Here is a 72,089-nt window from a genome sequence, read left to right as displayed (position 1 = left end):
ATGACTCTCTCAAGACCACGAACACCTACACTTCCTCATCCACACCGACCCCAACACCACTCTCAGAGGAACGCTCATCTACAGACCCCCGGACCACAAGCACCATTCAGCGAATCCCTCGCCGACCTCACCAGCACTCACGCACTCACCTCAACGGATTACATCCTCCTCGGGGACCTAAATTTCCACCTGGAGAACAACAACGACACCAACTCCACTACTCTGATCGACAACCTCACCAACCACGGCCTCAGACAACTCGTCAACACACCAACCCACACCGCCTGCCACACGCTTGATCCCATCTTCTCCTCAAGCGCGCACGTCACCTTCAACCATACCACCGTACTCCACTGGACCGACCACCACTGCATCCACTTCACCTACAAGAAACGTACCGAGCACCATCGCACCCAACAACCACCTCGCCGATGCTGGAGCAAAGTTACAGAGGACCAGCTTACCAACGCCCTCGTCCAGAACCCACTCCCCTACTCCACCGACCCAGACACCGACGCCAACAACCTCACCCTGTGGATCAACGACTGCGCCAACACCCTCGCGCCACTCAAGAAACCAACCGACAATCAAGCCAGAAGAAACGCCACCTGGTTCACCGACGAGCTCCTAAATTCAAAACGCGACTGTCGGAAGCTAAAAAAGGAATGGCTCCTCAAACGAACACCTGACAGCCTCACAGCCCACAAGGACGCCACCCGCAAGCACCACCAACTCATCAGAAAAACCAAACGATCCCACTTAAAAAAACGCCTGGACAACAACGCACTCGACAGCAAAGAGCTCTTCAGCATCGTGAAAGAACTCTCCAACCCCAGCGCCAACATCAACAACATCCCTCCATCCCAAGAACTCTGCAACGCTCTGTCTACCTTCTTCCACCGGAAGATCACCGACATCCACAACAGTTTTGACGCCACTCCCATGCCAGACCCCACTCCCGAACACTCCACCTGTGCAAACCACCTGACCTCCTGGACCAACGTGAACGACATAGAAACACGCAAGATCATGAACTCCATCCACTCAGGATCTCCGTCAGACCCCTGCCCCCACCACGTATACAACAAAGCTGACTCCACCATCGCCCCCCAACTACGGAAGGTCATCAACATCTCCTTCGAAACAGCAACATTCCCTGAAAAATGGAAATACGCCAAAATCCGCTCCCTCCTCAAGAAGCCCAAAGAAGACCCCAACGACCTCAAGAAATTCCGACCCATCTCCCTGCTCCCCTTTCCAGCAAAGGTGATTGAAAAAATCATCAAATCACAACTAACCAGCCACCTCGAAGACAACGGCATCCTAGACCCCTCCCAGTCCGGCTTCAGATGAAACCACAGCACCGAAACTGCTCTTCTTGCCGCCACAGACGACATCAGACGCCAAATGGACAACGGCGAAACATCAGCCCTCATCCTCCTAGACCTATCTGCTGCCTTTGACACAGTCTGCCACCGCACCCTGGAATCACACCTCCACGAAACCGGAATTCAAGGAAAAGCCATCGACTGGATCATCTCATTCCTCTCCGGCACCGCCAAAACCAACCTCCACGAGGGAATGAAATCCATCTCCGAATGGATGAGAAACAGCCGTCTGAAACTGAACTCGGACAAGACGGAGGTCCTCATCCTCGGATCCACCCCCTCCGCCTGAGACGACTCCTGGTGGCCCACCACACTAGAAACCCCACCGACACCGACCGACCACACTCACAACCTGGGCTTCATCCTCGACTCCTCCCTCACCTTGTCTAAACAGGTCAACGCAGTTTCCTCCTCCTGCTACAACACACTCCACATGCTCCGCAGAATCTACAAGTGGATCCCGACAGAAACAAGAAGAACAGTGACACAGGCCCTCATCTGCAGCAGACTGGACTATGGCAACGGACTCTACACAGGCATCCCAGCAAAAGACCTACTACGCCTCCAACGCATCCAAAATGCCTCCGCCCGACTGATCCTCAACGTACACTGCCACAGCCACATCTCCCACCATCTGAGAAATCTTCTTTGGCTCCCCGTGGACAAAAGGATCACTTTCAAGCTTCTTACCCACACTCACAAAGCGCTCCACAACACCGGACCAGCCTACCTAAACAACAGACTCAGCTTCTCCACCCCCACCCGTCAGCTCTGCTCCTCTAACCTCGCCCTCGCCGTCGTCCCCCGCATCCGAAGAAAGACCTCCGGCGGCAGATCCTTCTCATACCTCGCCGCCAAAACCTGGAACACCCTCCCCACCAACCTGCGACAGACTCAAGACCTACTCACCTTCAGAAGACTCCTCAAGAACTGGCTCTTCGACCAGTAACACCAGCTCCCCCCCCCAGCGCCTTGAAACCCTCACGGGTACGTAGTGCACTTTATAAATCCAATGATTGATTGATTGATTGCCTTCCTGAGCCAGACAATATCCCTGTGAACCAGTTGTTTTGCAACTCCCAGGGCTTCTGTGGGCTTCTCCAAGAAATCCTTCATGCACAGCGTAGCCCAGGTCCCCCACTCTATCCTGCAATGCTCAGCTCCCTGAGTTGTTCTCCAGCAGCGAAGGATTCCTTTGTGTAGTGCTGCGATGACTGCAATTTGCAACTCCTTGGCCCCATGTCCTGGGACTCCTGTGGGTGCTCCCTGGTCTTCTGTGAGCTCTCTGAAGTGCTGTGAGCCCCCTCTGTCTCCTCAGTCCGAGTTGAGACCCCCAGGTCCTTCATGAATCCATGTAGCGCCTTTTCCCGCCAAACACGTCTCTTCCGTGAGCCAAGGCTTGTTGGCGGACCCCAACAGCGAAAACCAGCCTGCATTCATCCCTTCAAGGTGGCACATCTTGCACCAAGCAGGAACCCACAGTTGTCTTCTTTGGTGCATCTCTGACTTTTTCTTCCAACCGGAGGTTCCACTTTTGCACCTTCATCTAGATTAACAGGGGCTCCCATTCTTCCTGGAGTCTTCCACTGTTCTTGGACTTGGTCCCCTCTCACCACAGGTCTTCAGGTCCAGGAATCGATCGTTGGTGTCTTGCAGTCTTGCTTGTTTTTTGCATAATTCCATACCACGACTCCTAGTGTGTTCTGAGGAAACTTGTTGTACTTTACTCCTGTTTTCCTTGTCTCTGGGTTGGGGTACTTTACTTACCTTTGGTGTTTTCTTTCACTCCCTCTACACACTACTCTTGCCTAGGTGGGAAACCAAAATTCGCATTCCACTATTTTAGTATGTGGTTTGTGTTCCCCCTAGGCCCATTGTAACCTATAGTGATTTTCACTATTTGCACTATTTTATGACTGTTTACTCACCTGATTTGGTTACTTGTGTGTATTTTATGTATAATACTTACCTCCAATGGGACTATAGCCTCTAAGATTTTTTTGACCTCATGTCCCTGAAATAAAGTACCTTTTTTTTGGTAACACTGAATATTGTTTTTCTTCTGTGTGAGTACTGTGTAACTACAGTGGTATTGCAAGGGCTTTGCATGTCTCCTAGTTCACCCTCTGATATATACCCCCCTCCCATTTACGATGATATGGAGTGAACTCGGTAAACAGCCAATTATGAAGGAGGACAAAGTTTACCTATTGGCTGTGTGGTGAGGATATTCTGCACAGTGTTTAACATGGAAGAAAATAAGGGCCTGATATATGAATGTTTCGCAATACCGTAACCAGTTGCAAACTGGTTATCGATCGCTAAAGTGGGGACTTCATATGTATGAATGGCACATATGTAGCCATTTTTTGTGCAGTGCAGATCACTTATTTAGTGATTCCAACTGTGAATCGTTATTAGGTATGTATTAATAGCGGGGGGCGTGGCCTGGGACCAAAGGAGCTGCACGCGTAGTGCGGCGCTCTCGGACCACAATCCAGGCCCGAAGCTTAAATCCTGCCATAATAACGACCGGAGGTCTTAAAAATTGAAGAGAAGCGATCGGAGAATATACAGCACAAGTAGGAACCGCGGCGCTCCACCCTGGGCCAGAGATCGCCCGGAAAACTCCCCCCGACAACTTCGCGGCTGCCGCGACCCAAAATGGCGGCCACGACAGAGCAGTGAACCCGCTACAACCGCGGCCCTCGACTGAGAGGATACGAAGGTCCCGTGGAGGTGAGGACCCCCACTCCATCCATTGAAGGGCGTAAGGGGCTCAGACACCTTCGCCACTAATGGCGAGAGCAACAGTACGAAGCGGAACATCAGTGAAAGCAGCGTAGTGCGGGGCCCTCAGGCCACAATCCAGGCCCAAAGCTTAAACCCTGCCATAATAACGACCGAAGGTCTAAAAAATTGAAGAGAAGCATTCGGAGAATATGCAGCACGAGTAGGGACCGCGGCGCTCCACCCTGGGCCAGAGATCGCCCGGAAAACTCCCCCCGACAACTTCGCGGCTGCCGCGACCCAAAATGGCGGCCACGACAGAGCAGTGAACCCGCTACAACCGTGGCCCTCGGCTGAGAGGACACGAAGGTCCCGTGGAGGTGAGGACCCTCACACCATCAATCGAAGGACACAAGGGGCTCAGACACCTTCGCCACCAACGGCGAGAGCAACAGTACGAAGCGGAATATCAGCAAATGCGGCGTAGTGCGGCGCCCTCGGGCCACAATACACGCCTGAAGCTTAAATCCTGCCATAATAACAACCGAAGGTCTTAAAAATTGAAGAGAAGCGATTGGAGAATATACAGCACAGGTAGGAACTGCGGCGCCCCACTTTGGGGCAGAGATCGCCCGAAAAACTCCCCCCGACAACTTCGCGGCTGCCGCGACACAAAATGGCGGCCGCGACAGAGCAGTGAACCCGCTACAACCGCGGCCCTCGACTGAGAGGATACGAAGGTCCCGTGGATGTGAGGACCCCCACTCCATCCATTGAAGGGCGTAAGGGGCTCAGACACCTTCGCCACTAACAGCGAGAGCAACAGTACGAAGCGGAACATCAGCGAATGCAGCGTAGTGCGGGGCCCTCAGGCCACAATCCAGGCCCAAAGCTTAAACCCTGCCATAATAACGACCGAAGGTCTCAAAAATTGAAGAGAAGCGTTCAGAGAATATGCAGCACGAGTAGGGACCGCGGCGTCCAACCTTGGGGCAGAGTCTACCCGGAAAACGCTCCGACAACGTCGCGGCTGCCGTGACCCAAAATGACAGCCGCAACAGGGCAGTGAACCCGTTGTAACCTTGGCCCTCAACTGAGAGGATATGGAAGTCCTGCGGAGGTGAGGACCTCCACACCATCCATTGAGGGGCGCAAGGGGCTCAAACACCTTCGCCACCAACAGCGAGAGCAACAATACGAAGCGGAACATCTACGAATTCGGAGGGAATAGAGAGGAGCAGATAAGGAACGAAGTGCCGGGAACATCAAATGAGAGAGAGACAGCTCCGGTGAGAATACCAGCTGCTGAAAGGCCAGGGAAAACGCAGAAACCACCTCCTGAGACAGGAACTAATACTGGCACATTGAGAGGAATCGGAGACCGCGGTCTCGCACTGGAAAGGGAGCCCACGAACTCCGGCACATAACTTCCCCCTGTTATCAGAACAGTATGCAATGCCGACGACCAAAGCGGGCATAATTATGAGAGAACCCCCTCATGGTCAAACAGCTCAAAACGGTGAACTTCTAATAGCACTCGCCATGTGAGAGCACAGGGACAGAGACAGACGACATGCGGGCTGGACGATGCTGACGAACGATACCACCTTCCACTAATACGAACGGCCTTCGCCAACCTGAGACCTATTACAATGGTAAAACCCAAAAAACATGACAAATCACCAGCGGGGGACTCCTCTCTCACTGAGAATCCACCCCCAACGCCCGCCAGAGAATCGCAACCGGGGCACGAACAACAAGAAACTACTCTGGACACAGTGCTGCTGGCCATTAAAGATTCCCGAGAAGCGCTTGAGCGTAAAATCAATAACCTCACCGCATATCTTTCCCTTTTGCAAGACGACCACCGTAAATTAAAGGAAACAGTGGGTTTGCACAAGACTACGCTGACAGGGGTATTAGCGGCACACAAAGACTCATCCTCAGAAATTAAAGATCTGACCACCCGGCTGGAAACATTGGAGGCAAGGGCGGAGGATGCCGAAAACCGAGCCGGACGGAACAACATCAGATTGGTGGGAGTTCCGGAGGGGGCAGAGACCACCGCAGCTAATACAGAAATATTCCTTGAACAGTGGCTTAGAGACACGATAGCATCAGAGGGCTTTTCACCATTTTTTGCGGTGGAACGAGCCCACAGGATCCCTGGCGGACCACCCCCACCGGGAGTCAGGCCAAGGCCAATAATCGCTAGATTACTCCACCACAAAGATAGAGACTACGTACTGTCACAATCCCGCCAACAAGGAGAGATTCAATTGGATGGCCAAAAGGTCATGAAATTCCCAGACTTTACGAGAGAAACACAGGCAGAAAGGGCATCCTACATCGCAGTAAAATGAGCCATGCGTGAGCATGGTGTAAAATATGCCATGCTCTTTCCGGCAAAACTCTGAGTGGAATACGATAACAAGACCCATTTTTTTCTCACACCTCTGCTGGCAATGGAATGGCTCGAATCGCTGAACATCCACTGCAGAGCAACCCACGACCGAACATTCCGAAACCCCGGGAAGAAACGTAGCAGATCCCGGAAGAAGACCACAGAAGCGGCTCCATCAAAACGTCAGTCACAACAGGAGATGCGTGATGCAGTGGAAACAGCAACAGCGTTAAGCGGGGGAGACTTCCATACACGCCGGACCCCAGATGCTGCATCAGATGTTGATTCAAACTGCAAACATTCCTCAAAATCCTCCCAGGACACTCTCATCGGCTTGCCTTTGATCACCCCAAGAACGGCGGACGAGATTACTTGACCTCATTGAAAGAACAAGTTGGCAAGTGAGCTGACAATTGTGGGGGAACCTCAATCTGTTTAGGGACATTGCTAAGACCCAACCGTGAATATAGAGCAATAGGAACCTGGATGTAATTTCTTAACCGGCTCATTGGGAAGGGTCCGGGGCGCTGCCTCTTGGTCTCTGGCACGCCTCCCATCAATAGATTGATAATTAAGATTACAATAGTTGTAATGGTTTGGACGGGGAGAGTTGTAGGTACCGGTCCTGGGGAGAGGGAGTTACAAAGGGGGTTTGATTTTGGTTGTGTTGTTTTCAGGGTTTATCAGGCACATCTATCTCGCAGCCCAAATGGTTCACACCTTAGGTTACGAAACTCAATAGGTTTGTCCAGTAGTAGTAATAGAGCGGTGTTAGTAAACCGCCTCTACATCCCTCCTTAAATTATGACCACAGAATACAAGATAATTACATGGAATGTCAGGGGCCTAAATAACATGTCCAAGAGGTACAAGGTTCACAGTTTTCTTAAACAAAGTGGAGTGCACATAGCTATCTTACAAGAAACTCACTTGTTGGAGCAGGAGATCAAGGCCTTGAAAAAGCACTGGAGGGGACAAATATTTGCCACTACCCACTCAGCGTTTGCGAGGGGAGTGTTGATATGAATCAGACCAGGCGTCCCATTACAGGTTCTTCATACCTTGATTGACACTGAGGGGAGATACGTAGTGATTTCTGGTAGATTGGACGGGAGAGAAGTAACTCTTGCGGGGCTATACCCCCCAAATCACGAACAGGGAAGATTCCTAGACAGACTATCACTGGTCATGAGCACACTTCTCACTAGCACTACGTTAATAGGAGGAGACTTTAATTGTGTAATGGATACCGCAATGGATAGATCGCACCCACCATTGTCACAATCCATAACCCATAAAACAGCACTGCACTTCCAGCAGTGGCAAAAACACTGGCAACTAACGGATTGTTGGCGCAAACTTAATCCCCCAATAGAGAATACTCTTTCTATTCAGCAGTTCACGACCTGCATGTACGACTGGACACCTTTTTGGCGTCTCCAGAGGTGCAATCTGTGGTGGCGAAGGCCGAGTATCTTGGCCGCACCATCCCAGATCATAATCCCTTATTGATTTCTTTGGCCTGGTGCGGCGAGAGACCTTTGATTCCCACTTGGCGTCTGAGAGCAGAGTCACTTGAAGACGAGGCTTTTAGAGCCCAACTGGGCACGCAGATCACGGAATTCTTTGAGAACAATGCTGGAACTGCTTCGTCCAGATCTGTCGAATGGGAATCCTTTAAAACAGTGATCAGGGGATATTGCATTAGCACAACTGTGGGAGTACGGATGGTGCTAGAGATAGAACTAGGCGATCTTGAGAACTCCCTTAGGGATCTCGAATGTAAGCACCCAACACAACCCGACCTTTCAACACAACTAGAAGAGACAAGGGCTAGAATAATAGAAACTAACACTAGATTGTCTTGTTTCGATTACAAGCAATTCTTGCAGAAGCAACATACAGAGGGCGACAGAGCAGGTGCCCTACTGGCCTGGCTGGCCAAACCACCCCAACATCAAACCATAGTGGTGGAGTTAGAGACCACCCCGGGTATTAAAGTATATGGACAGAAGGAGATCAATGCCACCTTTCTTAAATATTACTTAGAGCTATATGCCCCTCCCACCAAAGTACTCAGCGACTATCAATTACAAGATCTGGGGAGCCTCAACCTCCCGGCATTGAAAGGGGAAGATAGAATAGCCCTGGAGACTCCCATATCGCTTACAGAAATAAAGACTGCAATCCAGAGTATGGCAAGGGGCAAGGTACCAGGAGCAGATGGTCTACCCTTGGAGTTCTATCTTACGTATCAGGATTCATTAACCTCCCAGCTCAGCATATTATATGCAGAGGCATGGAATAACAACAGCTTGCCTCCTTCCACTCCAGAAGCCATAATGATTCCCCTTCTGAAACCCACCAAATCCCCCACAGAAGTTCGATCATATCGCCCACTATCAATGTTGAACTTAGATTATAAAATACTAAGCAGGGTACTAGCTAACAGACTTCTACCATACATGTCCTCAATAATCCATCAGGACCAATCGGGATTCATCCCAAAGCGAAGCACTGCCCAAAATATCCGTGGATTGATTTCACTCCTTCATGCCCTTCCCTCTGACGCAACTAGAGCAGTAATCATCTCGATAGATGTCGAGAAGGCTTTTGATAGCCTACGATGGGACTACCTAGAATGAGTGATGCTGCAGCTAGGACTAGGAGAAGGGTTTGTCAAATGGACGAGGCTTCTCAATACAAACCCCACAGCGAGAGTACGCACTGGCCGTACAATATCCCCTTCCTTTGCCATAGGTAGGGGTACAAGACAGGGCTGCCCGCTATCACCTTTGCTTTTTGCGTTGGCAGTTGAGCCTCTTGCCCAATCAGCTAGGTCCCAGAGGTTCTACGAAGGCATTACAATCAATGCCTGGACACATCATATTGCTCTTTATGCGGATGACATGTTACTCTTCCTCCGGAACGCAGAGGCCGATCTACCAGGAGCAATGACAATGTTAGACAACTTTGGGGCTCCATCTGGGCTCCGGATAAACTGGGGGAAGTCGTCCATTTTTCCAGCTACTATGGGTATCGAAGAACCAATGGACAATCGGGGTCTCCCGTGGTCCCCATCCACATTCAAATACTTAGTGTAGGAGGCTGGACTGGCTTGTAGTGAGTACCAAGGGGTACTTGCACCTTGCACCAGGCCCAGTTATCCCTTATTAGTGTATAGGGTGTCTAGCAGCTTAGGCTGATAGATAATGGTAGCTTAGCAGAGCAGCTTAGGCTGAACTAGGAGACGTGTGAAGCTACTACAGTACCACTTAGTGTCATATGCACAATATCATAAGAAAACACAATACACAGTTATACTAAAAATAAAGGTACTTTATTTTTATGACAATATGCCAAAGTATCTTAGAGTGTACCCTCAGTGAGAGGATAGGAAATATACACAAGATATATATACACAATAGCAAAAATATGCAGTATAGTCTTAGAAAACAGTGCAAACAATGTATAGTTACAATAGGATGCAATGGGGAAACATAGGGATAGGGGCAACACAAACCATATACTCCAAAAGTGGAATGCGAACCACGAATGGACCCCAAACCTATGTGACCTTGTAGAGGGTCGCTGGGACTATTAGAAAATAGTGAGAGTTAGAAAAATAACCATCCCCAAGACCCTGAAAAGTGAGTGCAAAGTGCACTAAAGTTCCTCTAAGGACAAAGAAGTCGTGTTAGAGGAATAATGCAGGAAAGACACAAACCAACAATGCAACAACTGTGGATTTCCAATCTAGGGTACCTGTGGAACAAGGGGACCAAGTCCAAAAGTCACAAGCAAGTCAGAGATGGGCAGATGCCCAGGAAATGCCAGCTGCGGGTGCAAAGAAGCTTCTACTGGACAGAAGAAGCTGAGGTTTCTGCAGGAACGAAAAGGGCTAGAGACTTCCCCTTTGGTGGACTGATCCCTCTCGCCGTGGAGAGTCGTGCAGAAGTATTTTCCCGCCGAAAGAACGCCAACAAGCCTTGCTAGCTGCAAATCGTGCGGTTAGCGTTTTCGGACGCTGCTGTGGCCCTGGAGGGACCAGGAGGTCGCAAATTGGACCAGGAGAGAGAGGGGTCGTCGAGCAAGATAAGAAGCCCTCTCAGCAGCAGGTAGCACCCGGAGAAGTGCCAGAAACAGGCACTACAAGGATGTGTGAAATGGTGCTCACCCAAAGTTGCACAAAGGAGTCCCACGTCGCCGGAGACCAACTTAGAAAGTCGTGCAATGCAGGTTAGAGTGCCGTGGACCCAGGCTTGGCTGTGCACAAAGGACTTCCGCTGGAAGTGCACAGGGGCCGGAGTAGCTGCAAAAGTCGCGGTTCCCAGCAATGCAGCCCAGCGAGGTGAGGCAAGGACTTACCTCCACCAAACTTGGACTGAAGAGTCACTGGACTGTGGGGGTCACTTGGACAGAGTTGCTGGATTCGAGGGACCTCGCTCATCGTGCTGAGAGGAGACCCAAGGGACCGGTAATGCAGCTTTTTGGTGCCTGCGGTTGCAGGGGGAAGATTCCGTCGACCCACGGGAGATTTCTTCAGAGCTTCTGGTGCAGAGAGGAGGCAGACTACCCCCACAGCATGCACAAGCAGGAAAACAGTTGAGAAAGCGGCAGGATCAGCGTTACAGAGTTGCAGTAGTCGTCTTTGCTACTATGTTGCAGGTTTGCAGGCTTCCAGCGCGGTCAGCAGTCGATTCCTTGGCAGAAGGTGAAGAGAGAGATGCAGAGGAACTCGGATGAACTCTTGCATTCGTTATCTAAAGTTTCCCCAGAGACAAAGACCCTAAATAGCCAGAATAGAGGGTTTGGCTACCTAGGAGAGAGGATATGCTACTAACACCTGAAGGAGCCTATCAGAAGGAGTCTCTGACGTCACCTGGTGGCACTGGCCACTCAGAGCAGTCCAGTGTGCCAGCAGCACCTCTGTTTCCAAGATGGCAGAGGTCTGGAGCACACTGGAGGAGCTCTGGACACCTCCCAGGGGAGGTGCAGGTCAGGGGAGTGGTCACTCCCCTTTCCTTTGTCCAGTTTCGCGCCAGAGCAGGGCTAAGGGGTCCCCTGAACCGGTGTAGACTGGCTTATGCAGAATTGGGCACATCTGTGCCCAACAAAGCATTTCCAGAGGCTGGGGGAGGCTACTCCTCCCCTGCCTTCATACCATTTTCCAAAGGGAGAGGGTGTCACACCCTCTCTCAGAGGAAGTTCTTTGTTCTGCCATCCTGGGCCAGGCCTGGCTGGACCCCAGGAGGGCAGCTGCCTGTCTGAGGGGTTGGCAGCAGCAGCAGCTGCAGTGAAACCCCAGGAAGGGCAGTTTGGCAGTACCAGGGTCTGTGCTACAGACCACTGGGATCATGGGATTGTGCCAACTATGCCAGGATGGCATAGAGGGGGCAATTCCATGATCATAGACATGTTACATGGCCATATTCGGAGTTTCCATTGTGAAGCTACATATAGGTAGTGACCTATATGTAGTGCACGCGTGTAATTTCACAAAGTTCAGTGAATTGGCTCTGAACAATGTGGGGGCACCTTGGCTAGTGCCAGGGTGCCCTCACACTAAGTAACTTTGCACCTAACCTTTACCAGGTAAAGGTTAGACATATAGGTGACTTATAAGTTACTTAAGTGCAGTGTAAAATGGCTGTGAAATAACGTGGACGTTATTTCACTCAGGCTGCAGTGGCAGGCCTGTGTAAGAATTGTCAGAGCTCCCTATGGGTGGCAAAAGAAATGCTGCAGCCCATAGGGATCTCCTGGAACCCCAATACCCTGGGTACCTCAGTACCATATACTAGGGAATTATAAGGGTGTTCCAGTAAGCCAATGTAAATTGGTAAAATTGGTCACTAGCCTGTTAGTGACAATTTGAAAGAAATGAGAGAGCATAACCACTGAGGTTCTGGTTAGCAGAGCCTCAGTGAGACAGTTAGGCACCACACAGGGAACACATACATACAGGCCACAAACTTATGAGCACTGGGGTCCTGACTAGCAGGGTCCCAGTGACACATAACAAACATACTGAAAACATAGGGTTTTCACTATGAGCACTGGGCCCTGGCTAGCAGGATCCCAGTGAGACAGTGAAAACACCCTGACATACACTCACAAACAGGCCAAAAGTGGGGGTAACAAGGCTAGAAAGAGGCTACTTTCTCACACAACCCCCCCCTCCAAACGAAAGACAATAAGGCTAACCTTGGCCAGTTGAGACTTTATTGTCTAAGTGGTGATAAGTAGAGAGTAGCTCTGCAATAGACTGGTTACTCCCTTTATCACCCACTATATGGTTACTTCCCTGTGGGGATGTAAACCACCCTGTTTGAAGTTTTTTAGCTAAGCAACAATGTGAAGATGTATTTTCAGAGGTTTTATCAGTAAGTTTTAGTTTAGAGCAGTGGGAATTGTCCACTGAACCTATTTGTAGTGATGGAAATGCCAGACAGGGATGCTGTCTCAGAAAAGCCATAGCTGGGCAAAAACTTTGTCCATATGGCTCTTGAGTTGGAGCAGGGCAGGGATGCTGTCCTATGAGCTCCACACTAGGGCAGGGATGCTGTCCTAAGTGTTGTGAGGCAGTGCAGGGTTTCTGCACTAAAGTTTCTCTGGGAGGGTTGGAGGGATGCTCCGTGTTAACTAAAATGGTGCTCTTTTTCTCACCAATGTTAGTTATCCCACAGAGAGGTACTTCCACCTCAGGGAGTACAGTTTTGCCAACTGATGATTCCCTTGGAACAGGTGCCACCCCAGGAGAGGTTTCTCCTACCACAGGAATGGTATCCTGAATGGTAGGGTGGTTAGGGGATACTGTGATACCCTTTTTACCTGTTGATGGAGAGGGATCCTGAGTTTTCAGGCCTTCTCTCCTTTGCTTTTTCATTTCAGTAGAAATGAGAGGGAACAATTCCTCAGGGATGCCCAGCATGGCTGCATGGGCATAAAACTCTACATCAGCCCAACCTGAGGCCTCTAGGTCATTACCTAAGAGACAGTCTACAGGTAAGCTAGGTGATACCACCACCTGCTTAGGGCCAGTAACTCCACCCCAACTAAACTGAATTATAGCTAAGGGAAGAAACTTAGTGGAGTTATGGACATCAATAATCTTATACTGTTGTCCAATGATGTGTTGATCAGGGTGCACTAGGTTTTCAGTCACCAAAGTGATACTGGCACCTATGTCCCTGTAGGCCAAGGCCTCAACACTATTTATTGAAACTGTCTGCCTGTACTTATCCATTGTAAGGGGACAAGCAGCCAGTGTGGCAAGGCCAATGCCACTAGGTGTGACAGAAACTGTCTTGGGACTGACTATCCCAGTTTCTACTATGGACCCATAAGTGAACCCAACTACACCCTTAACTTGACTGTTGCCAGCAGTCCCACCACTAGTACCACTACTGCTAGGGGCACTAGAGCTTGATGTATTAGTGGTGGTAGGCTCAGGGGGTTTACCTGGACAGGACTTATCCCCTGGCCTATGGCCTCTATTTTTACACACAAAGCACCAAGGCTTTTTAAATTGTGTAGGTTGAGAAGAAGAGGAAGAATTTGTTTTATCCCCACCCCCTGAAGAGTGTTTAAGATTTGAAGTGGGATCTTTGGTTTTAACCTTATCCCCATGCTTATCTTGAGATTTTTCACTATCTTTCTTCTTATTGTTCTCTTTGTCACCACCTGTATGAACTTTTCTGTTCACCCTTGTTCTGACCCATTTGTCTGCCTTCTTTCCCAATTCTTGGGGAGAGGTCAGATCAGAGTCTACCAGGTACTGGTGCAACAAATCAGACACACAATTATTAAGTATATGCTCTCTCAGGATTGTGTTATACAGGCTTTCATAATCAGTAACTTTACTGCCATGTAACCACCCCTCCAAGGCCTTCACTGAATGGTCAATGAAATCAACCCAGTCTTGTGAAGACTCCTTTTTGGTCTCTCTGAACTTTATCCTGTATTGTTCAGTGGTTAAGCCATAACCATCCAGGAGTGCATTCTTAAGAACTTGGAAATTATTAGCATCATTTTCTTTCACAGTAAGGAGCCTATCCCTACCTTTTCCACTAAATGCTAGCCATAGGATAGCAGCCTACTGCCTTTGAGGGACATCCTGTACAACACAGGCCCTCTCAAGTGCAGCAAACCACTTGTTAATGTCATCCCCCTCCTTATAAGGGGGAACTATCTTGTGCAGATTCCTGGAATCATGCTCTTTTGCAGGATGACTATGGGGAATACTGCTGCTGCCACCATGGGTTTCTAAACCCAACTTCTGTCTTTCCTTCTCTAGTTCAAAAGACTGTCTATCCAAATCCAGCTGTTGCTTTTTAAGCTTCAGTCTGGTTTGTTCCACCCTCAACTTATTGAGTTCCCTCTCTAACATTCTGTCATCAGGGTTGGTGGGAGGGACATTCCTAGATACAGAGGTATGATGGGAATGAACAGAAGGAGACCTGTCCCTTACAGAAGCCACCCTAACAGCTTGGCTAACAGAAACATTACTACCAGTATGGTGAGAATAAATGCTTTTGCTATGACGTGAGACAACACTATTTGTATGGTGTGGCTCATCATCATTACCAACTATGCTAGACTGTCTAGTAATGGGCAGGCTAGGAGGTTTATTTCCTGAATCTTTTCCTGGGGGAGTCCCTGGATCAGATTGAGAACCATTAGCTACTTTTTCAACAGATGGGGCACTTCTAGCCTTATCCTGTTCTCTAAGCATGTTAAGTAACAGTTCCAAGGAAGGATTCTTCCCTACACTCAAACCTCTCTCTACACAGAGACTCCTTGCTCCTTTCCAGCTAAGGTGGTCATATGCAAGTTTGGACAGATCAACATTTTGGCCTGTGCCAGACATTTTTAGAGAGAGTTAAAGTGATAGTAAAAGATAAAAAGTTTGTCAGAGCTTTTAGAAAGACAGAGAAAAAAACTTTTTAAACTTTTTAGAACTTTTTAGAAAGTTAGAAGTACTTTTCAGCACTTAGAAAAGAGTGAAAAGAGGAAATGCAAAACTTTTTGGCTATGTGTATATACACTGACCTTGTTTTGTATATTTTTCTCTTATGAAAAGTACAATGACAAGAGTGGTAAGTAGTCTCAAAGCACTTATCCCACCGCTGCACAACCAATGTAGGAGGCTGGACTGGCTTGTAGTGAGTACCAAGGGGTACTTGCACCTTGCACCAGGCCCAGTTATCCCTTATTAGTGTATAGGGTGTCTAGCAGCTTAGGCTGATAGATAATGGTAGCTTAGCAGAGCAGCTTAGGCTGAACTAGGAGACATGTGAAGCTACTACAGTACCACTTAGTGTCATATGCACAATATCATAAGAAAACACAATACAGAGTTATACTAAAAATAAAGGTACTTTATTTTTATGACAATATGCCAAAGTATCTTAGAGTGTACCCTCAGTGAGAGGATAGGAAATATACACAAGATATATATACACAATAGCAAAAATATGCAGTATAGTCTTAGAAAACAGTGCAAACAATGTATAGTTACAATAGGATGCAATGGGGAAACATAGGGATAGGGGCAACACAAACCATATACTCCAAAAGTGGAATGCGAACCACGAATGGACCCCAAACCTATGTGACCTTGTAGAGGGTCGCTGGGACTATTAGAAAATAGTGAGAGTTAGAAAAATAACCCTCCCCAAGACCCTGAAAAGTGAGTGCAAAGTGCACTAAAGTTCCTCTAAGGACAAAGAAGTTGTGTTAGAGGAATAATGCAGGAAAGACACAAACCAACAATGCAACAACTGTGGATTTCCAATCTAGGGTACCTGTGGAATAAGGGGACCAAGTCCAAAAGTCACAAGCAAGTCGGAGATGGGCAGATGCCCAGGAAATGCCAGCTGCGGGTGCAAAGAAGCTTCTACTGGACAGAAGAAGCTGAGGTTTCTGCAGGAACGAAAAGGGCTAGAGACTTCCCCTTTGGTGGACGGATCCCTCTCACCGTGGAGAGTCGTGAAAAAGTGTTTTCCCGCCGAAAGAACGCCAACAAGCCTTGCTAGCTGCAAATCGTGCGGTTAGCGTTTTTGGACGCTGCTGTGGCCCTGGAGGGACCAGGAGGTCGCAAATTGGACCAGGAGAGAGAGGGGACATCGAGCAAAACAAGGAGCCCTCTCAGCAGCATGTAGCACACGGAGAAGTGCCAGAAACAGGCACTACAAGGATGCGTGAAACGGTGCTCACCCGAAGTCGCACAAAGGAGTCCCACGTCGCCGGAGACCAACTTAGAAAGTCGTGCAATGCAGGTTAGAGTGCCGTGGACCCAGGCTTGGCTGTGCACAAAGGATTTCCGCCGGAAGTGCACAGGGGCCGGAGTAGCTGCAAAAGTCGCGGTTCCCAGCAATGCAGCCCAGCGAGGTGAGGCAAGGACTTACCTCCACAAAACTTGGACTGAAGAGTCACTGGACTGTGGGGGTCACTTGGACAGAGTTGCTGGATTCGAGGGACCTCGCTCATCGTGCTGAGAGGAGACCCAAGGGACCGGTAATGCAGCTTTTTGGTGCCTGCGGTTGCAGGGGGAAGATTCCGTCGACCCACGGGAGATTTCTTCGGAGCTTCTGGTGCAGAGAGGAGGCAGACTACCCCCAAAGCATGCACAAGCAGGAAAACAGTCGAGAAGGCGGCAGGATCAGCGTTACAGAGTTGCAGTAGTCGTCTTTGCTACTATGTTGCAGGTTTGCAGGCTTCCAGCGCGGTCAGCAGTCGATTCCTTGGCAGAAGGTGAAGAGAGAGATGCAGAGGAACTCGGATGAGCTCTTGCATTCGTTATCTAAAGTTTCCCCAGAGACAGAGACCCTAAATAGCCAGAAAAGAGGGTTTGGCTACCTAGGAGAGAGGATAGGCTACTAACACCTGAAGGAGCCTATCAGAAGGAGTCTCTGACGTCACCTGGTGGCACTGGCCACTCAGAGCAGTCCAGTGTGCCAGCAGCACCTCTGTTTCCAAGATGGCAGAGGTCTGGAGCACACTGGAGGAGCTCTGGACACCTCCCAGGGGAGGTGCAGGTCAGGGGAGTGGTCACTCCCCTTTCCTTTGTCCAGTTTCGCGCCAGAGCAGGGCTAAGGGGTCCCCTGAACCGGTGTAGACTGGCTTATGCAGAATTGGGCACATCTGTGCCCAACAAAGCATTTCCAGAGGCTGGGGGAGGCTACTCCTCCCCTGCCTTCACACCATTTTCCAAAGGGAGAGGGTGTCACACCCTCTCTCAGAGGAAGTTCTTTGTTCTGCCATCCTGGGCCAGGCCTGGCTGGACCCCAGGAGGGCAGCTGCCTGTCTGAGGGGTTGGCAGCAGCAGCAGCTGCAGTGAAACCCCAGGAAGGGCAGTTTGGCAGTACCAGGGTCTGTGCTACAGACCACTGGGATCATGGGATTGTGCCAACTATGCCAGGATGGCATAGAGGGGGCAATTCCATGATCATAGACATGTTACATGGCCATATTCGGAGTTTCCATTGTGAAGCTACATATAGGTAGTGACCTATATGTAGTGCACGCGTGTAATGGTGTCCCCGCACTCACAAAGTTCAGTGAATTGGCTCTGAACAATGTGGGGGCACCTTGGCTAGTGCCAGGGTGCCCTCACACTAAGTAACTTTGCACCTAACCTTTACCAGGTAAAGGTTAGACATATAGTTGACTTATAAGTTACTTAAGTGCAGTGTAAAATGGCTGTGAAATACCGTGGACGTTATTTCACTCAGGCTGCAGTGGCAGGCCTGTGTAAGAATTGTCAGAGCTCCCTATGGGTGGCAAAAGAAATGCTGCAGCCCATAGGGATCTCCTGGAACCCCAATACCCTGGGTACCTCAGTACCATATACTAGGGAATTATAAGGGTGTTCCAGTAAGCCAATGTAAATTGGTAAAATTGGTCACTAGCCTGTTAGTGATAATTTGAAAGAAATGAGAGAGCATAACCACTGAGGTTCTGGTTAGCAGAGCCTCAGTGAGACAGTTAGGCACCACACAGGGAACACATACATACAGGCCACAAACTTATGAGCACTGGGGTCCTGACTAGCAGGGTCCCAGTGACACATAACAAACATACTGAAAACATAAGGTTTTCACTATGAGCACTGGGCCCTGGCTAGCAGGATCCCAGTGAGACAGTGAAAACACCCTGACATACACTCACAAACAGGCCAAAAGTGGGGTTAACAAGGCTAGAAAGAGGCTACTTTCTCACACTTAGGGGTTAATATCTATCACTCCGCTGAGGATTTACTAGAAGGGAACATTCAGAGCACGATTGGGAGTATCAAAAACAGCATGGTATTCTGGCAGACACTTTCACTAGCGGTCACTGGGAGAGTTGCAATGATTAAGATGATAGTATTACCTAGAGTGTTATATTACTTCGCAACCATCCCACTCATTATACCGAGGGTGGTATTTAGAAAATGTCGTCCTTGATTACAGGATTTATATGGGGAACCAACAGACAAAGGATAGCATTGCGCACCCTCCAGAGAACAACAGCAGAGGGTGGTTTGGCAGTTCCTTTTTTTGAATTATACTATTGGGCGAGCCAACTCCAATGGCTGGCACGATTCGTCAGAGCACCCCCAGTGAGGGAAGCACTGAGAGCCCCTCTCCACTGCTCCTGTGATAGAATTCTGGGCATTCTACTAAACCCCAAGAAACAGAATAAACCGCTTCCGATAGAATGGGAAGCATTGCGTCACTGCTGGGAACAATACCTAAAACGAACACACACCAGAACACCGTACTCGCCAGAGGCCCCCCTGATCTGTATAGGAACCGTCGCAGGAAATCACGTGATAAGGGGTATCACCCAATTCATGGCACTTCAGATCGACACCATAGGGGCTCTATATTATAATGGGAATCTGTGCTCTTATCCAGAACTGCAGGAAAGGTTCCAGCTACCACCAGGGCTGTTCCTAACCTTTAACGCAATTGCCAGAACTCTTCGTAGACAATGGGGCACAGGACTAGAAGAACCCCCCAGACATACTACCTGTGACCAAATATGCACTATAGGAGACCAAGGGAGGTTGATTTCAGGGATATATACATCTCTACTAACCAGCATATGTCTTCCCTTAAATAAACTTAAGATCAAATGGCAGGGGGAACTAGATGTTACAATAGATGACACACAGTGGACCAGAATAACCTCACACATATATACAGTTTCCAGAAACGCCAGGTTTAAATTAATAAACATATATGTCTTTCACAGGGCTTACCTAACCCCCTATATGATATCAAAGATTTATGGTGTAGAAAATGCCAGCTGCCCTCGATGTGCAGAACTAGCAGCAGAGTTGCTGCACATGCTCTGGAGTTGCCCACTAATCGGGGACTACTGGACGGGGATATTTGAGGCACTCTCCACTTGCACGGGCAGAACATTATCCCGATCAGCCATGGTGGCGGTTTTGGGAGATTTCCCTCGCCCTAGCAAGCATAAAATCACAAACCGATTCATAGACCTGGCTCTGATACTAGCAAGGAGAGAAATAACTTCACACTGGAAAGATCCGAATGCCCACAGATAAATCGTTGGAGAAATGCATTAATTAAGTGGGCGGAAACTGAAGGGACAGTACTACTAAGGGAAACATTCAGGGGCCTAGGAACTAGAGACAATGCTCAGCATTGGAACACGATACTGGACAATTTTAGAACACCCGACACTACTAACTCTGATGCAGAGGCAAATGTATCAGAACCATATCATGTATAGCTGACCAAGATATTCCTGTTGAAGATTGTACAAGAGACCAAATAAGTAACTCATTTGTGAACCGAACAAACACCTCTCGATAATTGATGGGAAGTGCGAAAGGGGACAGGAAAGGGGAGGGGGGGTTACAAAAAGATGGGAAGTTATTTTGTTCTGTATGCGTTTTCATGCAATTATAAAGCAATAAAAGAGATCTTAAAAAACAAAAGGTATGTACTAATAGCGATTCAGCATTAATATGCATGAAGCGTCCCCAAATTGCAACCACTCACAGAATGGTGATTCTGCATGTGCAATCAACCACCAAATAGAATCAACTGTTCATCAGGTACAAACTATATAAGCAGCCCCGGAATGTATTAGATCCTTTCACAATGGCTGCTGTCTATGTGATAGTGAGAAGGAGGCAAATATGGGCTTGTTTACAGAACAGCAGAAGAAAACAGGAGCGGACTTTTAGGATTAGAGTAACTCTTTTTCAGCAAACTGAGGAGGGGATATTTGACAAATATAGGCTTAGTAGTTAAGTTATTTTAGTCTTAAAACTGAGCTTAAACCAGAACTAGAAAGACAGACAGAAAGAAGTATTGCTTCACCAACTCACATACACATACTCTGTTCCCTTCACCAGTTATCTTTTGGAAGTCAAGAAAGCAAAAGGTGGTTAATGCCTTAAAGTTCACATATCCAGTTGAAATCATATAAGAAATCGTAAAGAAAATTAGCTTATATGCTGGAGAATATCGGGGGTGCCAACCTGGTGTAACAACAACCACCACGGTGGTCTTGGTATTAGTGCTGTGTAGCAAGTGCGGTAGGTGATACTTAAGTGTATGAAAGAGTCCACCATTTTACTTTAAATGCGAACGCTGAGATAGAAAGAGGACTCCTCAAAAGAAAAAGACAAAAGAGGACCCCAGGATGGCAGAACCCTGCCTGTGAGGAGGCAGCAGCTGTAGCTGCAGTGCAAGCTTCAGAGAGTTGGGTTGGCAGTACTGGGGGTCCATGGTGGAGCCCCCAGGATGCATGGAACTGGCGCCCCAATACCAGATTTGAAATGGGAGGTGGGGCAATTCCATGATCTTAGACGTGTTACATGGCCATATTCAGGGTTATCATTGTGAAGCTACATAAAGGTATAGACTTATTTGTAGTGCATGCGTGTAATGGCGTCCCTGCACTCAGAAAGTCTGGGGAAATGGCCCTGAACTATGTGGGGGCACCTTTGCTAGTGCAAGGGTGCCCTCACACTTAGTAACTTTGCACCTAACCTTCAGCAAGTGAAGGTTAGACATATAGGTGACTTATAAGTTACTTAAGTGCAGTGAAAATGGCTGTGAAATAGTGTGTGCACTATTTCCCGCAGGCTGCATTGCAGGCCTGTGGAAGGGTTTATCTGAGCTCCTCATGAGTGGCAAAAGAAATGCTGCAGCTCATAAGGATCTCTTGGAACCCCAATGCCGTGGGTACCTAAGTACCATATACTAGGGGCATTTAAAACCAGAGCGAGCATAAGCACTGAGGTTCTGGTTAGCAGAGCCTCAGTGACTCAGTTAAATACTATTCACAACACACACATTAGGCCAAAAACTATGAGCACTGGGGTCCTGGCCAGCAGGATCCCAGTGAGACAGACACTAACGTACTGACATAAAGGTAATAATAGGGATAACATGCCAAGAAAGATTATACTTTTCTACACAACCCCCCCAAACGAGGGACAATAATGCTAACCTTGCCCAGATGAGTCTTCATTGTCTAAGTGGAAATACCTGGAGAGTCCATCTGCATTGGAGTGGGTACTCCCAGGTCTATCTGTTCCACTGAAAAGTCCATACCCTGTAGGGAAATAGACCACCTCAACAATTTAGGGTTTTCACCTTTCATTTGTTTAAGCTATAATAGAAGTTTGTGGTCTGTTTGAAAAATGAAGTGAGTCCCAGACAAGTAGGGTCTCAGCTTTTTCAATGGCCAGACCACAGCAAACACCTCCCTCTCTATGGCAGACCAACACTTTTCTGTAGGGGTCAACCTCCTGCTGATAAAAGCAATCCTGGCCCTCTGAGTTAAGTTGTGATAACACATCCCCTACCCCTAATTTAGATGCATCTTTTGGAAAATGTTTTTTTTTAGTAGTTTGGGCTCTTTAAGACTGGTGCAGAGCACATAGACTGCTTAAGCTCCTTAAAAGCTTTTTGACAGATAGTTGTCCACAGTACCGTTTTATGCACTTTCTTTGAAGTGAGGTCATTAAGAAGGGCAATAATGGAGCCATAGTTCTTAACGAACCTCAGGTATTACCCAGTGAGACCTAAGAATGCTCTGACCTGGGTCTGTGTAGTAGGGGGATACCAGTCCTTAATGGTCTGTACCTTCTCCTGTAGTGGTTCAGTATGTTTTCCACATACCAGGGGGCCCAGATAAACCACTTTCCCCTGCCCTATCTGGCACTTTGAAGCCTTGATAGTTAGGCCTTCCTTTTGCAGGGGCTCCAAAACTTTCCAGAGGTGGACCAAGTGGTCATCCCAGGTGGAGCTAAATACAGCAATATCACTTAAGTATGCTGCACTGAAAGCTTCCAAACCTTGGAGGACTGTATTCACCAGCCTCTGAAAAGCGGCAGATGCATTTTTCAAACCAAAGGGCATAACAGTGAATTGATAATGCCCTCCTATGGTAGAAAATGCAGTTTTTGCTTTAGCATCCTCTGACAATTTGATCTGCCAATACCCTGCAGTAAACTCAAAGGTGCTTAGAAACTTGGCAGATGCCAGTGTATCTATTAGCTCATCTACCCTGGGTATAAGGTGAGCATCAGTTTTTCTTACAGTATTAAGACCCCTTTAGTCCACACAAAACCGCATTTCTCTATTTCCTTCTTTGCTCTGCGGTTTGGGGACAAGCACCACTGGGCTGGCCCAGGGGCTATTAGAAATCTCCATAACTCCTAGATCTAAAATTTTCTGGGCCTCAGTTTTTATGCAATCTCTGACATGGTCAGGCTGCCTGTAAATGTTACTCTTGGCAGGTAAACTGTCTCCAGTATCAATTGAATGTTCACACCAGGTAGTTGTACCAGGTATGAGAGAAAAGAGGTCAGAAAACTATTCTAATTGATTTTGGCAGTCCTCCCTCTGCTCAGCAGTGAGGCAGTCTGCAAGAACCACTCCTTCCACTAAGCCATCAGCCTCAGTGTTGGAGAAGAGGTCAGAGAGAGGGTCACTCTCTTCCTCCTGCCCCTCATCTGTGGCCATGATCAGGGTTGAGCCAGCTCTGTCATAGTAAGGTTTAAGGCGATTGACATGAAGCACCCTAAGGTGGCTACAGACAGTGCCCAGGTCCACCAGATAGATGACCTCACTTTTCATTTCGACAATGAGATGGGGTCCACTCCATTTGTCCTGGAGTGCTCCTGGGGCCACAGGCTCCAATATCCACACCTTCTGTCCTAGGTGGTACTCTGTCAGGACAGCCTTTTGGTCATGCCATTGCTTTTGGAGCTCTTGGCTCGCCTGAAGGTTTTTAATGGCCTTTTTCATCTACTCAGCCATTCTGGATCTTAGGCCAAGAACATAGTCCACAACGTTGTGTTTTTGAGGTTTTAAAGGTTGTTCCCAACCCTCCTTAACAAGAGCAAGGGGACCCCTAGCAGGGTGACCAAATAGGAGCTCAAAGGGGATGTAGCCCACGCCTTTTTGGGGTACCTCCCTGGAGGCGAAAAGGAGGCATGGCAATAGGACATCCCATCTCCATCTGAGTTTTTCAGAGTCCCATAATCATGCCTTTGAGAGTTTTATTAAACCTCCAAACCAATCCATTTGTTTGTGGATGATAAGATGTGGTGAATTTGGAGGTAACACCACACTCCTTCCACATTGCCTTGAGGTATGCAGACATGAGGTTACTACCTCTGTTTGATACAACTTCCTTAGAGAAACCCACCCTGAAAAAGATTCCCAAGAAGGCTTTTGCCACTGCAGGTGCTGTAGTGGTCCTTAAGGGGATAGCTTCTGGATACCTTATGGCATGGTCCACTACCACAAGGATGAATCTACTGCCAGAAGCTGTTGGAGGGTCAAGGAGGCCAACAATATCAAACCCTACCTTTTCAAATGGCACTCCAACCACTGGCAGTGGGATTAAGTGGGCCTTTGGGGTGCCACCAGTCTTGCCACTTGTAGGAGGTTGGCCTGGCTTGTAGTGGGTACCAGAGGTACTTACACCTTGTGCCAGGTCCAGTTATCCCTTATTAGTGTAGAAGAAATGTTTCTAGCAGCTTAGGCTGATAGAAGGTAGCTATGGCAAAGCAGCTTCGGCTGAACTAGGAGACATGTAAAGCTCCTACTATACCACTGGTGTCATATGAACAATATCATGAGAAAACACAATACACAGAAGTACTAAAAATAAAGGTACTTTATTTTTATGTCAATATGCCAAAAGTATCTCAGTGAGTACCCTCAGTATGAGGATAAGATATATACACAAGATATATGTACACAAACCAAAATTATGCAGGTAATAGCAAGAAAAGTAATACAAGCAATGTAAAGTTACAGTAGATTGCAATAGGACACATAGGTATAGGGGCAACACAAACCATATGCTCCAAAAGTGGAATGCGAACCACGAATGGACCCCAAACCTATGTGAGCTTGTAGAGGGTTGCTGGGACTGTAAGAAAACAGTGAGGGTTAGAAAAATAGTCCACCCCAAGACCCTGAAAGGTAGGTGTAAAGTGCACCTACTACCCCCAGAGAGGACAGAAGTCGTGATAGGGGGATTCTGCAGGAAGAACAAACACCAGCAATGCAACACCAGTGGATTTCCATACCTGAGTACCTGTAAGACAAGGGGACCAAGTCCAATAGTCGTGACAGTGTCGAGAGTGGGCAGGAGCCCAAGAAATGACAGCTGAGGGTGCAAGGAAGCTACCACCTGTTAGAAGAAGCTTGGAGTTCTGCAAGAAAGAAGAGAGCTAGGCGGAAGGATGTCCCACGTCGCGATGAAGCTTGCAGAGGTGTTCCCACGCAGAAAGACCGCAAACAAGCCTTGCTAGCTGCAAGGGTTGCAGTAGAGGTTTTTGGGTACTGCTGAGGCCCAGGAGGGACCAGGATGTCGCCACTTGGAGGAGGAGACAGAGGGGGCGCCCAGCAAGTCAGGGAGCCCTCACAGAAGCAGGCAGCACCCGCAGATGTACCTGAACAGGCACTTGGAAGAAGAGTAAACCTGAGTCCACCCAAAGTCATAAAAGGGAGTCCCACGACGCCAGAGTACAACTCAGAAGGTTGTGCACTGCAGGTTAGAGTGTCGGGACCCAGGCTTGGCTGTGCACAAAGGAAATCCTGGAAGAGTGCACAGGAGCCGGAGCAGCTGCAAATCACGTGGTACCCAGCAATGCAGTCTAGCTGTGAGAAAGTAGCCTCTTTCTAGCCTTGTTACCCCCACTTTTGGCCTGTTTGTGAGTGTATGTCAGGGTGTTTTCACTGTCTCATTGGGATCCTGCTAGCCAGGGCCCAGTGTTCATAGTGAAAACCCTATGTTTTCAGTATGTTTGTTATGTGTCACTGGGACCCTGCTAGTCAGGACCCCAGTGCTCATAAGTTTGTGACCTATAGGTATGTGTTCCCTGTGTGATGCCTAACTGTCTCACTGAGGCTCTGCTAACCAGAACCTCAGTGGTTATGCTCTCTCTGTACAAATTGTCACTAACAGGCTAGTGACCAATTTTACCAATTTACATTGGCATACTGGAACACCTTTATAATTCCCTAGTATATGGTACTGAGGTACCCAGGGTATTGGGGTTCCAGGAGATCCCTATGGGCTGCAGCATTTCTTTTGCCACCCATAGGGAGCTCTGACAATTCTTACACAGGCCTGCCACTGCAGCCTGAGTGAATTAACGTCCACGTTATTTCACAGCCATTTTACACTGCACTTAAGTAACTTATAAGTCACCTAAATGTCTAACCTTTACATGGTAAAGGTTGGGTGCTAAGTTACTTAGTGTGTGGGCAACCTGGCACTAGCCAAGGTGCCCCCACATTGTTCAGGGCCAATTCCCCGGACTTTGTGAGTGCGGGGACACCATTACACGTGTGCACTACATATAGGTCACTACCTATGTGTAGCTTCACAATGGTAACTCCGAATATGGCCATGTAAAATGTCTAAGATCATGGAATTGCCCCCTCTATGCCATCCTGGCATTGTTGGTACAATCCCATGATCCCACGGGTCTGTAGCACGGACCCTGGCACTGCCAAACTGCCTTTCCCGAGGTTTCACTGCAGCTGCTGCTGCTGCCAACCCCTCAGACAGGTTTCTGCCCTCCTGGGGTCCAGCCAGGCTTGGCCCAGGAAGGCAGAACAAAGGACTTCCTCAGAGAGAGGGTGTTACACCCTCTCCCTTTGGAAAATGGTGTTAGGGCTGGGGAGGAGTAGCCTCCCCCAGGCTCTGGAAATGCTTTCATGGGCACCGATGGTGCCCATTTCTGCATAAGCCAGTCTACACCGGTTCAGGGACCCCTCAGCCCTGCTCTGGCGCAAAACTGGACAAAGGAAAGGGGAGTGACCACTCCCCTGACCTGCACCTCCTCTGGGAGGTACCCAGAGCTCCTCCAGTGTGCTCCAGACCTCTGCCATCTTGGAAACAGAGGTGCTGCTGGCACACTGGACTGCTCTGAGTGGCCAGTGCCAGCAGGTGACGTCAGAGACTCCTTCTGATAGGCTCCTTCAGGTGTTGCTAGCCTATCTTCTCTCCTAAGTAGCCAAACCCTCTTTTCTGGCTATTTAGGGTCTCTGCTTTGGGGATTTCCTTAGATAACGAATGCAAGAGCTCATCCGAGTTCCTCTGCATCTCTCTCTTCACCTTCTGCCAAGGAATCGACTGCTGACCGCGCTGGAAGCCTGCAAAACTGCAACAAAGTAGCAAAGACGACTACTGCAACTCTGTAACGCTGATCCTGCTGCCTTCTCGACTGCTTTCCTGGTGGTGCATGCTGTGGGGGTAGTGTGCCTCCTCTCTGCACTAGAAGCTCCGAAGAAATCTCCCGTGGGTCAACGGAATCGTCCCCCTGCAACCGCAGGCACCAAAGAACTGCATCACCAGTACCCTGGGTCTCCTCTCAGCACGACGAGCGAGGTCCCTTGAATCCAGCAACTCTGTCCAAGTGACTCACACAGTCCAGTGACTCTTCAGTCCAAGTTTGGTGGAGGTAAGTCCTTGCCTCCCCACGCCAGACTGCATTGCTGGGAACCATGACTTTTGCAGCTACTCCGGCCTCCGTGCACTTCCGGTGGAAATCCTTTGTGCACATTCCAGCCTGGGTCCACAGCACTCTAACCTCCATTGCACGACCTCCTAAGTAGTCCTCTGGCGACGTGGGACTCCTTCGTGCGACTTCGGGTGAGCACCGTTTCACTCCACTTTGTAGTGCCTGCTCCGGCACTTCTGCGGGTGCTGCCTGCTTCTGAGTGGGCTCTTTGCCTTGCTCGATGCCCCCTCTGTCCCCAGACGCAATTGGTGACATCCTGGTCCCTCCTGGGCCACAGCAGCATCCAAAAACCCTAACCTCACGATTTGCAGCTAGCAAAGCTTGTTGGTGGTCTTTCTTCAGGAAAACACTTCTGCACAACAATTTTCACGGCATTAGGGATCTGTCCTCCAAAGGGGAAGTTCGTAGCCATTGTCGTTCCTGCAGAATCTTCAGCTTCTACTGTCCAGTAGCAGCTTCTTTGCACCCACAGCTGGCATTTCCTGGGCATCTGCCCATCTCCGACTTGCTTGTGACTTTTGGACTTGGTCCCCTTGTTCCACAGGTACCCTCGTTTGGAAGTCCATCATTGTTGCATTGCTGATTTGTGTCTTTCCTGCAGAATTCCCCTATCACGACTTCTATGTCCTTTGGGGAACTTTAGTGCACTTTGCACTCACTTTTCAGGGTCTTTGGGTGGGCTATTTTTCTAACCCTAACTGTTTTCTTACAGTCCCAGCGACCCTCTACAAGGTCACATAGGTTTGGGGTCCATTCGTGGTTCGCATTCCACTTTTGTAGTATATGGTTTGTGTTGCCCCTATCCCTATGTGTCCCCATTGCATCCTATTGTAACTATACATTGTTTTCACTGTTTTCTAATACTATTACTGCATATTTTGGTATTGTGTACATATATCTTGTGTATATTTGCTATCCTCATACTGAGGGTACTCACTGAGATACTTTTGGCATATTGTCATAAAAATAAAGTACCTTTATTTTTAGTATATCTGTGTATTGTGTTTTCTTATGATATTGTGCATATGACACTAGTGGTACTGTAGGAGCTTCACTCGTCTCCTAGTTCAGCCTAAGCTGCTCTGCTAAGCTACCATTATCTATCAGCCTAAGCTGCTAGACACCCTATACACTAATAAGGGATAACTGGGCCTGGTGCAAGGTGTAAGTACCCCTAGGTACTCACTACAAGCCAGTCCAGCCTCCTACATTGGTTGTGCAGCGGTGGGATAAGTGCTCTGTAACTACTTACCACTTTTGTCATTGTACTTTTCATAAGAGAAAAATATACAAAACAAGTTCAGTGTATGTACACCTAACCAAAAAGATTTGCATTTCTTTGCTAAAGTGCTGAAAAGTACTTCTAAACTTTCTAAAAAGTTCTTTAAAAGTTTAAAAAGTTTTTTTCTGTCTTTCTAAAAGTTCTGACAATCTTTTGTTCCTTTTTCTGTCACTAAAACACTTTCTAAAATGTCTGGCACAGGCCAAACTGTTGATCTGTCCAAACTTGCTTATGATCACCTTAGCTGGAAAGGAGCAAGGAGTCTCTGCATAGAAAGAGGTTTAAGTGTAGGGAAGAATCCCCCCAGAGAGCTATTGGTTAACATGCTTATAGAACAGGATAAGGCCAGAGGTGCCCCATCTGTTGAAAAAGTAGCTAATGGTTCACAATCTGATCCAGGGACACCCCTAGAAAAAGATTCAGGAAAGAAACTTCCTAGCCTGCCCATTACAAGACAGCCTAGCATAGTTGGTAATGATGTAGAGTCACACCATACTGATAGTGTTGTCTCACATCATAGCAAGAGTATTCCTTCACATCATAGTAGAAGTGATGTTTCTGTTAACCAAGCTGTTAGGATGCCCTCTGTAAGGGATGGGTCTCCTTCTGTACATTCTCACCATACTTCTGTTTCAAGGAATGTCCCACCCACCCACCCTGATGACAGATTGTTAGAAAGGGAGCTCAATAGATTGAGAGTGGAACAAACCAGACTGAAGCTCAAGAAGCAACAGCTGGATTTGGATAGACAGTCCTTAGAAGTGGAAAGGGAAAGACAGAAATTGGGTTTAGAAACCCATGTTGGCAGCAGCAGTATTCCCCATAGTCATCCTGCAAAAGAGCATGATTCAAGGAATCTGCACAAGATAGTTACCCCTTATAAGGAGGGGGATGACATTAACAAGTGGTTTGCTGCACTTGAGAGGGCCTGTGTTGTACAGGATGTCCCTCAAAGGCAGTGGGCTGCTATCCTATGGCTATCCTTTAGTGGAAAGGGTAGGGATACGCTCCTTACTGTGAAAGAAAGTGATGCCAATAATTTTACAGTTCTTAAGAATGCACTCCTGGATGGTTATGGCTTAACCACTGAACAGTACAGGATGAAGTTCAGAGAGACCAAAAAGGAGTCTTCACAAGACTGGGTTGATTTTGTTGACCATTCAGTGAAGGCCTTGGAGGGGTGGTTACATGGCAGTAAAGTTACTGATTATGAAAGCCTGTATAACTTGATCCTGAGAGAGCATATTCTTAATAATTGTGTGTCTGATTTGTTGCTCCAGTGTCTAGTGGACTCAGTTCTGACCTCTCCCCAAGAATTGGGAAAGAAGCCAGACAAATGGGTCAGAACAAGGGTGAACAGAAAAGTTCATACAGGTGGTGACAAGGATGGCAAGAAGAAAGATGGTGAAAAATCTCAAGATAAGCATGGGGATGAGGGTAAAACCAAAGATCCCACTTCAAATCTTAAACACTCTTCAGAGGGTGGGGATAAAACAAATTCTTCCTCTTCTTCTCAACCTGCACACATTAAAAAGCCTTGGTGCTTTGTGTGTAAAAACAGAGGCCATAGGCCAGGGGATAAGTCCTGTCCAGGTAAACCCCCTGAGCCTACCACCACTAATACATCAAGCTCTAGTGCCCCTAGCAGTAGTGGTACTAGTGGTGGGATTGTTTATCTCCTAACCTGAAATCTGGGTTCCCTATAAAAACGTCTTGGGCAATGCCATCATGAGAGAGGAGGACATCCCTCCATCATGGCATAGTGCCACCATAGTTCCCATCTTTAGGAAGGGAAGAGGGGATGACCCCTCCAACTACAGACCGATCAGCCTGATCGAAAATAGTCAGGTAATCTTTTGTAGACCAGTACTGTCCAAACTTCTCTTAGGGTGAACCGATCACCACATTGTAACAGACAGCAAGGTGAGATTTAGCCAGAGGGTTAGTACTGTGGACCAGGTGTTCCACCTCAAGACAATGTGTTGGAAATACATCATCTTGAAGCAAAATCACGTATATGTGGCCTTCATGGTTTTGAGGGTCACTTTTGACCTGGTCCTCATGGACTGCCTATGGCAAGTCCTGGAGAATTAAGCTATTCCTGGAGATCGCTTAAGAATCTTGAGGGTCTTGCACTCTGAGACCTTTGCGCAGGTCAGGTAGAACATGGAGGGTAATGTGGTGCTCAGGATACCAATTAACCATGGCATAAGACAAGGATATGTGCTTGCCTCCATGTGGTTTAACTTCTATATTAACAGTGGGGTGGAGTGGCTGAGAGACTGCAAACACAATGCACCAAAATCTGCGGATATTAGCATTTCAATTCTCATGTTTGCAGACAACATGCTCCTTCTCTCTGGAACTCCTATGGTTCCCCAATCTCTACTGAATCGTTTTTCTTCCTTTTGTTTGTCTACGGGCCTTGAGATAAATTCTACAAAACCCAAATTAATGGTACTGAACTCCTATTGTTCGTTTCCAGGTAGAATGGTGGTGCAGCTGAAGGGGAAAAGTTAAGAACTCATTGTCCAGTCTACAAGGAGTCTTGACTTTGAGTCTCCTGTAAGTGATTGAAGAGTTGATTTGTCAATCAATGCTTCTTTTCATCCATATCAGTCTGTTTAGCCTTTATTTATTAGTCGGTTATTTTCCTCAATTTAATTAAATTGGTAAGTTGTTAGCAATTATATTTTTCTTAACCATGAAGTGGATGTGGCAAACACTGAGCTTTAAAAAAATATATCATCATATAACTTAACTCCAAGATAAATATTGTCTATGGCACGGGGTGCAGCAGACAATGTTTCACCATATCCAGGCATGAAATAAACAGAATATCTCTCGAATAAAAAAATGCTGCTTTTGAAAATGGAATTTAACGCTAGCATTACAGATGGGGTGGTAATTCCATTAACTGTAAAAAATCAACAAGCCATACATCTGGTTCACCCCTGTTTTAGAAATACCCATTAATTTATCTTGACCTCCAATTTGCATGCTCAATATTCTCTACAACATATAAACAATCTTTTTTTGAGAATAACACAGATAACCAATTTGCAACTATTAAAAACCGGGGTATTAGTTGGAGCGGGGTTGATGATCTACCTCAAGTAATAATCACATCCCTTGTCAGTGTAAACTCTATCAGTCACTAAATGTATCTGAGCTCCACTCACTGGTATATAATAATAAATAAATAAATAATAATAAAACAGCAGTAAAATCACAACACAAAAAAAAAAAAATGCAAACAGTTTTACAAAAATAGAGTACATTTTAATAAATAAAATGACACTCAAAGGACAGAAATCCAAAAAGGGAAACTGGAGTTGTGAATCTTCAAATTTAAAAGTGAAAATAGCACCAAAAAGTGTAAAGCACCAACCACGGTCTCCTGCTTGCACTTGACCGATATCTAGACGAAAGTTAAGGCCAACTCCAATGGAGTGTGAGCAGGATACAGAAAACAGGTTTGACTGTCAGAAAATTTACCTTCTGACGTACTCTCTGAAATGGAAGTCAAAATTCTTTAGTGAGACAAGGCAGCAGACCATGGCTACAGAGAATGCCATGTTGTCGGCTAGCCACTGTGAGAGGACTCAGTGAAGCTGTTGACTTTGGGCAGGAAGGCTCAGTGTGGAAGAAATTTGATTTTCACAACCAGAGAAGGCCCCCAACTAGCCAAATACATTTGGCCCCTTCAGCCATGAAAGATTTCTACCTTTGAACTTAGTTACTTTTTTAGAGCTCAGATTCTTTCAGTGGGTCAAGACTGCAGGTTATAACCAACAAATTGGTTCTGATCTTCTGAAGAACTTTAGAGTCAAAAGGTTTCACCATATGTTAGGAGTATACTTTGACACTAGCCAGTGATCCAGGACCTTGGGGACACCACACTTGGGGGTCAGGCCTCACTCCAGCAGAGACCAGTTGTAGAAACCAAGGGAAGTGGGTCCCGTGCTCAGTGTGCTACTAGATTCAAGTTAGCTTAGCTGATGAAGGGCGATACCCTGAAACTTCTCCCAAGATGTTTGTTTCCAGTCCAGGGAGGACCTGGCTTGGGAGTTCAGGCTGGACTGTTCCCATGAGGAACAGGGTCAAGGCTGATTTGCATATGGCTGGGTCCAAACTGAGGTGGCATGGTGAGCAAAAGAATGATGGATTAAACCCAGATCTGGGACTCTATGACACTCCAGGCCATTAGACTTAGATCTGAATGGTAAATATTAAAAAAAGAATGTAAAAATCCCAAAAGTTGGCAATATATGTAACAGTACAGAAGAGTTTGTACTTCAGAATTCTACCATAATATCAATGGCACAAAACTATTTACACTTCCCAGTGTCAGCCTATGTCCAAGCTTTATGTCAGGTTATGTGAAAGACTGCCTGTTTAGGAGACCTCAGGGTTTGCTGATGTTTAAACATACAGAGGGCAAGCCATGGCAGAAAAACAATTCTACACGTTTCAACCCCAGCCTAACCAAGAACAAAATACTTAGGGCCAGAAGTGATCCACTATGAGGCAAGGTGAATGCTGGAGAGTCAGGGTGACTTCAGGACACATCCATTCTGTGGACCATGGTGTCAGGTTATAGCATCTTCTGAACCAGGTAATAAATGGTTCAGATGATAGATGCACTGAATTTAGTAATGATGATTGCTTCGAAGTGTTAATCAACTGTCTGGTTATTTATTAAGTCGATAGGTGTTTAGATAACATATGTTTAAATGTGTAGTGTACATATGTGTTAAGTGATTTGCATGCTTAAACTCTAACATAACTTGAGAGTATTGAATGTACTGCTGTAGGAGGTACACAAAGGTGTAGTTTCTGGGTTTGCAATCATTTATATTGCATCTACATTTGAGTGATCCATACAAGAGTTTTTTCAATAACGATGGCAAATGGGAACGATGGGAACTATGATGTGCTTAAATGTTCCCCTTCTTAACAGTTGCTCATAAAGGGGTCTCAACAAGCACTGAGGTTGCTTTTTATGACAAGGTAAGTATCTGCCACCTGTTTCAAAGTTAAAGTGTCACTATAAAGACTTTTAATCTATTTGAAGGACCTTAGTCAGTTCTAAATCTGTTGCATAACCTTGAAATATATAAACAACTTTGCATCTGATTTACTTTAATTAGCAAACCCATGCTTATCTTTTCATTTGGAAACAGAGTAGCAGATATTGAAAATGGTGCACATTATCCCTTGTACTAAACTTATTTCCAAGAGTGGAAGAGCTGTTTTTATTGGGATCCTACTTGCTAGAAGTCCTTACCCTTCGAACTGACATAATACCCGTACAGCATATGTTTGATAAGGGAACACCAAAGCCACAATCTCAGGACAATTACTTTGCCTCGCAATTCCAACATGGTGAACTAGTGCATGTCCACACCACTGCACAAGTGGTATCAAATCTAGGGTGACTGTAGCAATATAAGACATATTCAGCCCAGTCACTAGACCTGACAATCCCCACCTCATGTGTAAGTAGAAAACCACTATTGCAACAGAGGTTTAGGATGGCGGACTACTTCACAAAGATGAATAGCCACCTCATTCAGCTATATATTTTTTCTAAAGGAGATCACACTTGGGAAATGGTCTTAACACATATTTATGAGGCTAACGATCTGTACCCTACATAATGGCAAGGCTAACCTCAATACTGCAGCATCTTTTTCCATTTCTATGGGGTACATAAGACCATATCTGAAGGCCAGTGCTTTCACAATTCCCCAAACTGGGGAGATGTACACTCACAGACGGAATCAGGCAATGTGCTGTCTGATGTCAACTTTGATGGCACACTTTAGCAATATCCTACCATTATCTCAAACTTCTGTCACCCTAACATCATGCCATATCAGTCTCATATTAGTGTGGCTGCAATGATGGTGAAGAGAAATACCAAATACAGTGGCTAGTACCAAAGCAAAGATCAACGTCTACTGGTTCGGAAAGTGAATAAGGTAACTACAACAGGCTTGAGTACATTTTCTACAGCACACCCAAGAAAAGCCAGTATGTGTAACTCTATGCTAAGGTTAGACTGAGGAAATAAACAATCTAAGGTGATCACCAAAATGCACTTACAAGCTGGAGTCTTTATGAAGTTCCATTCCTGTGACAAGATTTTCACTCATCTCAAAATATATTTTCCCTTTGCGGAAACCATTAGTTCAGATTTCTATGGTAAATAATCATTATACATTATTTGGATCAGGATAAAATCTCTGGATGGTCTTTTTTCAGATGTCAACTGCTTAATGTATGTTTTTACTAAACATACTCAAGTATTTATTGTGGTGGATTTTTTCAGCTTTGATTTATTAATACTGCTGAAAGCTAGCTCAAAGTTAGCTGTGGGGTAACTAGCTATTATGGAAACAACATCTGCCACATTCAAATTTCTTCAACAAAACAACAAGGGCCTTATCTTTTTCATATCTCGCTGACTGCATAATTATCCTACAACAACTTGTGTAGAGGCCACCCAAGACACATTGCAAAGAGTATGGCCAATTAGGATGACCTAAAATCCATCTAGCATTATAATCTAGAGACGTTTTTCTATTTGTTGACATTTACTTAATTGCAGAGCACTCTTCAACAACTGCTGCAAATAATCTAGATGAACTAGGGTTTTCTATAATGTGAAAGGCTTTATTCTTATTCCAAGTGAAATAAGGAAGGCCTCTGAGTTGAGTTCATCACCCTAGAAAATAACTGTAATCTAGTCAGATTGCTTATGTATACAGTGAAATACAAAGAAAGCTCGCCATGGGTTTTAGAGCTAGCCAATCTTTAACCTTAATTGGTCAAGAACTGACCATTCAACTCTCTCTAGTTTTTAAAACTTCTTCAAGCTCATTTTGATATGTGTGACCTACCCAAGAGTCTTCAGCAGTATGATTAAATTAGCTAAAAGTGACACTTAATTAATTTGTTAATTAAGTAGCTTAAAACAGCATGGTGCTTTCCCCAAACACTATATAAAAACAATTTATTTTCATTAACACAGAAAAACATGCGTACTAGAGCCCCCAATATACAATGCCCATTATAGCATCTTCAACCTGGGCAAGCAGGTTTACCTTTACCCTCCTTTTTTGCTGAATTTGATTTTGTTCGCCTTAAGACCCTGTGCTCTTTATCACTGCTAACCAGTGCTAAGGTGCATGTGCTCTCTCCTTAAAACACAGTAGAATAGGCTTATACCCAGTTGGCATATTTAGGTTACTTATAAGTCCCTAGACAATTGGGCCTACATGTGCCCAGGGCATGTAAATTAAACGCTACTAGTGGGCCTGCAGAACCGGATGTACCACCTATTTAAGCAACATTGTAAATATATCTCAGGCCTGCTATTGCACAGCCTGTGTGTGCAATTATAAACTGTTATTTTGACTTGGCAATGTAATCCTTCTGTCAGGCAAAAACCATTCTTTTTAATATAAATAAGCCACCCCAAGGTCAGCCCTGGATTGCACCCTGTGTCTGAGACATTCCCTTTCATTGCCTTAATACTGAAGTTGACCAGAGAGATGTCCAACTGACGAAGAAAATTGCAGCTTGTTGATTTATCTGAGGAGAGGTATAACAAATATGCTATTGTTTTTGTCATAGGTTTTTTTCAATGTTTCTAAGTACCAACCACTATTTTGATAGAGACATAGTTAGATGTTTTTCCAAATTAACTTTGACTAAATTGTTTTGCATGAAGTCCAAACATGCTGTTCTAATCATAAGGTTAGTTAGGGAGACCCAGAAATGTTACTAAATTTGCAATTAACAAAGAGTTAATATTTGTTCATCTGTTGAATCTAGATTTATGTAAATTTTATTGTGCAATTTTCCTTGTTATTAATTTGTACTGTAACTTTTGAATGCTTAGTTGTAAATGCTTTAGTTAAGTTGAGATTCTTTTGAAGATTTGGTCCACCGGTGTTATTCATGTATGTTTATCATTTGGTTTTGAGATTAATTTACATGATATTAGCACTGATAATCTAAGAAAAATAAGCATTCTAACTTTGCCAAAGGTGTGGTTATTCATGGCCAAATGGGTCATGGTGTGAAAAGATTACTGATTCTAAAGTGCACGGTGATGTTTATTGATTATGATGCAGTATTTGTATTGAATCTATGACTTATGGCGGAATCACTCTAAGCGTAGTCAAAAGGTCCGTCGAACCTCTAACACCTCCCTTATGAATTAAACTATAAGAGACCAAATAAGGACAGATGCACTAACAGAAATGGTAGCAGAGTAGGATGGTTAGTCTACTTAAGAGGCCATCATAAGGTCCTTTTCTTTTCTCCATAGATCTTGCTAGAATGTTGGATGGGTAGTCTCCTTAAGAGATCAAAATAATTCATATATTTAGTAGAAGAGTTAAAGGTTGAAATTTCTGGAATTGATGATACAAAGTTAAAAGATAATGGGGGTCATTACGACCCTGGCGGTATAAGGCCCTTACCGCCGTGCAGAAGACCGCCAATACACCGCCGCAGCGGCGGTAGACCGCCACAGCTATTATGACACATCATGGAATCCGCCGAAATTCAGACACCCACACAATACCGCCACACCAAAGGTCAGCGATAAACTGGCGGAAACACATCCTCCACCTCCACGCCAACAGAAACACGCCCATGCTATTACAACCCACGAATCCACGCAGCGGTCTTTCAACCGCGGTATTCCATTGGCGGTACACACCGCCGCGCTCAAAATACACACACATCTCCAAAACACCGCCACATTGGACATTTCGAAATACACACACCTGAGACACATACACACACCACTCCCACACACCCAACACAATATAAAACACACACCCACATCACCCACAAACCCCTACAACCAGAAATTCTGAGAGAAGGCGAGAGAGAATCAAATCAAATCAAATCATTAACATTTATAAAGCGCGCTACTCACCCGTGCGGGTCTCAAGGCGCTAGGGGAAAGGGGGGGTTACTGCTGCTCGAATAGCCAGGTTTTTAGGAGTCTCTGGAAAGCGGGGTGGTCCTGGGTGGTCCCGAGGCTGGTGGGGAGGGAGTTCCAGGTCTTGGCCGCCAGGAAGGAAAAAGATCTCCCACCCGCCGTGGAGCGGCAGATGCGAGGGACGGCAGCGAGTGCGAGACCAGAGGAACGGAGGAGGCGGGTGGGGACGTAGAAGCTGAGGCGTCAGTTGAGGTATTCCGGTCCCTTGTTGTGGAGGGCTTTGTGTGCGTGGGTGAGAAGTCGAAAGGTGATCCTTTTGCTGACTGGGAGCCAATGCAGGTGTCTCAGGTGTGCGGAGATGTGGCTGTTGCGGGGTACGTCGAGGATGAGGCGCGCCGATGCGTTTTGAATGCGTTGCAGGCGATTTTGGAGTTTGGCTGTGGTCCCGGCGTAGAGGGTGTTGCCGTAGTCCAGGCGGCTCGTGACGAGGGCGTGGGTCACGGTTTTTCTAGTGTCGGCGGGGATCCAGCGGAAGATCTTGCGGAGCATGCGGAGGGTGAGGAAGCAGGCGGAGGACACGGCGTTGACTTGCTTGGTCATGGACATGGAGAGAGCACAGAATAGACAACCCCATCACACAGAGGCACACAACACCATCACCCACACAACATCCAAGCACAAAACACCACATACCACTACACTCACCACACTCATCACCACATACACCACCCCACACATCACACACACCACCGCATGTCACGCCAAAGACACCCCCGCTTCTCCAAGGAGAAGCTCAGGGTCATGTTGGAGGAAATCCTACAGGTAGAGCCACAGCTATTTGGCTCACAGGTACAGCACACATCAATTGCAAGGAAGATGGAGCTATGGCAAAGAATAGTGGACAGGGTCAACGCAGTGGGACAGCACCCAAGAAATAGGGAGGACATCAGGAAGAGGTGGAACGACCTACGGGGGAAGGTGCGTTCAACGGTATCCAGGAACCACATCGCGGTACAGCGGACTGGCGGCGGACCCCCACCTCCTCCCCCTCAACTAACAACATGGGAGGAGCAAGTCTTGACCATCTTGCATCCTGAGGGCCTCGGAGGAGTCGTCGGAGGAACGGACACTGGTAAGTCAAATCTTAACTATCACATCCCCCACCCTACCTGCATGCTATCACCCCCCCCACCCTCACACCATCCCCTATCACCCAAACTCCTCACTAATGTACTAATAACACCAACTATACATCCCAACCCCAAGACCCGCATGACACAACTAACCATGGACACTCATCACTAAAGCATGCCCACTGCACATACCCAGAACACCCCCCAACCATCAGCACACAACCCCACACACAGGAATGCCTGCACTGGGGTTCACGCACACCCAACCATTGCACACCATTACACACACACATGCAATAATCATGTACTTATACCCCCGCAGGAACCCGAAGGAACGTCACCACAACAGAGGGTCCAGACAACACCACTCCACCCCCAGAAGAGGGCCACAGTGACGAGAGCAGCTCTGCCCTACTGGATCTTGATGACCAGCACGGACCATCGTGGGCCTCAGGACAGTCGGTTCCCCTCGCACAGGTACAGCCCAACACTGACCTTCCACCCTCTGATAACACCAGCACAGCATCCACCCAGCGGGCCCAATCCTTCCTACCCAGGACAGGTCAATCAGCGGTGTGTCCACCACTACAGGGCACCCAGGCTAACCCACCACCCCAACAACAACAGGGACCTGGGGCAGTGGTAGTGGGCACACGGTCCAGGGGACAGAGGCACAGGAACACAGGGGAACTGGCAGGGCTGCTGTGCGACAGAGGGAGGACAGGCCAAGGGAACCAACTCTCCACGAGGCCCTCTCCTCCATCATGGGAGCATACCACCACTCCCAGGAGACGATGGCCACGGTCCTGGACAAGTTGCAGGAGACCCTGCGTCTGCAGGAGGAGCAGTATTTGGGGTTCAGGGAGGAGCTCAGGACCATCGGCTCCGCCCTGGGCACCATCGTAGGGGTGCTGACGGACATTCAAAAGACCCTGAGGGACACCGTGGCACTCCAAGGGGCCCCTGACACTAGCCACGACGATGAACTGCCTACCACCTCCGCTGGCGCTAGTGGACAGGACGCCCCGCCACAGGACCACCACACAAGCACCCCATACCCTGCAGACGGACAACCACCACGCAAGCGGGCCCTGAAATCCAGGAACAGGACAGAGCAAGATGGCAAGACCCCCGCCAGGAAATAAGACCACCCTGATTGTCCCCCCACTGTCCCACTTTGTTACCCTGTCCAAATCGGAACTGCCCCAGCTCCACTTCCAATTTGCAGATGTGCAATGTACCTGTGAGACTAATAGACTGGACTCTGCCATGGACATTCCTCCACCATCACCAGTCACCATTTTACAACCCCCCTGCATTTTTAGCACTTAGAAAAATACAAATCATAGACTGACTCCAGTTTTTTTTGTGTTTCAAGTGTGTTTATTTATTATCAATGACAGTGTCATAATGGGTTACCCATTGGAAGGCTAACATACCAATGTCACACATCACAAGCCCTTCAAGGATGCAAGCAGTTGACACGTAGGTTACCACATTTGTGAAACTGAAATGGAAGGGGACAACTCAGTTAACAAATAGTGAGTGAAATGTCGGTACAGGATAGAGGTAGACGTGTGAAAGTTAATGTAATGTTACACCGGAAAATGTACTTACCTGAGTTTCACTGGAAATATTGCTGTATGACTGACTCCCTGTTGTCGTTTTCTTCTTCCTCAGCTTCATCCTCATCACTGTCCACAGGCTCCACAGCTGCCACAACACCGTCATCTGGATCATCCTCCTGCAGAAAAGGCACCTGGCGTCGCAATGCTAAATTATGGAGCATGGAGCAGGCGATGATGATGTCGCACACCTTCTTCGGTGAGTAGAATAGGGACCCACCTGTCATATGGAGGCACCTGAACCTGGCCTTAAGAAGGCCAAAGGTGTGTTCGATAACCCTCCTAGTCCGCCCATGGGCATCATTGTAGTGTTCCTCTGCCCTGGGATTCCTCACTGGGGTCAATAGCCAGGAAAGGTTGGGGTAACCAGAGTCCCCCAATAGCCATACACGGTGCCTCTGGAGTTGACCCATCATATCAGGGATGCTGCTATTGCACAGGATATAGGCGTCATGCACAGAGCCAGGGAACATAGCATTTACCTGCGAGATGTACTGGTCTGCCAAACAGACCATCTGGACATTCATGGAATGATAACTCTTCCGGTTCCTGTACACCTGTTCACTCCTGCGGGGGCGGACCAGAGCTACATGGGTCCCATCAATGGCACCTATGACGTTCGGGATATGTCCAAGGGCATAGAAGTCACCTTTCACCGTATGCAAATCCTGCACCTTCATGAAAAATGATGTATCTCCTTACGTGTGTCAGTAGGGCAGCCAACACTCTGGACAACACGTTTGAAAACATAGGCTGGGACACCCCTGATGCCATGGCCACTGTTGTCTGAAAAGACCCACTTGCAAGCAAATGGAGCACTGACAGCACCTGCACGTCAGCGGGGATTCCAGTCGGATGGCGGATTGGTGACATCAGGTCTAGCTCCAACTGGGTACATAGTTCCTGGATTGTGGCACGGTCAAACCTGTAGGTGACGATTAAATGTCTCTCTTCCATTGTCAACAGGTCCACCAGCGGTCGGTACACCGGAGGATTCCGCCATATTCTCACATGTCCCAGCAGACGGTGCCTACGAAGGACAACAGCGAATAACCAGTCAATATTCCTCCAGGTATGTAGCCACAGTCACACACAAGACTACACCAGACAATGAACCCTTCCTGTATGTGTGTTGAGTGTAGGCCTCGGTATGTGTGACGCAGCTGAAAAAGAATCCATGTGGGCCCAGGAAATGGCGGCTGCCTGACCTCTAAACTGGGACAATGGGATTGTGGGGTAACAGCGCTGGCGTTGCACACAGTCGCGGTAGGCGGTTGTAGACCGCGGCGCACTGCTGCATTGGTTAACATTGGACCCTATGGGTCCCAGGAGCCAATGAACAGGTGCGCTGGCGGTGATGATGCGCACCGCCGCGGACGTCACCGCCGCAGACGTCACCGCCATTTTCTATCTGTTCAATCACTAGATACCTGACCTTCGACAGGAGGGGACCTACACTGCTAGTGCTGCTGTGACCTCGGTCTGGAAGTGACGATGGCTGCTGCGTCTGGGGAAAGGGCCCCTGCCTTCACTTCACAGGAGTTGGAGAAACTTGTGGATGGGGTCCTCCCACAGTACATGCTACTCTACGGTCCTCCAGACCAAGAGGTTAGTACACAGGGAGCATGTTGTATGGGCTAGGCCTGGGTGGACAGGGCTGGGGGGAAGAGTGAAGGGGGCAGAGTTCATACTACAGTAAAGAATGGGAATAAGTGGGCCACATGGTCAGAGTAGGGAGGTGGCCACTCACATTGATGGTGCAGTTGGTAATGACTGTTCCTCTTCCCTTGTGCATGGCATGTAGGTCAGCGCCCACCAGAAGAGGGACATTTGGCGTGCCATCGCCAAGGAGGTCCGGACCCTGGGGGCACCCACTGCCGGAAGAGATGGGAGAACATTCGCCTCTGCAGCAAGAAGACGGCGGAGGCTCAGCTGGGGATGGCCTCCCAACATGGGAGGGGTGCCCGTCACACCATGACCCCCCCCTGATGTTCCGGATCCTGGCGGTGGCATACCCAGAGTTGGATGGGCGCTTGAGGACATCACAGCAGACACAAGGGGGCGAGTACAACCTCATTCTGCGGACTTTGCGTGCAGTGGAGGGGTCTGGGTGGGGGAGGTGGGCTGAGGGTGTCCCTAGGCCAGGGCGAATTCGGTAGTCAAGGCCCCTCCGTAATGTAGGCCATGTGGCACTCTACCCCACCTCAGAAGAGTGCCAAGCTGAGGTATAGTTGCCCCTGTGGCATCCATGTGCGCAGATGTCCACCATTGCCATGTAGGCCATATCCCAGAAATTGCATGTGCAGAGGCCAGGAGCACGGCGTAATGCATGGGGCTGCTGCGTCTGTCTTGTCCGCCAACGGTAGCGGTATGCCATGCACTAAAACTCTCTTACTTCTGTCTCCCCCCCCTTTTTCTGCTCTCCCTGTCCTTTTGTACTTCAGCATCATCAGACGGAGGTACAGTGGCACCGGAGCACGAGGGAGCTGCATCCCACATGGCCATGGAGGGCCACACCACAGACTCTGAATGCACCAGTGGGACGGAGGGCGAGGGGAGCTTCACGTCGGCCACCGGATCAGCAACCAGCGACACGGACTCGTCCGACGATGGGAGCTCCCTTGTGGTGGCGGCACCATCTGTGCCCCCCACTTCTACAGGTACAGTCGCCACCTCCCCTACCAGCACCACCCTGCCAGCAGCCCCTCAGCGTTCGCCCTGTGCCCACTCACCCAGGAGGGTGGGCATCACCTTCGCCCCAGGCACCTCAGGCCCTGCCCCAGTCACCCCTGCTGCCCTCAGTGAGGAGGCCATTGACCTCCTCAGGTCACTCACTGTTGGGCAGTCTACCATTGTGAATGCCATCCAGGGTGTAGAACGAGAGTTGCAACACGGAAATGCATTCCTGGAGGGCATTCATTCTGGTCAGGCTGTCCTTCAGCGAACCCTACAATCTCTGGCCTCAGCACTGATGGCAGCCATTGTCCCTGTGTCAAGCCTCCCCCCTCCAACTTCCTCCACCCAGACCCAATCCCCTGTACCCCTGGAGGGCATTCATTCTGGTCAGGCTGTCCTTCAGCGAACCCTGCAATCTCTGGCCTCAGCACTGATGGCAGCCATTGTCCCTGTGTCTAGCCTCCCCCCTCCAACTTCCTCCACCCAGACCCAATCCCCTGTACCCCAGCCCATCTCAAGCACACCTACAGACCAGCATGCACACAAGTCAACACACACAAGTAGCTCAAGCAAACATAGGCACCACACACACCACAGGCACTCATACAAGCATCACACACATACGGATACAGCAACATCCACTGTTTCCACTGTGTCCCCCTCCTCTTCTTCTCCCTCCTCCCTCCCAGTCTCGTCTACACACACACCTGCATGCACCACATCTACAGGCACTAGGACTCGCACCAGGACACCAAGCACCACAAGCCGCTCACCTGCACTCACCACCTCCACTGCCATTTACACGTCCCCTGTGTCCTCTCCCAGTGTGTCTGTAACGCCCCCTCCCAAAATACCCAAACGCCGGCAATCACTCACCCAAAATCCATCCACCTCACGACAGCCTCCAGTACCTGCACCCAAAACAGCTAAAGTGACACCTCCTACAACCTCCTCCTCTTCCTCCACTCCCAGACCCCCTCCAGCTACCCATCCCAGTGTCCGTCAGAAACTGTCCCTCTGTCAAATTGACCTTTTTGCCCCCAACCCCCCCCTCCAATTCATCATTCCCATCGTAGCGCCTCAGCCAAAAAGCCTCCAGTACCAGTGATGCGTGTTCCAGGTTTTTGGAGTGCACCGTCCACCAGGGCAGGCAGTAGGACCTGGAGCCAAGGCACTGGCAGCCCACCCCCTGTAAAGGCTCCAAAATTGGAGAGTGGACGACGGGACCGTGTCAAGACTCCTGGTGGGACAACAAGTGAAATGGGATCGAAGGCGATTGGTGAGTCAGCTGTAACTCCAAAAAAGGTGGGGAAGGTCCAGAGGAAGTATGCCCAGCCTGTTGTGAGTGTCACAGCGGAGAAGTGCGCCATCTTTTCCGGCGGTCCAGACACAACCGCCAGCACCGTCGTCACTGGTCAAGAGACCACCGCCAGAGTCACAGCCCAGGAGGGCACTAGTATCGTCACTGGTCCAGAGACCACCGCCAGAGTCACAGCCCAGGAGGGCCCAAGTATCGTCACTGGTCCAGAGACCACCGCCAGAGTCACAGCCCAGGAGGGCACAAGTATCGTCACTGGTCCAGAGACCACCGCCAAAGTCACAGCCCAGGAGGGGACAGGATGCCACAGCCCCGCTGGCCAATGATGGAACGTCATGCCACACACCAATGTCTAGTGTGAAGATCGTCATGCAACACACCAATGCCCAGTGTAGAGATCATCATGCCACACACCAATGTCAGTATCAGGACCGCCATGGCAAAACACCGCTGAACAGTCATGAACCTCAATGGCAAAGCACCGCTGAACAGGGCAAAGACCGCCATGGTGAAGACTGCTGAACAGGGCAAAGACCGCCATGGCAAAGCACCGCTGAACAGTCATGAACCTCAATGGCAAAGCACCGCTGAACAGGGCAAAGACCGCCATGGTGAAGACCGCTGAACAGGGCAAAGACCGCCATGGCAAAGCACCGCTGAACAGTCATGAACCTCAATGGCAAAGCACCGCTGAACAGGGCAAAGACCGCCATGGTGAAGACCGCTGAACAGGGCAAAGACCGCCATGGCAAAGCACCGCTGAACAGTCATGAACCTCAATGGCAAAGCATCGCTGAACAGGGCAAAGACCGCCATGGCAAAGCACCGCTGAACAGTCATGAACCTCAATGGCAAAGCACCGCTGAACAGGGCAAAGACCGCCATGGTGAAGACCGCTGAACAGGGCATGGACCGTGTAGGAATGAATGGACCGCCACATCAGGCATCCTTATCCCATGTGCAGCTGGGACAGTGACAGGACAGGAACTTTCACGGGGAGACGCATCCAGTCTGGGCACCAGTCCCCCTCCAGAACAAGTGGAGACCTGCATCTACTTGAGAGACTGTGGCTTTGCACTCCCCAGGATGGCACAGTGGGCAAGCCACCCACTGTAGAGACTTGAGAGACTGTGGCTTTGCACTCCCCAGGATGGCACAGTGGGCAAGCCACCCACTGTAGAGACTTGAGACACTGTGGCTTTGCACTCCCCAGGATACATCAATGGGCATGGAGCCATGTCGTGGATCTGGCTTTGCATTCATCTGGCTGAGGTGCCCTCCCTTCCCTTCCCCCTGAGGTGCCTGTTTTATTTCTATCTGATGCCCCGGCAGTGTTCTCTCCGATTTTGGTCACCAACCTGCTGCCCTCTGCCTCTGTCCCACGAGCACGCTGCCGTTTGCGTGTTCGAGGCCCTCCTCCACCCGCAGGCATCCTCCTGCGCCTCATCCCTGGTGGCTAGTGGGCTCACTTGACCCGTGTGCCGCTTCCGCCGTCCTGTAAGTGTTTTTTTGGCTTTTTCGTTTTTTCCGCGCCTCGCCGCCGGCGCTTCTGCCCCCTTTGTGCCCCCCTGATTGCTGTCTCCCCGATCATGTATTGTGCCATTATTGTATTTCTGATTGTATTTCTGATTGTATTTTCTCTTTGTAACTGCTTGTAGTTTGCTCGTTTTCAGTGTTTTTTGCCCCTTGTGCGCTCCCCGTTCCCTGCCGCTGCCTCCCTGCGGCCCCGCCCCCCTCGCGCCCCCATTTGCCGCTCCCTCTCGCCTCCCGCCTCCCAGCTGCTCCTCCCTCCCCCCTCCCTTCTTAATGGCTGGCGCTGCGCGTCGCGAGTGAGCGAACTCTGACCTGTTTCAGGTCCGGAGCTCGCCCCCCACGACCGCAGCACCAACCTGCTGCCCTCTGCCTCTGTCCCACGAGCATGCTGCCGTTTGCGTGTTCGAGGCCCTCCTCCACCCGCAGGCATCCTCCTGCGCCTCATCCCTGGTGGCTAGTGGGCTCACTTGACCCGTGTGCCGCTTCCGCCGTCCTGTAAGTGTTTTTTTGGCTTTTTCGTTTTTTCCGCGCCTCGCCGCCGGCGCTTCTGCCCCCTTTGTGCCCCCCTGATTGCTGTCTCCCCGATCGTGTATTGTGCCATTATTGTATTTCTGATTGTATTTCTGATTGTATTTTCTCTTTGTAACTGCTTGTAGTTTTGCTCGTTTTCAGTGTTTTTTGCCCCTTGTGCGCTCCCCGTTCCCTGCCGCTGCCTCCCTGCGGCCCCACCCCCCTCGCGCCCCCATTTGCCGCTCCCTCCCGCCTCCCGCCTCCCGCCTCCCAGCTGCTCCTCCCTCCCCCCTCCCCCCTCCCCCCTCCCCCCTCCTTTCTTAATGGCTGGCGCGCCGGAGGCGCGCCAGAGGCAAGCCCGTCTGCGCCCGTCCGCGCCTGGACCGCGCCCAGCGCCACACCCCCTGGCCCTCGCGCCCCCCGCATCCGCTACTCAATCGACGAACTCCGCGCCTTCAACCCCGGCCCCTCCACTGAATGCTGCCGGGCATCCCCGAAGCACACTAAAGGACCTTTTTCCTGCCGTACCTGCAACTTCTCCTGCATCAGAACGACCAATCCAACTACTGAAACATTCAACCCCAACCACCTGAACTGCATCCTCATCAACACCCGCTCCGCACGAAAACACGCCATCGAGCTCTGGGATTTGCTCGACACCACTGCTCCTGACGTGGCTTTCCTGACCGAAACCTGGTGGAACGACTCCTCGTCTCCGGACATCGCCATCGCCATACCGGACGGCTACAAAATCACCAGAAGAGATCGAACCAACGGAATCGGCGGCGGAATAGCCATCGCTCACAAAGCTACCCTCAAAATCCACACCCACTCAGACGACACCCTCAGGACAGCCGAACACCTCCACTTCCAGATCCACACGGACCCCAACACGACCCTCAGAGGAACCCTCATTTACCGCCCTCCAGGACCAAGAGCCCCCTTCAGCGACACCATCGCCGACCTTGCAAGCACCCACGCCCTCGCCTCCCCGGATTACATCCTCCTGGGAGATCTGAACTACCATCTGGAAAATGCCAACGACGTCAACACCGCATCACTGACCTCCAACCTCCTCAACCTCGGACTCCGCCAGCTAGTCAACACGCCCACCCACATCGCCGGACACACCCTTGACCCCCTCTTCACCTCAAGCAACCACATTTCCTTCAGCCACACCTCCGAACTCCACTGGACCGACCATCACTGCGTCCATTTCACCTATAAGAAAACCACAGAGCAACACCGCATCCAGCTACCTCCCCACCGCCGCTGGGGCAAAGTCACCCAAGACCAACTGACCAGCACCCTCATCAACAACCTTCCACCCGACGCAACCGACCCGAGCACAGCCGCCATCAACCTCCATCAATGGATCCTCGACTGCGCCAACACCCTTGCCCCTCTCAAGAAACCCACCGCCATCCAAGGAAAGAAAAAACCAGCCTGGTTCACAGACGATCTAACCACCTCCAAAAGCATCTGCCAGAAGCTCAAAAAGAAATGGATCCAAGAACGCACACCCGACAACCTCGCCGCCCTCAAAAACGCCAACCTCGAACACCACCAACGGATCCGCATCGCCAAGCGCGCCCACTTCACCGAACGCATCAACAACAACGCCCACGACTGCAAAGAACTCTTCGGCATCGTGAAGGAACTCTCCAATCCAAAAGCCAACTCCAACGACATCCCGCCCTCCCAGAAACTCTGCGACGACCTCTCCACCTTCTTCCACCAGAAAATCGCTACCATCCACGACAGCTTCAACACCGGTCCACCGCCAGACCCCATCCCCGACGTCTCCTCCCGCGACTGCCGCCTCACCGCCTGGACCCACGTGGACGAGGCAGAAACCATAACAACCATGAACACCATCCACTCAGGCTCCCCCACAGACCCCTGCCCACATCATGTTTTCAACTCAGCCAACGCCACCATCGCCCACAACTCCGCAAGATCATCAACCTCTCCTTCACTTCTGCCACGTTCCCGGACAGCTGGAAACTCGCAGAAATCCAACCCCTCCTCAAAAAACCCAAGGCCGACCCCAACGATCTCAAAAACTTCCGTCCGATCTCTCTCCTCCCTTTTCCAGCGAAAGTCATCGAGAAGATCGACAACACTCAGCTCACCCACTTCCTCGAAGACAATTCCATCCTGGACCCCTCACAATCCGGATTCAGACGAAACCACAGCACTGAGACTGCTCTCCTCGCCGCCACAGATGACATCAGACATCAAATGGACAACGGCGAAACCTCAGCCCTCATCCTCCTCGACCTATCAGCCGCCTTTGACACCGTCTGCCACCGCACCCTACTGACCCGCCTCCAGGAAGCCGGCATCCAAGATAAAGCCCTCCCCTGGATCTCATCCTTCCTCTCCGACAGAACGCAGAGAGTCCGTCTCTCCCCTTTCCGCTCCAAAGCCACCAACCTCATCTGCGGCGTCCCCCAAGGATCCTCCCTCAGCCCTACGTTGTTCAACGTCTACATGGCCCCCCTCGCTCAACTGGCCCGCCAACATCATCTCAGCATCATCTCCTACGCCGACGACACCCAGCTCGTCCTCTCCCTAACCAAAGACCCGCTCACCGCCAAAACAAACCTCCACGAGGGACTAAAATCCATCGCCGATTGGATGAACAACAGTCGCCTGAAACTCAACTCCGACAAGACGGAAGTCCTCATCCTCGGGCGCACTCCCTCGGCCTGGAACGACTCATGGTGGCCCTCCGTCCTCGGACCCCCGCCCACCCCTGCCAGCCACGCAAGAAACCTCGGCTTCATCCTGGACTCCGACCTCACCATGTCCAAACAGGTCAGCGCCGTCTCCTCCTCCTGTTTCAACACCCTTCGAATGCTCCGCAGAATCTTCAAGTGGATTCCAACAGAAACCAGAAAGACGGTGACCCAAGCCCTCGTCAGCAGCAGACTTGACTACGGCAACGCACTCTACACAGGCATCCCAACCAAAGACATCAAACGACTCCAACGTATCCAAAATGCCTCCGCCCGACTGATCCTCGACATACCCCGCCGAAGTCACATCTCCCCTCACCTAAAGGAACTCCACTGGCTCCCGGTAGACAAGAGGATCACCTTTAAACTCCTGACCCACGTTCACAAGGCACTTCACAACACCGGACCCTCCTACCTCAACACCAGACTTAACTTCTACACTCCAACACGTCAACTCCGATCCGCCAACCTCGCCCTCGCCATCGTACCCCGAATCCAGCGCAAGACATCCGGCGGCAGATCCTTCTCCTTCCTCGCCGCCAAGACCTGGAACTCTCTCCCCACATCTCTTCGCCAGACCCAGGTCCTCCTCGCATTCAGAAGGCTCCTCAAGACCTGGCTCTTCGACCGCTAAATCAGCAGCGCTCCCCCCCCCCCTCAGCGCCTCGAAACCCTGACTGGTACATTGCACGCTTTATAAATGCTATGATTGATTGACTGATTGATTGATTGACACAGGGAACACATACAGGGCACATACTTATGAGCACTGGGGCCCTGCCTGGCAGGGTCCCAGTGACATATAGACTAAAACAACATATATACAGTGAAATATGGGGGTAACATGCCAGGCAAGATGGTAGTTTCCTACACCACTGGCTTGACAGATGACACAGGAGCAACAAAACAGCTTTGTGTCTTCTGACATGTGGGACCAGTGAAAATGTGGAAGGAGTCTGTCCCATGTTTTAGTCTGGCCTAAATGTCCAGCCAAGGAATGTCATTAGCTAGAGTTAGGAGGAATTCCCTATACTGGAGGGGGATGACGAGTCTCCTGGTGGCACCAGGTTTTGGGTCCCTTGCTTCAGTATAGAGGAGATTATTCTCCCAGTAAACTGTCAATGACATCCCCATTCTGCTCTTTGACAACTTGTTGTCTGAGACCCTCTAGTGTGGGACAGATCTGCTGTGCCACACTCAGTTCCTCCCGGGCAGTCCCCCCTGCACCCAAAAGCTCAGCTGTGTCAGCTTCAAATTCCTCTGGTGTACGTTCTGCACAGAGAGAAGACTCCTCCTCATCAAAAGGGGAATCATCTGGAGAGGGAGGGATAGTGGACAAGGGTTTACCCTTCCTACCCCTAGTTTTTGGGAGCACTTGATCCACTGTTCCAGGATCCAAGTTTCCCTATCCTCTTTGCTTCTGGGCCTGAGCCCTAGTAAGAGAAGATATGGCCAGGAATGCCCAGCATGTCTGCATGGGCCTCCAACTCCACCTCAGCCCAAGCTGAGGTCTCCAAATCATTTCCTAATAGATATTCTACAGGTACGTCAGTGACTACCACAACTTTCTTTGGACCAGTAACCCCCCCCCCCCATTAAGATTCACAACAGCCATGGGGTGATTAACAGTGTTGTTATGAGCGTCTGTCGCTTGGTACTGTTGACCAAGTAGGTGTTGGTCAGGGGCAACCAGTTTCTCCATCACCATAGTGAAACTTGCAACTGTGTCCCTGTAGGCCTCAACCTGAACAACATTTATTAGGGGTAGTTGCTTGTATTTACCCATATTAAGGGGACAAGCAACTAAGGTGGCAAGGTCAATGCCACCATCAAAGGCTAAAACAGCCGAAGGTCGTCTCCCTAACTGGACCAACCCCCACTACATTACGAATGGTGATCCCAGCTACACCCTTTGACTGGCTACTAGTAGTGCCCTTCCCACCACCACTGCTATTACTAGGGGCACTAGTGGAAGCAGTGGGGGTTGTGGTGGTTTAAGGTTTGATGTTTCTTTTTGGACAAGAAGGATCACTTGCCCAATCACCTTTGGCTTTACAGAGATAACGCAATGGCTTTTTCTGATTGTGAGACGAGGATTTGTGCCCACCACCCCCAGAGGATTTTTGTGGACCTGATGAAGACTCAGAAGATTTTTCATCTATGTCCCCACCCTTGTCATGAGACTTACCATCCTTCTTCTTGCTATCTTTGTCATCCACTGTATGAGCTTTTCTGCGGACCCTTGTTCTGGGGAGAGGTCAGATCTGAGTCCACAAGATACTGATGCAACAAATCAGACACACAGTCATTCAATATATGCTCTCTCAGAATTAAGTTATATAGGCTTTCATAGTCAGTCACCTTACTCCCATTTAACCAACCTTCTAGTGCCGTCACTGAACAGTCTACAAAATCTGTCCAATCCTGTGATAACTCCTTTCTGGTCTCTCTGAACATTATCCTGTGGTTAAGCCCAGACCATCTAAGAGTGCACTTTTGAAAACATGGTAGTCATCTGCATCATCTTCCTTGACAATAAGGAGTCTGTCTGTCCCCTTGCCATTGAAAGATAGCCACTGGATAGCAGCCCACTGAACTAGAGAGACTGTGTTACTGTATAAGTTATTGCACAAATACTTTACACAATACCTTCTAAGTGAAGCCTGCCTGCTCTGTGCCAAGCTACTGTAGGGTGAGCACACAATAATTTAGTTTGGGTTGTGACTTACCTTGACTAGGATTGTGGTCAATAGTTGGACAAAGTGCATACTTCTGCCAAATAGAGACCCAATTTCTAACACTGGTGGCAGCAGTGAGATAGGACATGTGTTTGTGCATTGCCACACAATAGTTACGTGTACAATATCTGCCCACATTTAAAGACAATTTCAATTCTTTACTCTTTTTCTGCATTTTTCCCTACTTCAAATTTTTAATACATCCAATACATTTTGTCTCTGGCTGGTTCTACAAGTGGAGCCATGGAGTTTGAGCTGGCTAGGTTGGAGGATTATAGTGTTAACCAATTAAAAAGCTTCTGCAAACGGATGGGGTTAGCTATCCAAGGAGCCACCAAGAAGGTGGAGTTGCAAAAGGCGCTGAGAGCCGGGGCAGAGTCATGCACCCGGGGGAATGATGTGTTGGAAGAGCCTGTGAAAGACTCTTCTGAGGAGCTACCTGCAGCAGTGGAGGGGGATACCCCTGGAACTGTGCTACCAGTGAGGGCAATGAACAATATATCAAGTCACGGCTTGACCACAGATGAAAAGAGAGAGGTGAGAGAATTACAGCTGCAGCTGGCAAATTTAAAACTAGGGGCAGACAAGAGGAAAGCAGAACAATCCTTTGCAGCCTATATACAGCACCTGATGGAAACAAGAAGGTTTGCATACCCAAGGATGTGGGGCCCAGCTATGAGGTAGGAAATGACACTGATAAGTGGCTTTCTGCTTATTAAGTTGCACTGAGGGCACATGGGAATCCTCCAGAGCACTGGGGTGCGGGCCTTTGGAAAAACATGCCAACACTTAGGAGGGACACACTTCTGACATTAGAGGTTGGGGGCCAGGCCAAGTACACTTCTATGAAAGCTATGTTGATTGCAAAATTGGAAAAGACCCCTGAGAAGTATCACCAAAGATTCAGAGACAGTAACAAGCTCCAAAACCAATCTTTGGTAGATTTAATTGATTACTCCAGTAAGGCACTGAATAGCTGGGAGCGGGGCAGCAAAGTCAGTGATTATATTGAGTTGTACAATTTAATCCTGAGAGAGCACATGTTCAGTATTTGTTTTACAGAGTTGCACCAGCACCTAGTTGACAATAAGCTGACTGATCCCAGGAAGTTTACAGAGGAGGTGGACCTCTGGGCTAGCACCAGAGTGTCCAAAAAGGTATCTAAGGGGGACACCCACCAAGGTGGTCAGGGTTCCCAACAGAAGAAAGAGGGGAGTTAAAAAACTTACAAATAAAGCAGTCTCTAAAGGCCCCACAAATAATTCCCTAGGAAGTAGTGGTAATCAGACCCAGTCTGATCCTAAGAAGAGATGGCTCTTTGATCACAAGATAGGGAGGTTTGTACCTCAATGTGCAAAGTTCTCCAAGTATGGTCACTCTAAGGGTGACTCCAAATGTTCCAAGAGGGCACAGACGCCACTGGTGGGCAGACACCTTGGTTAGCTAGTTTAGTACTCAGGGAGGCGATAGTCCCAGGTGATTGTGTGGAACAGACAGAGGTAACCTTAGTGCCCTTAAGGGATGTAGATGTGGTACAAAAATCCCACATGACTGACAATACTTCCAAGTATAGGCAGTGAGTCCCCGTTAATAGGCAATGGGTGGAGGCTCTGCGTGACACAGGAGCCAGCATGACAACTGTTAAGTGTCAGCTGGTGTCAGCAGAGCAGGTTCCACCAAACACATTCCTCCAAGTCATGGTCGCCGACTATCGTGTAAGACATCTACCAGTGGCTGTGGTTCCCTTTGAGTGGGGGTTCTCTGGTAGTCTGAAAGTAGCTGTGAGCCTTGCCATGCCTGTAGATTGTCTGTTAAGCAATAACCTGGAGAACATTACTTGTGGCAGGTTGAGCCCAGGTCTCATTTGGAGATGATGGGACTGCCTGAGTGGGTCTTTCTGACCACACAGTCCATGGCTGAAGGAAGTCACGGTCATCTGGAGCATATAACAATGGCCAGGGAGCAGGGTAAGGGATGTAGGAAACTGGTCCCTGAAGGTCCTGCGCTAGAGGTTGAAGGGGTCACTGAGGAGGAGGCCCCTGAGCTAACCAGGGAGGACATTGCCACCCTAGGTGACCTACCTGAGCTTACTGGCTCCCAAGTTGAGGGTGGGCCCACCAGAGAGAAATTCTCCAAAGTGCAGAATGTGTCCCACTCCTGAGGGCTTGAGGCTACAGGCCTCAGCCCATGCAGCAGTTAAAGCCTCTGGGATCACCTAATCTACTGAGAGAATTATCTCCTATTTAGTAAGCCTAAGGCTCCGGGTACTAGAGAAGCACATGTGGTGGTAGTCCCCCAGTGTTACCAGGACTTCCTAATGGGTCTAGCTCACAACATACTCCTGGCAGGACATTTAGGGCAAGACAGCCTCAGATACATTCGGCAGGTGCTTCCCCACCTGTCAGGCCAGCCATAAGTCAGGAAAAAAGCTGAAAGCTCTCCTGATCCCACTCCTCATCATTGGCCCTCTGATTGAAAGGGTGGGCATTGATGTCATGTGTCTATTGGACCCCAAGAGAGCCCTAGGCAACAGGTACATCATGGTCTTGGTAGACAATGCCACACGTTACCCAGAAGCAATCCCTCTGAGGACAGTGACTGTACCTTTGATGTTCAGAACTTTGATGAGTATCCTTACCTGTGTGGGGTTCCCCAAAGACATATGTGGTCATAATGACCTTGGTGGTACTGCTCCACCATGCCTGCAGTTGCAGTCAGACTGCAGACAGCGTGGCAGTGTAGGACTGTCTATACTGCCAGGGGCGTGGGATAGCCTGACCAAAGGTTGACTACCTTCGATCCGGCAGTCCACCTAACATCGCCCATGGTATAATGACTATCCTTACTGCTAGGGATTCCTTGGCAATAGTCCTGCCACGAAATCCCTGGTGGTAAGGATACTGGTGACAGTAATACTAATTCCTGTCACCACAACAGGACTCCCCAACCCCATCAAAAGACCCCCACCCCCCAAGCAGTGACACCCCCTCACCCCGGTCCCCTCCCCCAGTCCATGTAGGAGGCCCCCCCACTCCTCAACCCCATCAGAAGACCCCCAACCCCTAAGCAGTGACCCCCTCTCCCCCATTACCCGTACTGAACCCCCATCCACAATCCCGGTACTGACCCCCCAGATCCCGGTACTGACCCCCGCACCACCCCATTCTACACATGCACACACCACACTTACATACATACAAGCACACATTCACAGTCACTCATTTGCACACACGGATATGACAGCCCCACATACACACATTTACACAAGCACACAGACACTTGCATACACACAACTCTCAACCGCCCCCTCCCCTGTCGGATGATTACCTTATCTGTGGTCACGGTGGTCGTCTGGGGAACGGGGTAATTTACAGTATTGTAATAAGACTGGCAGTGTTGTGGTGACGTGGCGGTGGTGGTGGAGTAAGCACCACTGGACGGCTGACCAGCAGTATGGCTTATGGCGGCTTCCCCGCCAAATAGTGGCAGAGAGCAGCCAGCAGCCATAACATGACGGTCTTCAGACCACCAACACTGGTGGTCATATGGCGGCAGTCTACGGAATAGACCACAAAAGTCATAATGAGGGCCATAATGTCTGACAGAGGTACTAACTTCATGTCTGCCTACATGAAGTCCACCTTGAAGGGTATGATTGCAGGCCTACCTGAGGCCATGAGGTGTAAGTGGGATGTCCTCTTGCCATGTCTCCTCTTCGCCTACAGGGAAGTGCCACAGAAAGGAGTAGAGTTTAGTTCATGTAAACTCCTCCTCCCTCAGAGTTTTTTTAATAATGAGGTTGAGTCTGCCCAGGTGGTTTCATCTTACCTGGGTGGGGGTAGGTGGTCAAATGATAAAGCATGACATTAAAATGTGTGTGAGACCGCCTATTCCGTAAGGGCAACACCCCCATCCTTCATTAAACATCTGGCCAGCACTACCACAACCCTTGCTGACAATTGGATCACCAAGTTGGTGATCTGTTGTCCAGTGGAACGGGCCAGAGTAGCCTGTTCATAAAATTCCCCATACATATTGTGTTATTGATTCTTGTGTAAGGGAGACTATATGGGGATCACACACTCCCAAAACTCTCTTTGTGTGTAATAGAAGCTGAGACCACCGCTGTTTGGAACTCACTTCTTGGTTCAGACAGACCACAAACCCCTCAGATGGCTCATGCATATGAGGGGTGAAAATGTTAGGGGCATATTTCTACTCCGTCTGCGCCGATTGTGCGTCAAAAAGTTTGACGCACAATCAGCGCAAACGTTCCCCCGTATTTAAACTTTGACGCCCGAGCCCGCCAAAATTCCACCATGTGCGTCATTTTTGGGATGTGGCAACCCGCCTTGCGTTAATTATATGCAAGGTAGGAGTTCCCATCCAAAAAATGGCTTAAACGGCCGTGCGTCGTATTTATGCTTTCTGGCAGAAAATGACGCACAGCCCGATTAGCGTAAACAATTAAAGCCTGGGTCAGGGCAGGCGTTAAAATGGGGCAAACACACCTGTATTTAATCAGAACACACAGAACAAACAGCAGAGCAGCAGAGCAGCAACAGGGAGCCATGGAGGTGATACTAATCCAGCGTGCACGCAGACGCAGAGCCCAGCAGCAACAACAACAGCTACAACAACACCAGCAGGGACCCCAAAGGCATCGCAGAAGGCAGGAGAGGATATTCAGCCCAAGAACCACCCTACAGGGCCTCAGGGAACACAACATCATACAGAGGTACCGGTTGAACTGCCAGGCCATTCAGCAGCTGCTGCGCAACATTGAACAGCAGTTGGCCCCCACTTTGGTGACACCCCACACCATCCCAACAGAAACAAAGCTGCTTGCCGTACTTCATATGCTGGCAAGTGGCTCTTTCCAAACAACTGGTGCCAAACAACTGGTGCCCTGGTTGGCGGACTATCACAACCATCATTCTCCGACTTTTTGCCCAAAGTACTGGATGCCATCATTCGACTGACACCCAACACATCTGCTTCCCTAACACACTGCAGAAGCAGCAGGAAACAAAACAGGGGTTCTACCTCATCAGTGGCTTCCCACACATCCTTGGTGCAATCGATTGCACACATGTATGCCTTGTGCCACCTGCTGCAACTGAACACCTCTACCGCAACAGGAAGCACTCACATTCTATCCTGGGAGTGTCCATGACTCCTTCATCTTCCGTCACTGCACCATCAATGAACACTTCCAGGATGGACGGTATGGCAATGGACTACTTGTTGGTAAGTATAAAAACCTACTTATATACACACTGCACAGCAACCCTCTAGGACACACAACACATACACCACAACAGCAACATGTGGACAGGAACACACTGAGGTTGTCACACCACTAGCCATGTTTCTTAGGTCACCATTGAACCTGTCACACATCTGAAATGACTGTACAGGCTAATGTTAACACGTCAATGAGTGTGGTTGCCTAAAAGTCACCTTGCAAATTGTAAGTGGCCCAATGACCTTTACATTAATCCATTGCATAAGTTTCGAGGTATGGGATGTCCAGGGTACTTTGATATGAACGTGTTAACAACACTTTCAATTTTAACTGTGCATGGAACTATCATCTCACCCCCAGAAAAGACGCACGGACACCTGTATCACAAGTCACAATGCTAGGGAGGGCACACTGTACTGCAAATCCCAAAACATAGTGCTGACAAACGGTTAGCAGACAAACACTCGTTCAGCCAAGAAAACAACCAAATGCAGATGGTACAGCCAAAAAGCATAGGATGCTGCATTAGTACACAAAAGAGTCACAGACAACTACTGCCATGAAAGGTCTTTTCAATAGTGCCAGCTACATCAACATGATCCCATTCATTTTCTCTTGCAGCTGACCAGGGGTATGGCATCCAGCCATGGATTACGACACCATTTGGCAACCCAAGTACTGCTGCAGAGCGTACATACAACGACGCCCATAGGAGGACACGCAGCATTGTCGAGCGGACCTTCAGCATCCTCAAGTCAAGGTTCCGCTGCCTCGACATCACTGGTGGTAGCCTCCTATATTCCCCCGAGATGGTCTGTAGGATCCTTCCTCACATGTGCAATGTTGCACAACATTTGTATCAAAAGAAACATTCCCCTCCTGGAACCAGAGCCACACATGACTGAAGAGGAGGAAGAGGAGGATGCTGGCCTGCAACAGGAGGGGGAACTACAGAACACAGCTGCTGGTATAGGCAGGCGGCAACAGATTGTAAATAATTTCTTCTGAATATGATCACCTTCACCACTTTAGTTAACAAATTTAAATAAACACCTATTCTAATCACCATATCACGGTCTGGCTATTCTTTTTTGCACACCTTCATCTCTACTTATCAGAATAAGAGTGTTGCCTCATGGAGCATTGCTGAGATACTGAGTAGGACACGGAACATCCCAGAGCTAATGTGATGCCTAACATACAATGGTCACATACACACACACTCTTTGGGCCAGATGTAGGTAGGGAAAAATTAGCGACTCGCAAAATGCGACTCTTTGCGACTCGCAATTTCTGACTCGCTAACTGCAATGCAGGAAGAAAACGCAAGGACAAATCGCTTTTTGCGACCGTGCAAAAAACGAACACGCAATTTGCAAGTGGGTGTCGCTAATTGCGACTGCACTGAAAATTGAATGCAGGTGCTGCAGAACACTCTGGAAAACACTTCCTGGCACATGATGATGACATCACAGCCAGGAAGTTTACAAATACACCTGGGAGGAGGGAGGACCACACCCAATTTCAACTGCAGCACTGCAAAGACACAGAGCTCCAGCAACCATGGCAGAGACCCCAAGAAAGAGGAAACTGAAGTTTGCTGAAAAAGAGTTGGAGGTGTTGACTGAGGAGTGTTGTCAGCACCATGACCAGTTATTTGGCAGGGCAGCCCTCACCGTGCCAGAGACAGAAAAAAGGAGACTGTGGATGGAGATCCAGGAGAAAGTCAACTCCCTGGGAGTCAGCCACCGGAGTATTGAAGAACAAAAAAAAATGGTGGTACGACCTGTGCTCCCGGACCAAGGAGAGGGTGGCAGAGCGGCTCGGGAGATGAGAGGCACAGGAGGGGGACCATCAACAGTACCACCACCCACACCCCTGGAGGAAAGGGTAGAGGAGACCCTTGAGCCTGAGGCTGTTTGTGGGATGGGAGATCTGGACACATCTGACCCAGGACCATCAACCGGTGAGTACCATGTGACATGCATGTACCCTCATTAATGCCATACCCCCACCCACCTCGTACACAGGAGCATGCACAACCAAAATAGTTCAATTTCAGAGTAGCAAACACCAGAATGGTGCATTATGGGCAATGTAGTCAAGTAGGCAGTTCATAGGCAACAGTTTATTAGGAAGTAGATAACAGATAGTACATACTGACAGTGTGTTCCCTATGTCCCACAGGTCTCCAACAAGACACCCCCACCAGCCAAAGCAGCCAGGGGCCACTGGTCAGCCAGCAGACACAGGAGGGAACAGGACCAGCCACCACTGCGACCTGCACCACTGACTCCATGTCCCCTCATGAAACACCTGTTGCAGTAGTGGTGTGTGAGCCAGCACCAGGTACCAGCCAAAGTGCCACAGGAGACGTCCAAGGGCCTCCACCGCGTCGCAGGCGACGGGGAACTCCATCCTCACCACGGCAGGCAGAGTCAGGGAATGCCTCCATGTCACAAACTGAGGCCGCACTCCTACGGGGTCAGCGCCTGCAGACACAGGAAATCAGGAGGATTACCGGGGCATTGCGGAGCATGGAGCGCAAACATTGAAATAGCATGCAGCAAGTACATTCAGAGCTGCAACTGATCAGTTCCCACATGGGCTACCTTGCACTCTCCATGCGTCAACTAGTGGCAGGACTGCTGACGCAGACAGAGAGTGCACGACGCCGGGACCGCCAGCTGCTGAACCACCTAGACAGGATGTCATCCTCAATTGTAAGGCTGGCCGTGAACACAACAGGTCTTTCTATGCGCACTGTCAGCCTCCAAGTGGACATGGGCCACTTTGCCAGTGACGTGGCACGTGGACTGGGCCGTCTCAGCCATGCAGTAGACATAATGGAGGCACGGCAGGTGGCCAGGGGCACAGGCGACACACCACAGGATAGTGAAGAGGGCTCCACTGTCAGCAGTGTCTCTGCCGGTGACACCAGGGTGCTTCGCAGTGGAAGCACAAGGCAGGGCACTGCTGACACCCCTACTACCAGCCATGCTGGCCGAGGCCGGCGTAGGGTTTGAGCTCCACACAGTCCTGGGGTTGGGGCACATGACGTCAATGTGTCCCATGCCAGGTGGACTATTAAAGCCCCTGAACTGTTCCAATTGTATATAGTTTGTTTGTTTGCACTTATTAAACCACTTGTTCTTTCCACTTAACACCTGGACTCTTTGTATGTGACATTGGTGAGTATGGTAAAAGTTAGCACATACCTTCCAAAGTATTGGTTTGCAATGTGTTCCCGTCTCAGTCTGCCTTGATTTGCGATGCTCCTATCCCCATGATGGCGATGTGGTAGCTCTTGCTCTTCATCCTCAGAATCAGGGTCTTCAGGGGTGAGAGGTAGCCCACGTCTGGTGGCAATGTTGTGCAGTATAGCGCATGCGACAACGATTTTGAAAGCTGTTATTGGGGTATACTGGAGGGCACCTCCACTTCTGTGGAGGCATCTGAACCTTGCTTTCAGCAGTCCAAAGGTACGTTCGATTATGTTCCTGGTCCTCTTATGTGGACTGTTGTATCGCCTCTCTGACTCATTGCTGGGTGTTAAGTACGGGGTAAGGATCCATGGTCGTAGTGCATATGCACTGTCACCTGTTTGGCACAAAAAGTACAATGTTAGCTGGGCATGGGTGGTTTCCACATTGACCTGTGTGTTTGTCTGCAAGGTGTTTTCAGCTCTACCTAGGAGGTATCCGTCTCCAAACTCCCCACGTTCTAGGCGTTGGTGTATCCCACTGTGCCTAAAAATGTTGGAGTCATGAGTACTGCCTGGAAATTTAGCTACCATGTCAGTGATGCCATAATGGGCATCACATACCACCTGAATATTGAGTGAGTGGGTACACTTCCGATTGCGGAACAGATATTCCAGGTTTGCAGGAGTGCATATTTGTATATGTGTCCCGCCTACACACCCTATGACAAGGAATGAAGGAAGTTGGCAATCCGGTAGAAATCCAACTTGGTGCTGTTGATTTCTGCCTCATTCCTGGGTGGGTATATGTATCTGGACATGTGTGTGAGTAAGGCGTCTAGGAATGCCCTAAAGAACCGTGAGAGTGCACTTTGGGATACCCCATCTGCCACAGCAATGACCCCCTGATAGCTACCCGAGGCCAAGAGGTGCAGTGAGCATAGCACTTGCACATGTGTAGGGATGGCGCAGCCACGCACAGTCTGGCGTTGTAGCTGTGGTTTGAGTAATTCTATTAAATCTAGTATAGCTGCGCTGCTGAGTCTATATTTATCATAAATCTCCTCCTCTGTTTGTTGGAAAAGTGTCTGCTTTGTTCTGTATATCTTCTCCTGTCTCTGGCTCCTCCTCCTCCTCTGCTGTGCGGCGTGGACTCTCCTCCTCACTGCTATTAGGTATATCTCCGCCATCTTGAGTAACCCAGATGCCTTCTGGGTCTCCTTTTATACTTTGGTAATGGTTACCACCTGCTCTGAGTTAGTGGTAAATTGGAAGTGCAAAATGGGCTTTTTGCGACTAGTCGCAATTTGCGAGTTGCTATTGCATATGGTTTGCGACTCGTAAATTGCGACTTCCTATTTGCGGCTCGCAAAATGGGGTCGCAAATTTTGCGAGTCAGTAATGGCTCGCGTCGCATTTTGCGAGTCGGAAATGGGATTTTTGCATCCCATTTCTGATTTTGCGGGGTCGCAAATTGCGAATCGGGCCATTTGCGACTCGCAAACGTTTGCTACATGTCACCCTTAATGACATATATCATGTACATATCTCCTTTGAAGGCCAACAGTAGAGGACCACAACTATTTCACAAATACATGTTGAAAGCAAGGTCCAACGCAGCATATGGCACACAACTAAGACACCATCACTCAATAAGGGGAAAACAAGCCTCATACATGAGGCAGTCAATGTGCTTTGGCATCAGTAACAGGAATGCCTGACCAGACCCTTGGCAGCAGTTAGTCCAACTGCATCCAATATTTGCAAGGACTATCTGTGACTAGAGTTCCACAGAAGCAGAACATAATCAGCACAAGTGCTACACATATGACATGCATTGCGCACATGACATTCCATGTACATGTCAGGCCATTTCCTAACTCATTACACACCCATGCACCTGGTCACAACCCATCTGTCGGAAGAGGTCCCTGGAATACTAAGATGTGTACCCTGATAATACCTCCTCTACACACACAGACCAACATTAGCAAACCAGTGTGCTACACCCTTTCTTATGGTATGCCATTGTCATAGAACATCTGACTGCAAGGACACCAGGTCAATTTATACACTGTCTTCTAGTTTCAAAGCCCTGTTAGCACATGTAGATTGCTTCCCCTTGTGGAAATGTCTGTTGGCCCTTAGAATGCAAGTCTCTCCTACAGGACTGGTGAGAAACAGATGCAGCCCACACCTATGATCACCTCCATGCACACCACCCATTTCATAAAGCACTGCCCCTGATGATGCCTGGAACAGCATAGGAGTTGCCATCATGTCAAATACACCGTCAACCATTGATACTAATTAAGCCGTGTAACACAGCCCTTGGGTTCATTTGTCACTTTCAAAAACACAGGATGTACACAGTTTGGCATGTCAACTGTCTACTTTGGCCTCAAAACAGTCTCAGTCAGACCACTGATTATGTAACTTGTCAAGTAACTGGATCCTGAATCACCTTGCATTCTGTCAGCCTGACTGGCAACTGTCTGTGCATCACACTAAAGCATCCCTGTGTCTACATATGTACCACACTTGCGTTAGCAAACCTCCCATTCATCAGGGGGCATTGGGCATGGGCTTCTTCCATGCATACCCAAATACATTGTATAGCATCATCTGCCTTTTAACTGTACCATTTGAGTTACATCCTCTTGGAAAAGCAAAATTCATGGCCCATCCCTTGTCTGGGTTGCATTTATGCATGAATGACAAAGTGTGACAGTGTCCCAGGGCCGTAGGCAGGGATTGGGTACGGGGCTTTCAGCACAACCAGCAACCTCTGATAATGTCCATGAATAATAGACAAATGTCAGGACCATGACAGTTCACACACAGCATCACAGAGCGCACAACATAGTGATGGGCCGTGTGTGGTGAATAGCTGAGAGAATAATCAGCAAAGAGGCTATGATGTTCCCAGATGCAGTGGGAAGTGCAGAGGCCAACCTGTGTACAAATGTTGTAATGACACCTGCCGGAACATGACACCTGTGACATTATCTCACTCAGCACACCAAGGTTGCCCTGTTGACTGTCTCATTACACGTCTTTAGTGACAGGGTGGGACCATCCACATGTTGGTTCACATGTCCACATCTACTTTACTCACATTGATCAACCAAGGATACTCAGTAGATACAGGAATAGCTGCCACTGACTCATGATGAGTCCTGGACCGAACTGTGACAAATTACACCCCTAACAATCTACAGGATCACCATTGGACCACACACATGAACAAGACACCTATGTGCAATTGATCACTGGAAATATGTGGACACGTGCTGTCTTGTATGCTGGTCCACCACTGCCACTTGATAGTTGGGGCTCACTTCTATGGCCTCAACTGTGGTGTCATCATACATATGAGATTCACCCTTGTCTGTCTGTGCAAACAACATGGTACCCACTTCCTCAATGCATTTGTATGACTCACTGTGGGATTCTCCAAGTAGTGCCTAGGAGGCTCTTGCCAATACTCTAGGACATAGGATGTAGAAAATGTGGACCATTGACATGAACAAGCATCTGCCATCCATCTGGTGCATGCTGTGTCACATGTGGTGTCTACGTGACCCTAAAACCTGGAAGTACACTTTACGGGTGTTGTTACATGTATGACTAACACATGCTCTTGCTCATTTTCAATTTGACTTGCATCTAAGGATTGGACACATGGACGTCACATTCATACAACCATATGTACAATTATGCTTCATGTGATACACACACACTTGGTCAACCAACACATTAGTTGTCAAAGCACACACTTTGAGCCAAAGGCATTTAGGTATTGTACATATGTGCGTCACATTGCTCTCCATTCCTTATGCCAACCATGCACAATTTGTGCAACACATATATGTAGGCCACACTTATGACCATCTATTGTGTCAGCCAAATGTAAAAATACTGTGAAGAGTGTAGTGAATGATGTTCCGCTGCAGTATGATATCACACATGTGAACATACACCATCAACACCATACTGTCTTCAATTAGCCAATCTGTGATGTGTTCCAAGTGTAAAATAACCAAAAAACAAGTAAAAATGCCCCAAACCAATTAATGCACTGTAATTTTGACGTCCCTAGCGGTGTGCGTAATTTTTTGACAACCAAAACTGTATTTGCGTCATTTTTTGTTGACGCCCAGGAGTGAAATTTAGCCGGCATCCAGATATTGGTACAGTCCATGTATCATTATGTGGATGCGGGTTAATATTCACGTCTGTGCGGCAAAAAATTACGCAAATACAGTTTTGGTAACCAAAAAATGACGCATAACGCGAAAAAGGCGGGACTTTTCATACAGGAAGTGACGTAATAGGATATCCTGTTTACAGATCATGTACAGTGGGTGTACTTTCACTTTCACTTTGCAGTCTATGATCCTTCTAGACTGTGTGGCTGTGTAGAGAGTGTTGTCCTGAGATTTTGTGCTGTTTTTGTCCTGTGTGCTATCTGTAAAGTCCATTTGTGAAATAAATATTGTTTGTGTATACTGTAGTACTGTGTTTTGTCTACATTTGTTCATTTATCTTGTGTTTTTCTTGTTTGTGGGAGTCTGTTGTGGGTAGTGTTAGTTTGGGGATAGTTGGGCTCTTTTAGTGTTTAGGTTTACTTTTTTTCTTTCTTTGTACCCCTACTTTCACCATTTTCCCCTTTCTATTTCTTTTACCCCTATTCCTTATCATCACTTCTCAGTACGTCTGGTAGGCCACGTCTTCGAAGGATAGGGGTAGAGGAGTTGGGGGGCTTCATCTGGCTGGTGACGCATTTCTTGCCACTCATGATCCGGGCAGGGGGCAGGGCGATACAGTGGTATCTGACAGAGGCGCGCAGAATCCAGTGGGGAAAGGTGCTGCATCACCTGCAGCATGTGTATGCCAGGCAGAGGAGTGACCACCAGCTGAAGCACCGGTGGGCTGACCTCATCACCAGGGAGCAGGATCTCTTGGACCACCTGGGAATCATGATTGGTGGCACTGATGGTGAGCATGACTTTTGTTAATGTGCACGATTAAATGCTCTGTAGTGACATCAGATGATTTGTACTTTGTCTGCCAGCTAACATGCTGACTGTGTGTAATGCTGGGGAAATATAAGGGGATCATTGATGCACTATGGCAAGGATCACAAATGCTAGCTGTCAGGTAGCACGTGCTCAGCAAACTTACAGGTTACTTTTCCATGAAGGAAATTGGTGCGGCCTTTTTGTCAGAACAGCTAACAAAATAGGAGCCAATCATGTCTATATAGGGTACTATTGACAGAGAAGTACAGATGTACCAACATTTAGGCCAACTATGTTGACGCAATTGCTAGACTGACTTTAGAATCACTACATGATGCTGAAAATGAGTGCTGCCTTCTCGTCAATTGATAATAGCAAAGTGGCTCAGACATATGTCTCATGTGAGTCTGGTGAGTGTGGAAGGAAAGCGTTCACAGAAGTACTATGAATGTGTGGGATTAATGTGTTCCTTGATCTTTTTGGATACATGTCAGTTCTTGATTTTAAAAAATTGTGAAAAGGTGTAAGATGACCTCAGCTAACATCTTAAGATGTTTGTTGGAATTAGTTGAGCCACAATCCAAATATAGATGGCAGTCCAAGTGTATGCACATGGCCTCACATCTCCATGGTTGGTGCAAATCACCATAGCTGGGCCACATCAATTGACTATACTGTAACAACAGGATGGCTTACAAAAGTCCCTGCCCCTCCCTCTGTACATTGAGCCTATGTGCAATAAATGTGTCATGGCCACAAGGCATGTTTGACTAGTAATGCATTCCTCAAGTAACCAGGCTTTGGATGTCTCTCTTGGATGCACATGATGAGACAATTACACTCCATATTTTTTTCTGCTCACCAATTACGGGGCATGTTTGCAACCACATGATAGTTAGGGCCAATGTATGTGTGCAGATATGTGTGTAACTGTCACAGGAGACCCATGCTATGTGCAAGTTGGCCGTGATATATCAGATCCGGTACCATCATGTCAGAATGGCTGCCATTTCATTATTAAGCCTACACATTGTAAATGTTTATGAAATTGTTGCACTGTGCATAGATTTTGAGCACATTTCTTCCATCCATACCTTACAGGTGGACCGGCACCCTACACTGTGGGAGAGGTGACGACATTTGAGGACCCCGACCACTCCAGTAAGTGTTGATATGTCTGTTATGTGTTGTGTTTGCTGGTTATGGACTCATGTGAGTTGGACGCACAGCAAGGTGTGATGCGTTGGGCAAGCTTTTCACTTGTTCCATGAGTGGGAATGCAGTTCTCACATGTTTTGAGTTTGTCAATGCGTATCCAATGGTATCATGTAGGGATTGTAGGACATCCCTTTAGGCCCCACTGTGAGTACAGGGATAGTCATGTGTATGACACTTGTATCACCAAGAGTCGCAATGGAAGTCAGCCCCAATTTAGTCAGCCTGTCAGACCCACATTCTCTAAGATTGGTAGAGCTAATAGCGTTCCAATAGACATCTGCTTCCCTATTTACCTATGTAATTTTGAAACAGTAGGTAGAACCTCCTAGCAGCATGTACTTCCACATGTAGTGCATCAAATCTGTGGAACCTGAGTGCAATGGCCTAGGTGTGCATGCAATTCATGATCATGGGTGTTCTAGCAACTCTGTGTCTGATGTAAGTCAGGCCTCACTGGAAGTATATGTTGTGTACTAAGTTCTGCATTTCCTGACATGTCTGACCCTATGAGTGCTCTAGGGTTTGCTGACTCCTAATTGTAGATAGACCTTACCTGTGGTGTGTCTGTAGAGACAAACATGTGTGGAGTTTCCTATACACTCCTCGGTGTACATGTTGTTGGCAAATTATAGTTGTGTATCCACTGCACCCCCCTCAAACACGGCCATGGGTTTGTGAATGGGGTACCTAGTACTGATGCTACCAGTATGTTACACATACATGTGAAAAAGTGACGGTTTGTTTGCATACTAGTATACACACTCAGGTTTGGCACTTGGTACTATACTGGCAACTCCAGTTACAACTTGCAGACCATGTGGCTTTAGTTTTGCTTTCCGTACACTGACATTTGTAGCCCAGCTCTTGGCGGAGGATATGCAGCATGATTCTTAGATGATAACTGTCAGAACTCAGATTGCAAGTCAAAGCCAGTTATTACCTATCTTGTAGGTTATGGATGTGCTTTGTGTGACGTGACCTTTGTAGTCTGGCCTGCCATATACTTCCTCAGGGACATTCAATGCTCTGTATTGTGATGTGAGCTGTTACAAGTACAGTAGATGTAATGTCTGATTAACTTGCTGTGCCGTTTCACACTATGCAGTTACTAATGTAGAATATCTGCAGTTGTCTCCACAGCTGCTAACATGACTCCAGACCAGGTCCGTGAATTTCAGCGCCGGGCCATGCGATATCAGCACATCCTGCTGGTGGAGTCGGGGTTCCGGAGGATGGCCCGGCGACATCGCCATGAACGGGCCTCCGGGGCATGGCGAGCCTTTCCACAGGGTGGGCCTACTTTGCCAACCACAGCCACCACCAGCACAACCACCAATCAGAGCCAGGTGGCCCCACCCACAGCTGCCACTGTTGGTCCAACATCTGCTGGACTTCCTGGCCCCAGCATTACCACCGATGCAGGACAGCCCACACAGACCTCCTCCACCGGTATCCAGACTGCCACTGCTCCATCTGTTGACCCTGCAGCCTTCAACAGAATGGAACATAAGATGGACAAAGTGCTGCACAAGTTGAGCCACCTGAGCCGGGACGTGCGGCACGTTAAATGGTGGGTCAAGGACATTAAGAGGACCCTCAGGAGGGCCAACCTCTAGACACTTTTTTTGATGGACATGATTCCTTCCCCTCCCTCCTCTTTCCTTGTTCTTATAGTTAGTGGGCTTGGGGGGCTTAGTGTTAGGTTAGTATAGGCTATTAGTTTAGTTAGTGTTGGTGTGGGGGGATCCTCATTCTTTATATTTTTACTTATTAAGTGTGTGGGTGGGTGGGGGGTCTATGTTGGGGTTCATGTGTGTTAAAAACAAAAAAAAGAAGAAAAAAAAAAAGATTTAAAAAGAAAAATACCTTAAAAAATATATATTTGTGTAGGATAGTTTAGTATGTGTTTTGGTTAGTATGTGTTGTCCTCCATGTGTCCCGTCTCATAAGGGGGGTGGGGTAGATGTTTAGAACGTTTCGTTACATGTGATAAGTAAGTGTAGCTTAGGCTAATTAGGGACAGTTGTGGGTAATGAGTAGTCAGGGTAGATTAGGGTAGGTAAGATTTTCCTTCAGTTTCCTCATCTATTGTTAGCATTTAATAAATATTTGGTTACCCCTTAATAGTATGTGTTGAATGGTACTTGATCGTGGGTTTGGATTCAGTGTACATCAATTTGATACTTTAACATCTGTGTCCTATGCTACAAACAAATCCCAACTGAGCTGTACGATTGACAGCTAGCCCAGAGCTACCTTGCAAAGTGTCGACCCTTTGTTGCAACCACGAATCACAGTTAATATGGATCCCAATGTGTTTCTGTTGATAAGTGTGTTTTCAAAGTCACTAACAGTGCTTCCAGATTTGATATTGGGGAAACAGTTTTAGGTCTGACTGCAGTGTGATGATCATGCACACCCTTATAAGATGAGTTCTCATTGGCAATCTTGTATTCTTGTCTTCATGACCCTCATACATCATTTGTGACACAGTTCGGCATGATTACCTATTTGTTTGTTAACTCAGACACCTTCATTAGTGCAGTTTTTTAGTGTTTACTTAGAGTAGTTTGGCATGTTTATTGTGTTATTTTTGCATGGTGACAACATTTTGCTAACACTATTTGATGACTTAGTTATCCCCTGAGAAAGCATTCTTCTGTCCAACACAGCATGATGGTGTATGGTTTCTCACTTCATCAGATTTTTCCCTCAGGATGGGCAGAGTATGATGCAATCATGGGTGCTGTGCAGATTTCTCTGACTACATAATATCAGGACAGTTGTATTGACAAGCTACATAATTTGACAGTAGGCACATTTCAGTTATCTACTGCACAGTTGATATGTCACATTACCCAGAGACAGATTTGTTGTGTAAGTGCTATTTATTGAAAAGTGCTGTAGTGCTATCTGTACATTGTCCATGATTGTGAGTCCATTATAGTGACATCTTACATTGTGATCCAACACAAGGGTTTACCTAAATGCTTTTGACATGCTGGGGTTGCTGTTTCAGACAGTGCAGAGGGACAGGATTTGGCAATGAGTAGGAGAGAGACAATCACTGGGCTGGGTGACAAGATATACAGTGGTTTGCAGAACAGTGCTTGAGTACAGTTGTTGCAAGACTGGCAAATTACAAAGCGCAGGACCTTGGTAATTGTTGGCCATGTGGCAGGGACTAGTGCTTCCGGGTCATTTTCCTTGTGAAAGTGATCTGTTTCATGTCTTCTTCTTCTGATGTGTGTGTTGCCTGTTTTGTCCTTGTTGTTGGTTGTGAAGGGGCAACACACACCTCAATGTTAGAAGATGTGGAGTCAGACATCCCGGTCGCTGCTCCCTGTGAAGGTCTTAAGGGCAGTACTGCAGCAAGGAGGATCTGCTGGTTCTTGAGAATAGCAGCCACATCACGATGGTAGGCAGCCAGGTCGGCTCTGAGGGGTTCAATGTTGCATTCGTGAACGCGTTGACAGGATTGCTGTTGTAGGTGTTGGGTCAACTGTATTACAGCTGTGCTGATTTCCTTCTGGGTTTTCTGCAGTTCCTGCAAGTTAGATGTTAGGGCTTGCATAGCTGCTGCCTGATCTGCAGATGACATCATGCACGAACGCATCCCCTCAAGGCTGGCTGCCATATTTTGAATCCCCACCCGCACCTCCTTGGCCAGGTCCCGCTGTACTCCAACTACAGTTCTCTCAAAGCTGGTGCCAGTGTCGTCTGAGTCCTCAGCTGTATTGGAGCTGGCAGGTCTTACAATTGGGGTGGTGGGTGGTTCCTCTGCGATGGCTGCTTGTTCTGGGCTCCTCCTTGTGACAGAAGGTGGGGTCTGGAGGGTTTCAAGGACCTTTTGGATGGTCTCCTGGGGAATATTTATCGGCTCGTCATCCATGTCATCAGGGAAATCTGGGCCATGCATATCGGCAGGAGATCCATCTTCCTCTGCAATGAAACAGGTTACAATTAGTATGTCTGTGTTGTGGAAATTTTGATGTGACGTGCCTGCCTTTTGATGAATTCACTTTGTGATCTTGTTTTGTGTTAATTTCTCCAGTCCTTCAGATGGGCATTCTTCCAGGCCTATGGCCCACCTGTGTATCACATGTATGTTATGGAGTTATCAGACTTGTCAGCCTCATCGCCTCTAGGTGTTGATTTATGCCAAATAGAGAATTGCCACCTTCTTTTCCCACTCGACCCTCTGTGTACATCCATTCTCATGGTGAGACCTTTCACTGGCTGTGGGTGTACTGATGGCCCTGGCCTGCACACTTAACAATCTGGACCTGCCCCAATTTCTGATCGTTCACATCCACTTAAATGTCATTGACATGTGGCATATCCTATGCATGGCAATGTTATGATCCGATATGGATGTTGACATTGTTAATGTGTCCTGCTGATGTTGGGGAATGTGTGTTACATTGGATTGCCCTGATAGTCGTATCAGTGTCCTATTTCATCCTCTGACTGTGCAGGTGTATTTCAGTGACCAGTTACATGTGTCCCCTCCTCAATGCTGTTGTCTGAGCAGTATGACATTTGGGATGTTGCCTTGTTACCCAGGCACAGGATGGCCCCTGACATATGCAGCATGGGTGTGTCTTTAGTGCTGTGTAGCTCCTATTGTTGTTTACATTGGCTGATGTTTGCGACAACTATGGGCATTGACATTTGAGAGTACTGGGGCCTTTGCCTTGTTTCTGGGGATTGTTGCAGTTGTCATCCTCACCACCTAATTTAGGTGTGTATGATCCATGGGGAGGTTACTGCCATTGGCTACTTGAGCTGCACTCAGAGCAGAGGTGGTAGTGGCAACTGTTGTCGCACTTACATTGCAGTTGTCGGTATGGCTAGAGGATTGCTAATAGGGCCCTAGTTAATGTAGAGGGTGTGTTGGCTGACGTGTGCCAGGATGTCAGTTTGACGTAGTGGCCTTCCCTCCTGTCATGGCTTTCCCTTTGCTCCATCGTTGTCATGACAGCATGCCCCCATGGAAAGGTTGTTGGTGTTGTGTAATGGTGTGCCCCAGGTCTTCTCAGAACGGGCCATGCCCCCCTGCCGTGCCCCTTTACCCATGCCACTCCATGTATTAGATGACTTCCATGCATTTAGTGGTCGGTATCCCCCCCCAGTTGTAGATGACATTATTGCATTTTAATTCCCCATGCGACTTACCCTGCATGTGCGTTGTCTCCTGGTAGTCTGCGCTGTCCTGTCCTTGAATCCCTGTGACGATCTCCTCGGGGATGACGGCTGCGACCATCTCCTCCATGTGGTCCAGGGCCTTCTGGTGTGCTGGACTCCCATCTCCAAT

The sequence above is a fragment of the Pleurodeles waltl genome, chromosome 3_1, assembly GCF_031143425.1.
Source record: "Pleurodeles waltl isolate 20211129_DDA chromosome 3_1, aPleWal1.hap1.20221129, whole genome shotgun sequence".
Taxonomy (NCBI): Eukaryota; Metazoa; Chordata; class Amphibia; order Caudata; family Salamandridae; genus Pleurodeles; species Pleurodeles waltl.
The sequence above is the reverse complement of the archived record's forward strand: the minus strand, read 5'-3'. Positions refer to the sequence as shown.